This window comes from Oncorhynchus tshawytscha, linkage group LG31 (assembly GCF_018296145.1).
Source record: "Oncorhynchus tshawytscha isolate Ot180627B linkage group LG31, Otsh_v2.0, whole genome shotgun sequence".
Lineage (NCBI taxonomy): Eukaryota > Metazoa > Chordata > Actinopteri > Salmoniformes > Salmonidae > Oncorhynchus > Oncorhynchus tshawytscha.
This window is the reverse complement of record NC_056459.1, coordinates 16,379,762-16,451,695: the sequence shown is the minus strand read 5'-3', so window position 1 is coordinate 16,451,695 and position 71,934 is coordinate 16,379,762. Positions and strand designations below refer to the sequence as shown.

Here is a 71,934-nt window from a genome sequence, read left to right as displayed (position 1 = left end):
CAGCCGCGACACCGTCTTCCTAGGCACCGCCTTCTCAATCTGTGTCCCCTCGTGCCACTCGTTGAATGACGTGATGGTCACAATCTCCGGCCGCACAGACAACGCCGCCTCCAGGCTAGTCTCGTAATAGCGTCCGTTGACCCTGTTCCTCGTATTGTGGTTGTTCCATGGCCTCACTGCGGTGTCGACGTATCCTGGCCCGGCGCTGGGCACAAACAGCAGGTTGTTACCATCACAGAAGGCCTTAACTGCCTTCCAGTTCTGGTGAGAGGAGCCGAAGGAGAAGCCGTTGGAAGCGAAGTACGTATACATGCCGTCGAAGCCACCGGCCAGGATTTCGTGTTTGTGGCGTTCCTCTACGACCAGGGCGAGGAAGACACCATCGTAGGGCGTGCCACGGAGGGTGTGGGCGCCGGCGGGGTGGAGCAGGTCGGCCCAGGCTTCAGGCGAGGTCAGGTAGGAGTCGTAGACATAGAACAGAGGAAGGATCCGCCCTGTAGTCAACCTGAAGCGGTAGAAGGCGCCGTGGTTCCCGTACCTATGAGGTAAATATTTAGTTTAGTTTAGTTCATGTTGACATATGCAGCTAGAATCTGAATTGCAGTATACATGCAAATCACACTTCTTTTTATAGAGAAGTGAACATGCAAGAAGATAGCCAATACTCCAATGTGTAGCACCCATCACAGTCAGAGATTATTTAATTTAAATATATGTATATATTACACACACACTACAGTTCATAAGTTTGGGATCACTTAGAAATGTCCTTGTTTTTGAAAGAAAAACAATTTTTTGTCCATTAAAATAACACGAAATTGATCAGAAATACAGTGTAGACATTGTTAATGTTGTAAATGACTATTGTAGCTGGAAACGGCTGATTTTTAGTGGAATATCTACATAGGCGCACAGAGGCCCATTATCAGCAACGATCACTCTTGTGTTCCAATGGCACGTTGTGTTAGCTAATCCAGTTTATAATTTTAAAGGCTAATTGATCATTAGAAACCCTGTTTGCAATTATTTTAGCACAGCTGAAAACTGTTGGGCTGATTAAAGAAGCAATAAAAGTGGCCTTCTTAAGACTAGTTGATTATCTGGAGCATCAGCATTTGTGGGTTAGATTACAGGCACAAAAAGGCCAGAAACAAAAACTTTCTTCTGAAACTCGTCAGTCTATTCTTGTTCTGAGAAATGAAGGCTATTCCATGCGAGAAATTGCCAAGAAACTGAAGATCTCGTACAACGCTGATGAGTACTAATCCCTTCACAGAACAGTGCAAACTGGCTCTAACCAGAATAGAAAGAGGAGTGGGAGGCCCCGGTGCATAACTGAGCAAGAGGACAAGTACATTAGCGTGTCTAGTTTGAGAAACAGATGCCTCACAAGTTGTCAACTGGCAGCAACATTAAATAGTACCTGCAAAACACCAGTCTCAATGTCAACAGTGAAGAGGTGACTCCAGGATGCTGGGCTTCTAGGCAGAGTTCCTTTGTCCAGTGTCTGTGTTCTTTTACCAATGTTAATCTTTTCTTTTTATTGGCCAGTCTTAGATATGGCTTTTTCTTTGCAGCTCTGCCTAGAAGGCCAGCATCCCGGAGTCGCCTCTTCACTGTTGACGTTGAGACTGGTGTTTTGCATTTCTTGTTAACAAACTATAGTTTTGGCAAGTTGGTTAGGACATCTTCTTTGTGCATGACACAAGTAATTTTCTAACAATTGTTTACAGAAAGATTATTTCACTTATCATTCACTGTATCACAATTCCAGTGGGTCAGAAGTTTACATACACTAAGTTGACTGTGCCTTTAAACAGCTTTAGAAGCTTCTGGGAAAAACATAATCCTAGGCTAATTGACATCATTTGAGTCAATTGGAGGTGTACCTGTGGATGTATTTCAATTCCTACCTTCAAACTCAATGGCTCTTCGCTTGACATCATGGGAAAATCAAAAGAAATCAGACAAGACCTCAGAAAAAAATGGTCTGGTACATCCTTTGGAGCAATTTCCAAACGCCTGAAGGTACCGCGTTCACCTGTACAAATAATAGTACGCAAGTATAAACACAGTGGGACCACGCAGCTGTCATACCCCTCAGGAAGGAGACGTGTTCTGTCTCCTAGAGATGAATGTACTTTGGTGCGAAAAGTGCAATTCAATCCCAGAACAACAGCAAAGGACCGTGTGAAGATGCTGGAGGAAACAGGTACAAAAGTATCTATATCCACAGTAAAACGAGTCCTATATCGATATAACCTGAAAGGCCGCTCAGCAAGGAAGAAGCCACTGCTCCAAACCCGCCATAAAAAAGCCAGACTACGGTTTGAAACTGCACATGGGGACAAAGATCTTACTTTTTGGAGAAATGTCCTCTGGTCTGATGAAATAAAAATAGAACTGTTTGGCCATAATGACCATCATTATGTTTGGAGGAAAAAGGGGGAGGCTTGCAAGCCGAAGAACAGCATCCCAACCGTGAAGCATGGGGTGGCATCATCATGTTGTGGGGGTGCTTTGCTGCAGGAGGGACTGGTGCACTTCACAAAATAGATGGCATCATGAGACAGGATAATTATGTGGATATATTGAAGCAACATCTCAAGACATCAGTCAGGAAGTTAAAGCTTTGTCGCAAATGGGTCTTCCAAATGGACAATGACCCCAAGCATACTTCCAAAATTGTGGCAAAATGGCTTAAGAACAACAAAGTCAAGGTATTGGAGTGGCCATCACAAAGCCCTAACCTCAATCACATAGAAATGTTGTGGGCAGAACTAAAAAAGCACGCACGAGCAAGGAGGCCTACAAACCTGACTCAGTTACACCAGCTCTGTTAGGAGGAATGGGACAAAATTCACCAAACTTATTGTGGGAAGCTTGTGGAAGGCTACCCAAAACATTTGACCCAAGTTAAACAATTTAAAGGCAATGCTACCAAATACTAATTGATTGTATGTAAACTTCTGACCCACTGGGAATGTGATGAAAGAAATGAAAGCTGAAATAAATCGTTCTCTCTACTATTATTCTGACATTTCACATTCTTAAAATAAAAAAAAATTCACTGACCTAAGACAGTGAATTTTTACTCGGATTAAATGTCAGGAATTGTGAAAAACTGAGTTTAAATGTATTTGGCTAATCTGTATGTAGACTTCCGACTTCAACTGTAGATATTCCATTAAAAATCAACATTAACAATGTCTACACTGTATTTCTGATCAATTTAATGTTATTATAATTGACAAAAAATGTGTTTTTATTTCAAAAACAAGGACATTTCTAAGTGACCCCAAACTTTTGAACAGTAGGATATATACACTTGTTACAAAGCAGCAGGTTCTGCCAACAGAAGCGTTCTCAATTGGGTGAAGTGTCAGATGTCTACAGAAAATGCTATTATGTGGAATAGTGCTATTATTTTCAAGAGCAAGTTTGGAGTGTGTGAACATTGTAGATGGAGAGATCAGATGATAGAAATGCATCCCCTCCCCCCTCCCTTCTCATTCTCTCTGTGGTTTCTTTTCAGGCAGATGGATAGCACAGTTGGTTGTGCAGAAGTTGGCAGAAACATCTCGCCCTGGAAACAAGGTATACTAGGCTTGTCCTCAATCACAATCATCACTGTTCAGTAAGCTTGACAACGATACACCAACCCTACTGCCCAACCTCAGAGGGTGTCTCAATGTTTGGACAATGTTTAGGTGGATCACTATCATGCCTCATTAGATAAACAATCACATATTCATTTTCTGCCCTCTACGCTTGTCCTCTACTATAGTTGTTGTTATGAATATGTTTGGCATGACAATGACCATTGGAGTTGGCAAGACGGCGCAAAGAGATGTGGGACCTGCAGGCTACTGCTGGTCTGTTCCATAGCCAAACTCTTTTCATACATTTTTCCACAGGTACAAATCTTTTAGTGGCACTATCAATTGTCTGAAGCCCTCAGATGAATACTCTAATAATGAAAGTGAAAGTAATCCAATCAGGACAAAGGCTACTTGCAGTTTCATTCTCTCTACCTCCTTCAGACCTGAAGAGGACTCAGATTTCTCCAGATCCCCAGACCTCCAATGACACTGGACATTAATATGGAAAGCAGAGCTCTGACCTTTGGCTTAAAGTAAGTGATAAGAAAATCTTCATCTGTATGAGTGTGATGTTGAGAGAGGAGAAAGTGAGGCAGAGAGAGCGAAAGGAAGAGAGGTGGGGAGAGCGAGAGACAGCGAGAGAAGTGGAGAGAGCGAGAGAGAGAAGTGGGGGAAGTGAGAGACCGATAGGGGGAAGTGAGAGTGGAGATAGAAGTGGAGAAAGGAAAGGAAAGGAGAAAGGAAAGGAAAGGAGATTAGATGAGAAGTGGAGTGGCTGGCTAGAGGACGCAGATGTACAGAACAGTCGAAGGCCAATCTACTTGTCAATGATCTAGAGACGGAGAAAGAGAAAAAGAGATGTGGATAATAGGACAGTGGAAGATCAACCTACTTGTCAATTATGTATTTGATGTTATCATGCATGCTGAGGTCGGTCCGACCCTTGTACGGCTGGATGTGGAACGCCACCTGTGTGAACAGAGTAGGGATATGGATCATTATAAACCCTTAATAAAGAGGACAATACTCTCTGCAATACACATTTTCAAGGTCTTTGAAGCATTATTATACCACTTGAATGTAAACACGGTTCTGTAAAGGAAGAAGTAATATTCAGTAGTATATCAGCACATTGCCATTTGATTGTGGTATTAAAAAGCAGTATGGCAATGCCTTCAGAATTCAATTGGTAAGGTGTGGTGAGTGGTGAGCACCATTTGTGAGTTTGACTGTTCAAATCACTGGCATAGTAAAATAATCCTAAAGTACATGAACAGACGGAAATATTCGGCAACTCTTAGAGGGCAATGGAAATGGATTTCAGAAATGCTTCATTATTGTTAAAACCAATGTGCTTCGTCATGTATCCTCCAACTAGCTTATCCATCCTTAAATAGATAACCTTTTCCTGAGGCTCAGAGAATCCATATGTGGGTACTCAAATTTCATGCATCCCAGTGTCCATCCAGAATGACAGTTATTTTGGGGACCAGGCGAGCAGTGTGTGTCAGAGGCCTCCGGGCTGGGATCAGCCAATCAGAGATCACTTAGCTGGTGGATCATCTTTAAATAAATCTTCCTTCTCTGACTCTGGGGCCCCATAGGGATTGTTCCAGGTAACATCAGCAATCAAACAGAATGATGCGTGTGCGTGAACATGCGTGAGAGCGAGAGAGCGTGTCCCAGGAGCTGACTTGAGAGAGAGGAGCAGGATGTGGACTGAGTTTTAGTTTCTTGAAAATTGAAAGAGAATGCAGCGAGGAAGAGGAAGAGGATGAGGAAGAGCGGACCACTGAAGCAGACACTCCTATCCATGGATCATATCCATTATCCGAACTCAGGACCTCACCCTCTCTTTGATCTCAAGTGATCCTCCATCCTCTTTTAAGAAAAGAGAAGGGATTTTGGAGTTGTATTCCTTCCAGTGTCGCGGCAGTGAACTTTATCTGCTGGAGATAATAATCAGGATACTGCTCTCTACTTTAAGGCAATAATACTCTCTACTTTAAAGTATTACCTAAGGCCTTTTTCTCTCTGTGACTGTGTCTTTGCTGCAACTGAGAGATAATACCTGCCAACCCTTCAATGAACCATACCGGGGCCTTACAGCATATGGCATACATATAAGGTCTATACATCAAACATCAAACCAGGATGAAATTGCTTGAGGTTTAAAAACATTTTTTTTAAGGGAGACCTGGATCTGATCCAGATTTCACACACCACACCTTGAAGGATCAACAGGGAGTCTCTCAGCATTTAGATGGCTGTGATTGCTGTGACACAGATTACATGAATACGACTGTAGCAGCTGCCCTCTCTCACCCCAGGATTAGACGAGTGTCACGCCCTGGTCAAAGTATTTTGTGTTTATCTTTATGTATTTGGTCAGGCCAGGGTGTGGCATGGGGTTTTTGTAATTGTGGTGTGTTTGTCTTGGGGTTTTGGTGGTGGTATTGGGATTGTAGCTTAGTGGGTTGTCTAGCAAAGTCTATGGCTGTCTGGAGTGGTTCTCAATCAGAGGCAGGTGCTTATCGTTGTCTCTGATTGGGAACCATATTTAGGCAGCCATATTCTTTGAGTTTGTCGTGGGTGATTGTCCTTAGTGTCTTACTTGTACTCGCTGTTAGTTTGCACTAGATAGGCTGTTTTCGGTTTTCATTACGTTTATTGTTTAGTCGTGTTTACGTTTTGTTTAATAAATATGGATCGCAATCGACACGCTGCAGTTTGGTCCGACTCTCCTTCATCACCACTAGAAAACCGTAACAACGAGCCTGATCCCAGATCTCTTTGTGCTGTATAGCCAACACCTACTGTCATTGTTGAGACAGCACAAACATATATGGGACCAGTCTTAAACTGCCTGACAACTAGGATGTTTACCTCAGCTGCTGTATAGCAAAAGGTCTACTTCACCTCACCGTCAACTGTTGATAGAACAGTCGAGCCATGAATGACGGAGCATGGCGGGCTAGATAGAAAGGGAAGAACACCCACTCCCTCTCTCTGGCTCTCTTTCTTTTAAGAGGCTGCAAGGTCTTCATAAACAGTTTCCATGCCAACACTGTGTTTGACATAGCAGCGACCAAGCTGGGCTGTCAGTTTGTGTCGTGGCTGGTTTTGAAATCAGAGGCAGAGTGGCAAGGTGAGCTGATGTGCTGTTCAACGAGGCTCTTTCCTCAGTTGTATAAACTGTGTGTGTGAGTGAGTGAGTGAGTGTGTGCCCACGCAAGACCCTCTTGTGCCATGCACACAGGCCTCAGGCTGCATGGTCAGCCCCAGTTATGCCAATGCTGTTTGTGTGAGTGTGTCCTTGTGTGGGTGCGTGCATGAATGTACAGCACATCTATACTGGCTTCAATAGACTGAAAGTCAAGCAGTATAAGAGGGGCTTGAACCGTGTACCCTGAATCACTCTTCCAAGTCAAATGGAAACTGTCTTCCCTCGGTTTAAAAATCCTGATTCTTTTTTTTGTCTGCCTTCAGAGGACCTTGTGAAGCACCCAAAGACTTGTGAGGTTGTTGAAGAAATGTGTTTTCTCTGCCTACATCAATAATATACAAGATGGAGGAAGAAAGTGGGCTACAACAGATGGTTTTATACATAGAAAATACATTCCAAAATCCCACACTTCACCTCTAAAAATGAAATGCATTGCGTCTGTCTTCGAGTGAACACAGTGAAGTCATGACGTACACTGTGGCTGCTCACTTAGTTTTGGTAACAGGAATATTTTTATGTTTTTATCTAGGCTCAAAGGCCATGACTGATACTCACTTAGACTACTACAACAAAGGTCGGAGTTAACATAGTCTCTTGTGACAGACTGTTACACAATCTGAGTGAACAACATAAACCTGGAAGCACCTACCAACCAATCATCACTGCCAGCCAGCCAGCCAGGGTTGGGGTGAATTCCATTTCAATTCAGTCCAATCCGGAAGTCAACTGAAATTCCAACTGACTAAATTGGAATGGAATTGACCCCAACCATGCAGCCAGACATTTATGAATTCAGTAAAGCACCAGAAATTGTAAAAACATACCGGTTCTCTCACCAGTTACCTTGATGCTGTGTCTGTGGGCAGCGTCCATGACAGCAGGCACCAGGTCTTCACATGGCTCACCATGGTTGTCTGCAATGCCAGGTGGATACCAGGACAGAACCAGTACACCTGAGGCGGAAACAGTTAGTGATGTCTCTGGTATAAATATTGACATAAGGATAGAACAACCCTTCATAAAATTGGTGCAGATGAATGGAGGAGTTTAAGTGAAGCTACTTTAATACTTCAATATTTGAGAGGTACAGTATCATGTTCAGGACACCTTTTGGTGGTAATATTTAAGTTTGGGGGGTTAGTGGTGCCAAAATCCCTCACCTGCTGCAGCCGCTTCAATTTGCGACATATGTGACTCCAGCACGGAGGGGTCTCTAGAACTGTATGGTCCTAGCTCCGGGAAGAAACTCGACGCAATGTCCTCTGGAGGAGTATGTCTTCCTTTGGCGTGGCTGGGGGCGATCTTAGGGTCCCAGTGCGGCACTAGAACATGGTCCCAGTGAATATATTTACCGTCCATCTGTGGGGTGCCATACCACAGGTAATAGAATATTTGTACGTCGTAGAATATACTGTAGTCACGGTCGGATTTTGTGAAGACGACTTTGGTGTCGCTGGCTAGATAGGACTGACCAGGGGAAACTACCATGTCGTTTGAGACTGGCCGTCGGTGGTCGCCTCCTCTTTCCCTCACAAACTCTCCCATCCCCGGGGCAAGGTCTGAGAAGCCATCGCTGGGTTTCAGTGTTCTGAGGCCCATCATGGTCCCGAAGATGAAGAGAGTGAATAAGAAAAGTGCAATGAAAGCTTTCTTGCGCAGCCGTGTCATTTTGGTCGCTGTCCGAGGTGCTGAAAGTAGCCTATAGACCGCTATGTGCTTTCGTTGAAACTATATCATAAGTAGATCTATGTCAGTCTCTTTCATCAACATCTAGCCTATAGTCTTCAAGTATACACACTTAGCAAGAAAAAAATGTGGGAAAAGCCACTCAATCTCTGCAGTGGCTTGTGCATTTCGTTATAGATTTCAGAGTGCCAGCGTTCGTGGCTTGAGTTCGATTTTCGACTTGAACGCAAAGAATCGAATACATGTCCCTTCAAACATCTAAGCTATAGCCTCTCAAACCATCATTTTTCCTGATGTGTTTTTAACCGAATCTCTCCTTTCTCCCTGTATATCCATGAAGAGCAGATATGTCTCTAACGGTTACAGTTTAGCTTCTCATAATGACTGACTGTCATTACCATTTCAGGGCATCGTCATGTTAGGGTTGTTATGCTTCCCGACCACCCGGAGCTCAAGAGATGGAGACAAAAAAAGCATGTCGCTCTGTTCATATTTCAAAAGACAATCTCTGGAGCTTTTTTCAAACTCTGCCTCCTGCACACTCCCAACTGTTCTTCTCGACTGTTAATTCATCACATAGTTCGTAGCACAGTTACCTTTGTCTTCTGCAATTGCTCTCGCCCGCCTGCTAACGCTACCTCTTGTTTATCCCGTCTCTTGTCTCCCTTGATTATGCATTTAAACCTGCTTTTCCGGGAACAACCCGTTAGAATCCATCACATCTCCAGAACCGTAGACTTGGTCGACGTTCGGTTTTAGGCAGACGGTTTTTAAATGGATCGTTTTCTCACGAAACTCAGCAGGAGGAAGAGGGGGAGGGGTGGCTGAGCACCAGGCTGCGGGGGTGAGCAGGGTGGGTGGGATTAACCCTGGTTTTATTGTCTATGGATTAACCCCGCGCACTGTTCTGAGAGGAAAATAGAACGCGCGTGGAACAAATGGGGAGCCTATTATTGCTTTTGCCTTTGTTTGCTCTAATATATGGTTACTTTAACTCAGTATCTATGGGTAGAAAGAAGTAGGATACGTTGCATTCTCTTGCTATCCTCCTATTTGAAAATCCGTTCTCTCGCGGATCATTTGGCTGTTCACACTATAGGCTATGTTGGCTTTATGTTACAATATGGACACATTGACGTCTATTTATTGCACAAAAGAGATTAAACTTGTATGATTTTGGCTATATGAAATAGCCTATGGCTACAGGCTGTGGAACACAGTTTGTCAGTTTATGGTAGTGGAGAGTGAAAGCAATGACAAAGATAAAATAACAGAGGGCTAAGGGCTCTTGTGTGGCACCTTGAGCACTTTTAGGATTTATTTTGTTCCATACCAATAACGATAGAAGCAAACAACTCAGAATCGTAAATCTTTGAAATACTTCGCCTTGATCATTATTGCATTTCACACGGGATATTTCCAATTCCACGAAGCATCCGTGGGCTGAGGATGTCATTTAAAAACATTTAAATATGTGGAAGCTTTGAAGTTGATGGTTGAGATGAAAGATGATGCCACCCACCACATCATTTTGGACGAGCTAGAAGGCCTGGCAGGATTAGCTACTGGGGGGCAGACAGATACCCACTCACACGGTGGGATTAGGGCCGCAGCACCGGCAGCGGGCACTGGGAACCGGAGTGGAGTGAACACCCACCGCTAGGATCTTCTCCCGGATCGAGTCCACTGGCACAGCTAGCCTCTCTCCATAATAATCAGTCAGGCTTTTCTGTTATGGAGGAAACCTGACTGTGCTTGTGTTGCTTTTTATAGGCTAAGGCTTCTTATTTTTATTTTTTTATTTTCTTTTTTAAAAGGCTTCTTATTTTACCCATCATTCAAAGATCATTAGCATATATAGCTAACACAATTTGTTTCATTATGTTATTCTGTTGATTTTGTCTTCATTATGATTTGTATATGAGTTTGTCTTTAGGTTTCATGCATCAAAATATAAACTCCATCTATTTCATTCAAACAAGCCTCGATCCAGTATAGGCCCCCGCAAAATTGTAACAGAACCAGAGTGACATCTAGTGGGATGAGAGAGACATTGTTTAACAGTAATCTTGATGTGTGAAATATGACTGGTGAGCATCCGAGGCATACGGTATTAATGAAAGTGACAGGTTTAGTGGTCTTTAGCGATGATGGAGAAAGATGTCACCTCTCACTGTGTGCATGCATATACATCCGTTACCACTAGGGGGACTCCGTGTATCATTAAAACGAGTTTGAATTGTGAGAACAATTTAACATGGACACTTTTCGTTGTCGAATAACGATATAGCTCGAGAAACCTTGAAGTAAATCATCAATCCCGTGTTATAGCTCTGGAATTGACTTGATATAAAAAAATACAACGTTGTGTCTTGATAAATGAATCCTTCTTCTGAATACTAGGCCTAGTCTTCGTGGACGGGCTAGATAGAACTTTAAAAAAAACATTAACGGTTTGTTTTTAGGGCGTTCGCTTTAACGATAAGAGCTGTCCAAGGTGCTGAAATAGTCTAGTGATAAGTAACCAAAAAGAAACTGGTTCGAATACGCAAGCCGGAAAGGTGTAAAGTCTGTCGATATGCCCTTGAGCAATGCACTTAATCCTAAATATCACAAGGGGCGCCGTACTACTGACCTTGTAAAACAACACGTTTCACTGCACCTATCCGGTATATGAGACAATAAAACAGAGAACAAAAATGCTATTTGAACGTTTATCGTCAAATGTGAGCTAGAAATGTTATCTGCTCTGACACACACATATACACACTCAAACACACGACTGTGAATATCTGAAATTCTTATGTGAAAATGAACTGTTTTTTAAGACCGTTGTGCTCAACCCCTTTTGGCAGATAATCAGCAAAACCAACAGTAGTTTGATGTATTGGTTCCCTCAGCAGATGGCTTGGAGATAAACTGTCTCACCTTAAGATCTTTCAACAGCCCCAATAGTCTTATTCCATGTTACTGACTTCAACACATGAACCAATCAAACACTCTAGATACATTTTATTCATTGTTAAAAACGGGTAATTATACTACTGAACTACTGAACCAAAATTGTATAGTGCCTGGTTTAGTATACATTTGAAGAACTTCCAAACATTGTCAAATGCTATATTTTTACATCATAAATGTATCAATTGACATAAATTTAAGTTGGAAGGTAAAACCAAATCATATATGGACATGGCTGTAAATACTACATCATTATCATACTCCATCAGCCAGTGTGCTTCAATATAATAGAGTACCTCTTTACACATTGCTCTATGTGCTTCTATTTGAAATTATGGTGCAGTAGTGTACAATGCACTGCTGAAATACTTGGGTTATAAATTACAGTATATTCCACTCATTATCTGAGTTTCATTGATACACTGTAAGCTGATGATTTTGTCAAGCAGAGAGAGAGAGAGGTGATACTGTAGCAGTTACAGTAACAGGTCACATAGAAAAGTTGATCTTGTGCAATGTTGCATGGGGCAGAACTGGCATAACAGGCTATCCCAATACCTTTTTACTGTAGGCTTCTGCTTTACAGTACATGCCATAATACCCCTATATCTTATGATTTATTCTATGTATGTGCTGTTTACAGTAAGATTACTGAAACGGTAAGACTGACATTTTTCTCAACATGCTCCAAACTTAACATTGGATACAATTTTTATTTTTTTTATGCTGTAAAATGGTACATACTGGTACATAGCTATATACCTTCTATTCAGCATTTCAAAAATATCCGTTTTGAAAATTGTATCATGCATTTTTTGATATTAGATTACATGAGTTAAAATAACTAAACAGTGAGCCTATCATTATTTGATGCATTGGTGACTAAAGAAAAAAAATGTTCTCATGGTATTTCACAAAAAACGTTGACATTGCATGAATAACTCATGGGTGAAAGAAGTGTTTAACTCCAATGAATGCTCAATCAAAGGTTCTGAACATAAGACAAGTGTTATCAGTTATGACCACGTGCATCTGAAAAATTTACCACAGTAATTGAAAAAAGTAGATGTAAAAGCCACAATCTTTTCTAACAAAATGTTAGTTTTTTTTGTGGGAGGGAAGACTATCTGACAGAGCATCATAGTATGATATATAGATCAGGTATAGATTGATCAGCTTATTGATCAGTGCTCTGCCCCCTGGGGGAGGAAGGTGAGAGGGGAGCTGACAGCTGAAACCATATGGAGCCACTGGGCTGTTTTCTCATTCAACCAACCACAAGGCCCCTAACATGTGTGTTTCACAGGTGAACTACTCAAAGCAGTTCTTGATATGAAAACATGGATCAGTACACCTCATGCCCCACACAACATACAAACAATAAATGAATGAACCCTTGTCAAAAGATAAACACAATAGACTCTTGCAGCCTGGTTGTAGATAATCTTACAGATATCTTGCCTGCTGTTAGAGGAATGACGGTCAACACATAGACCCCCCCAGCCCTTTCAGTCACTATTACATAACATCTGGTGGTGTGGGCGTACGCATTTGTGTGTTTGCTAGCATGCGTGTGTGTGTGTGTGGCAGTTGGGTGGGGGGTTACAGTGTGTGTGACCAGTGAGCACGTGTCCAGGCATTGTAATTACTAAGCCCCAGTGTATGACACGGGTCACCTTAAGGCCAGCCCTCTTTGTTCTCTGACAGACAGATCCAGGGCCCTTCGTCTCCATGGTGACCCAGAGAAGCCTGCAGTGTAGCAGCCTGGCCTGAGAGACAGAGGATTATTAGAGGAGAATATGAATGAAACCAGTCATTTAGCTTTAATTAGCTAACCCCTCTCGCTCTTCATCTCTCTTTCTCTCTTTCTCTCTGTCCCTGGACCCCTTCATCTGCCACACTCCCTCTTTCTTCTTCTCACTCTCTCTATCACTCTTTTTCTCTCCCCATATCTCTCTCTTTCTTTCTCTCTCTCTCTCTCTCTCTCTCTCTCTCTCTCTCTCTCTCTCTCTCTCTCCATATCTCTTCGGTAGGTCATGCTCTAGGATGATTCATGGTTTGGTAAGATGGAGGATCCTATGTCCATCCCAAAATGACTGTCACACATGGTCTCGTTGGCCCACATGTAAGGCAGGAGGGTACAGGTGATGAGGTTCCCTTGTATCAAATGAAGTCTTGTAGCCTATTGAGTTAATGCTGCATAGTCAGTGCTGTAAGGAAAGCCGGATGACCCCTGCACTGTCAATGTCATGACAGTTCCCATTGAAAAGCATAGATGGCTGAGTTAGAGCGCAGATCCGGTAAAGGTGACTCATCGTCACGGAACCATTGGGTTTCAGAGGCCATAAATAGCTGTGTCAATATGTGTCAAATCGGTGCAGGGACCGACAGGTTTTACATATAGCCTAGAAGTGTAGCCTATAAAGATAGGCCCTCCTATCACACAAGGCAACACAATCCCTCTGTTTACGTTCACATTCATTATCTGCATCCGTCAGCGATTCTGAGGGAAATCAGTCAATTAAAAGACCTTTCACAGACCGTGCAGCCCCAAGCTATGACACAATAGCAAACAAGTTATGCTAAATGATGAGCATCCTTCACCGGAGGGTTGTGTGGAACAAATATCTCAAGAGATACGCATTTGTTTATTTGTTTACAGCGTGTGGTCGATAGTAATCCTAAACATGTATGACAGTAGCAAAATATCTTTGCTCAAATTGTTTCAAACGAAATAACGAAGGTGAATGCATGTAGGCATATCCTGGATATTTTTTGCAAGATCAGCTACTTTACATGTTCATGTTTTTTTCCTATCCCTTGCTGAATGTATTTTTCTGATATCGACCTATGTTCTGTTTGGTTTATATATGTATTTTAATGTGATGTTTGTAGTGTGTTTTGTGTGAATGCAACAAACTTAAACAGAACACAGCTATAGGTTGATTTATGCTTCTGGATTTAGATGTCCTTCGTTTTAACTTCAAACATGATGGTGTGGAATGTGGAAGAGCAAGGTTTAATTTGGATGGTTTCCGTGAAACCATGCACCTGAGTGACTGACTATGCATATTCAAATGCTCCAGGCGGTGTGGGGGTTGTGGCTCTCTCCTGTCCTGAAAAAGAGTGGGGGTCGCTCAATGCCCCGCTGCTAAGAGCTAGGTGGTCCTTGTCACTGATTGGTCGCTCTGCGAATTTGGGCCCTATCACCGTGGAATGTCTAATTTATCAGCCAGAAGATCGCAATTGAGCATCACATGGGCTGGACCGAAAAGGTGGGGGTTGATATTAGAGGTATAGGAGAGTCATAGGGGGCTCGCTCTCCATATTGTACAAGAGACCAGGAGAAAGAAAATACAATAGTTTTCAAAGAGGGATTACTGAAAAACGGGCTTGTTGACGATACAACCAGCGTTTATTGCCTGATTCTTCTGGAGTTGTAGGAGACCCAGGAACCCCCCAAACCATGGCAGAAGGTACAGGCAATTGTTCTAATGGTTCCAAAGGTTCTTTGAACATCTTTGGGGGATTCGATGGAAAGATCTCTTTATGAGAAGAGACAAAAAAAGAGGGTGGGCTTGGGTTTCATTGCATTGTCTTTCAGATTTGGGGATTCTTTTGAGAAATGCTTCCCAGCAGTCTTACACCACTGGTTGTCAGGGCGAAAGTATCTCCAACCCTCTTTGTTTGTCTCCACTGCTGACCCGTTCCTCTTCTGCGTCTTTGTTATTGAACCGTTTGCGGGAAAGTGTTGTGTAGAGTGGAGAAGGGTTGGAGGTGGACAGGGCAGGGGGATTTGGGAGAGGAGGACACGGTAAACCTGGATTAAAATATACCCGGGAAAGGGATGGGCTCTTATTCCGAACAGCAGTTTACAGGTAGGACTGTCATCAGTCTTCAAATTAGGAACATTCTCCGAAACACTTTTGCCTGAGAATGTTGTTGTGATTATTTGCTCTTCGATTTGGAACCTACTATCTCTTTTCACGGAAGAATGGTTTTCAGTGCTTGCGGTGAAGTTTTGGGATAAAGTATGACTATAGGTGATGCCTTTGGCTTTATACTTTTCATTGGTAACTGAATATTCAAGATTAATATTTTCTATATTTTTTTCTTCAAATATTCAAAGATATTGTGTTCTCGGTTCTCGTGGCTCCTCATGGGATGAAACTTTTATTTAGGCTACATTATCAGAGTCAATCCCTTGCGTGCTTGGGAATTATTTAGGCCTGTACCGTGTAAATCAACAAGTTACAATCTGTATTATTATAATGATTGATCAGTTTATATTTATTAAATTGATCAATTTTGATGAGATTATTTCGATTAACCTATATTTTTTACGCATATTATTATTTATAATAATGCATAATTATTATCGCCTTGTTATGTATAATACTTATTATGTATATTATTATCACTATTAGCGTATACGTTTCCATTTCGAAACAACTTGAAAAAGAGACCGTCTAATATTCCAGCTTTTCAAAATAAAAAAATGTATATCGTATGGATAATATATCGACATTGTTTCGAATATCAGCAGTGTTTACAACCATGTGTTCCTAGCTTGCTGAGCTGCTCTCTAGCTCTATCCCATTTCGCAACCCATTAAATGCCTTCTTCAAGGCACTGATTCTGAAAAACATCAGTGTAAAAGCCGGCACAACTCGTTTTCCTGCCAGGATTGTTGACAAGATATGATATATTTCAAACATCTATATTTTCTAAACTGACTGAGTGGCATTATTTTTTCTCTCGAAAGGGGGCTGTGCAAAGAACGAAGAGGAGGAAGCCACTGGCTCGGAGGAGGATCTGGGTTCGTCTCGTGGCAGCGGCGTGTGTAAATGGTTCAACGTCCGGATGGGTTTCGGGTTCCTGTCCATGACCAACATAGATGGGACACCGCTCGAGGAGACTCTCGATGTTTTTGTTCATCAGGTGAGCTCCATTGTGGGTCTGGGACTCAAAGAATGTGGTGTTGATGTTCATCAAGGCCTGGCTCTAGCTCGAATCAGGTCCAAATGCCCCCTTGTCGCGTTTTTGTGCAAGTGTATGTCTTAAACTTATCAACAATGTAAATATCACACGTTTGTGATGTTTTCGTTAAGGTAGGTAATTATTCGTTTCCCTCCGTGATTTAGCATTTTCAGCGTTTTAATTTATGATTAGAGATTGATCGATCATGCAAATATATAGGCCTATCTATCATTGTTTATAGTGCTTGAAAAATCCCTTTCCTGCACTCATTCAAAACGAATTCATAGTTGACATGTTTTCATAGCTTATATGTTGGGCAAGAGGCAATAGGGCTTTTAATTTCTTTTAAACATTTGACAACATTATCTTGAAATAGTCAGCTGATTCTAGTTTGAGCCTTTACCAAAATAGGTAGGCCTATTTTTCAGCAGTGCATGTGGTTAATAATGTTATTTTTACAGACTAAAAAACTCTTATTAGGCCTACATTAGTTTATTACTCAGTTATAACTTATTATGTAGCTAATATTTCCAAATCAAAACCAGCATCATACATAAAGACAAGTAGCTTAAAAAAATAAAAACAAGATTTTGTTGATCCTAAGTTCAGATGATATTTCATAACTGGAACCCAAGGCCCATCATCTTTCTAGCCTGCATGATGGCAACTGAAATCAGTTGTGAAATAAGAAGCTTAATGTTGTTGTCAAGAAGTGACATAATATGAAATAACTTCTGGAAAGGAACATATAAGACAGCCAAGAACAAACCTGCTTAGTTTAATCAATCAGTTGTTGAATCTGATTATGTTTCTGATTAGGTGTTGCAAGATTATGGTAGCCTTTAGGGAAATTGATTATCATATTGACCTAAAACTAGCTAATGAATGAAACACTTACAGACAAAAATCATACTTTTTCATAATAATAGATTGTTTGTATTTGGTATTTTAATAAACCTACCAGAAAATGAAAGGTCTGAGAATGAGAATATTGATTTTGAAATAACAAAGAACGGGTTCAATATAAAACAAAATATTGTCAATATTTTGTTTTCCTAAAACGTTACAAAGGCTGATAATGAATGACAGTCAATCCTGGGGGAATAAGTGTTATCTAACTTTTCGGAATTAGTAAAACAGGAGGGGAAATCTAGTTGTTGTTTCAAATGGAATGGAATGCGAAGCATCCTAACGGATGGACGACCTAATGAATCCAGGGTTGTTTCGTCAATTTTAACCTGTAGATTATCAACAGGGCTGAGTACCATAATGGACGAGACTCTTCCCTTCTCCTCCGTCCTTCCTGAGTTAAGGTAGAGCTCTGAGGGACTTCAAGGTAGAGTTGGGCCATGACATTTAAAACATGCTAAACGAGGGAGATTGATTTACATGGGGGTTTGGTCCGAAAGTGCTAATATTAGCAATTGCATTTAGAAGGAGTAGACAGGGAGACAGGGGTTAGTCTAAACAGAGATAACAAGGCTCGTTCCTCTCAATCCCCCTCCAACCCTGCTTCCTGTTATAAAGGCCTTCAAACATCAGGGGACTTGGCCTCTCGTATGGCAGCCCACCCACCCCAAACTAGCCATACCCTGACTCCCACCCAGCCAGCTCCTCTGCCCATAGCCCCAACCCATCCACCCCCAGTCCTCCACCCTCTGTAAAACGGGGGGGGCAGGCAAAGTCCTAACTTCAATTTTCTCTGCTACATGTTATCGTGAATTGCTTAATCGAATGGAAGAAAATTAGTGATTCACCTTTTAAAAGTTCTCAAACTCCCACATTACCCTGCTCCTAATCCACTTCTGCCCTTATAGGGGCCTGTAGGTGCTGCTGGACAATGACTGCTGTTATCAATGTAGCAGAGAGGAAAGCCTGCTGGCTGTGATCTTGTACTAATCTGTGAATGATCTGGCTAATATGTGAATGAAGAGTGTGTGGTGGAGAGGTTGTGTGTGTGTGTGGGGGGGGGATTAAGAGTGTGTGTTGGGTTATTATGAGTGAGTGATTGTGTGGATAAGAGTGTATTTGTGTGTGAGAGAGAATGAGGTTGAAAGAAACGGAGAGATAAAGGGAGAGCTTGAGAGCTGTGTTAATTCACAAGAAAGCAGTCGAGAGAGGTAGAGGTGGGGGGTGATTGAAGGAGGATATTTCCGGGCCGTTCAGCTCCTGACGGGGGTTGGTACTGAAGGAAGGAATGCTGAAGGTTGTCAGGCAATCATGACCTGGATTCCTTTCCCACCATGATCACTTCACCCCCCCCACCCCCCAGAAGAGAGATGGGTGTCTGAGTTAAGACAGGTGGCATGCAAAACTAACCCTCCACATCACAGCCCTCTCCCCATCATCATCAAATGCTACTCCACAACATTTTAAGATTGGCTTGAACAAAACAATTCTATGAGCATAGTATAATGATGAGTGACACTTTCTGTGTCTCTGGAAGGTCTTGAACAAGGCATGATTCTTCACATTGAGATCTTTAGACTTATACATTTGGAACACTCATGGTATCAAATTGGTGTCATACCTACCGCTGCTCAGGCAGCTTGGCAAAGCACATGAAGAAGATAGAACTAAGTTGCCACGAAATTCAAGCTTCCCTTTCCAGAGCTCCTGGATCAAGGGTGACAATGACAAGGAAATGTCTTTCTCAAGGTGGACACAAATGTTCTTGAAACCATTTTTTATGTGCCTTTGGCCAGCTATCCCAAAAATTAACCCCCATTTCCCAGCATCCTTAGCAGTGGTCAGTCTGGGACTTGACCAGATGTAGTTCTTTTGGAGAGTCTATTGGCTGGTGTGTGTGTGGTGGTGGAAAGAAAGGGGAGGTTGTTGGAGCTTGGAATGCTGTGACTACCTTGGGGGAGGGGTAACGCTGTCCACACACACACACATTCTGAAGGGGGAGGGGTGTTGTAAGTAGTCATTGATGTTTTAACAGGGCTGTCAATGGGACTGGAATCTGGATTGGCTGAGGGGTTAGCCCCTGAGAGAGAGGGCCTGGATGTTTCCATTGATGTATTGAAACCTATGCAGAATATTGATGTATGCATGTACAACCCAATTAAGGATCAGCTCTTAGATGTAATCACCTCAGAAGACAACATGTGAAGCGGACCAGCTATATGCACAAGCAATTAATTTGTCTTTTTGTGTCTGCTTCTTGACCAGGCTGGGAAATACATTCACACCATATAGGCACAGGAAGGGCACCCTATCTGGCCTCAGAACTGCTCTCCACAGTCCTTCATAGGCTTAGAACCGTTTTCATATCTTCTCAACAGTTTCCTGACCTAAGAACCTTTCTCCAACCCTGAACCCTCATTCCCCGTTCCCTCACAGAGTAACCTCTCACTCTACCCTCACCTAGAACAGTTCTCATGCCGTTCTAAACCATTCCTCTGACCGCACTCATGCTCCTTCTCCCCTACAGAAAGCAAACGGGACATAGAGCTCTTCTGGCTTTGGAACAGTTTCCTATCCCTGTTCTCTAACCACCTATTCCACCTCTCAACCTACACAGAGCAAGCTGCACATGGAGGGCTTCCGTAGCCTGAAGGAGGGCGAGGCGGTGGAGTTTACCTTCAAGAAGTCGTCTAAAGGCCTAGAGTCTGTCACGGTGACGGGGCCAGGGGGAGCACAGTGTGTGGGCAGTGAGAAGAGGCCTAAGGGGCAACAGAAACGACGCTCCAAGGGGGACAGGTGAGACTGTTCATTTAACATCTTTAAATGGCGCATAGCTGAACCATGCATCTCCAGATATCCCCACTCACTCATAATAATTCCATGATTCGGAAACACTGTAAGACCCTGCTTATAGTATTAAATATGAAGATCGCTGCAATATTAACAACGAGCTTATCTGGCAAGGTTGTTTACAAATCGTCTGAGGGGGTTGAAGTCACTGAAAATATCTGGTATCATCATCATGAACGTTGTCAAGTTTACCGTTTTAGCCACAATGCTGACATCAAACAGACTTATTTATCCTCTTTGGGGGAAATTCAGGACAGAGTTACACACGTATAAATATAACTTTATTCCCTTTGTATGTACTTTTCTCTCTATGCATATTCTGACAGTGAACTTAAGCAGTGCGGGTATATTTATTATATCATACTATTGTATACTATTCTCCATATTATCATTATATTGTAGGCTATACTACTTCCAATGTTACCATTAATGATCTGAATGTGGCAACTTTCTGAATGAATAAAACCAACTTCTTGGGGTTAGTGCGTAAAGGCTCTATTTTTCCATGAAGTAGGATTCATGATTATTCCCTAAACAGAAATCATGTGTAAAATCAGAGTGTTTTTAAATCTACCCATGGGTTCTGAAACTGAGACAAATATGCATATGTTTTCATGACTATCTTTCTATATTTTGAATGCATTTTTCCATAGTCTACATTCAAGTCTTACCTACATAAGCTAAGTCTGCGTTAAGAAGGCGTACATTTCCTAGGTCTGAATCAGCACCTATGTGCCTATTGATTCTTATGACGTCAAACACCGCATCGATGTGAGTGTATCTAACACTGTCTCTGTCTCTCTCGCTGACTCACAATCATAACAGTGGGATTCAGAAGTAAAGAGGGAATAGGGGATGCAGAAAAGGGAAAAGGATCCTATCCATTTAATTGATACCAGATGTAAGTGCCCTGGGAGAGGTCATAGGTCATGGCTGCCATGGCAACAGTGGGTGTGTTGTGTAAATGAGGTGGGGGGAAGGCAAAGCCAGAGAGAATGAGGGGTCAGGGGTTAGAGCTCAGGGTGCAGTATTGAAACAAAGAGCCCCCTCTGCTCTCCTCTCCCACCCTGGTGCCCACACTGATCAATAACCAACGGCTCCCTAGGAGAGGGTCTATGTGTTTGTGTATGTGTGTTTGGTAGGGGGTTGGTACTCAGAGGAAAAGTGCAGAGGACAGAGGAAGGAGGGAAGTGGTAGTAAGCTTGGGAAGGTTCTGATGCTCCAGGGCTTCATCTGCATTGGAGTTAATGCAATTACAAAATTCCCCATTGTCATTATAGTCTCAACATCTACTGATTTCAGATTGTGTGACATGTATATATTAAGGCATTGGTTTTAATGCACTATACACCTCCTAAAATGATCACACACAAGCATACACCTACACACGCACACATACATACAATCATGCAGTAAATAAGCTATGCATACATAAGAGGCCGTCATTCTATTAACGCGGATACTTTCTCAAGATTGACTTAATCATATAATATACTGAACAAAAATATAAACGCAACATGTAAAGTGTTGGTCCTATTTTTTCATGAGCTGAAATTAAAGATCCCAAAAATGTTCCAGAGGCACAAAAAAGAATGTCTCTCAATTTCTTTCCACAAATGTGTTTATATCCCTGTTCGTGGTCCTTTCTCCTTTGCCAACCTAATCTATCCACCGGACAGGTGTGGCATATCAAGAAGCTGATTAAACAACATGGTCATTACACAGGTGCACCTTGTGCTGGGGAAAATAAAAGGCAGCTGTTTTGTCACAACATAATGTCTCAAGTTTTGAGGGAGGGTGCAATTGGCATGCTGTCTGCAGGAATGTCCAACAGAGCTGTTGCCAGATAATTTAACGGTCATTCTTCTACCATAAGCAGCCTCCAACGTTGTTTTAAAGAATTTGGTAGTACATCCAACCTGGCACAAATGCAGACCACAAGTAACCACCCAAGCCCAGGACATCCAGTTTCTTCAACTGCAGGATTGTCTGATGAGGGGGGTGCTGAGGAGTATTTCTGTCTGTAATAAAGCCCTTTTGTGGTGAAAAAAATCATTCTGATTGGCTGGGCCTGGCTCTCCAGTGGGTGGACCTGGCTCTCCAGTGGGTGGACCTGGCTCTCCAGTGGGTGGACCTGGCTCTCCAGTGGGTGGACCAGGCTGTCCAGTGGGTGGGCCTATGCCCTCCCAGGCCCACCCATGGCTGCCCCCCTGCCAAGTCATGTGAAATCCATAGATTAGGGCCTAATGAATTTATTTCAATTGACTGATTTCCTTCTATAAACTGTAACTCAGTAAAATATTTGAAATTGCTGCATGTTGCGTTGATATTTTTGTTCAGTGTAGATGAGATCTGAGGAAATTCAGGAATCTGAAACTATATGTGGAAGTACACTGCCCTCTGGTGGAAGAATGTGTTACCTGTCTGAAATCATTGTATTTGTGTGTTCTTCTCTCCCACTGTGTTCTAGATGCTACAACTGTGGAGGACCTGACCACCATGCCAAAGAATGCCAGCTACCTCCTCAGCCCAAGAAGTGCCATTTTTGCCAGAGCATCAGTCACATGGTGGCCAACTGTCCAATCAAAGCACAGCAGTCCTCCCCTGGCGCTCAGGGAACAGCATTGTCACTGAGGGATGAGGAAGAGGAGCAGAGCCATGCCCCCTTTCCCCCCAGGGAGAGCTATGATTGATCGATTCAGGGATTCAGCCAATCAAAAGGTTTCATTGGAGTGCTGCTTTTGGAACTACATCAGGTTGTCTTTATTTATCGCACAAACAGCAAGAAATGTGTACTTTTATTGATGTGATAGTTTTGATTGAGAGTTAGCTCAGTGTTTTAATTGTATTTTCCCTGCTGCAGCTAAATAAGAGGTAGCCTATGTGGATTTTTCTGGAGATGATTGTGAGTGCTCTGCTCTCTCACTGTATACCATGTTTTCCCAAAAAGCTTTTGTTAGAAAAAGGTAAAGGAAATACAATCATACAAGTGAATGTACAGATATAGGTGTCCTGACTCTAAGACTGTTTCATGGACAAAAAGGAGTGTGTCTTTCTGCTTATTGAAATCTTCAGGTATTATAAGTCGTTGTGCATTTCTACGGCCAAGTGAATGTTTTAACCCTTTCTGCTGCATGAATGTTGGTACACCATGGTTGCCGATTGGACTGTGTACAATACAGCCTGTCATAAGTGCCATAGCCTGTTCATTTGTCCCATGGGTGGTTGGATGTGGCTCCCTCCCTTACAAAGCCTTGACTCAAGGCTAAATGCGAGACCAGCATTGATTGTATGACAGTCTGTCTGTCTGTCTGTCTGTCTGTCTGTCTGTCTGTCTGTCTGTCTGTCTGTCTGTCTGTCTGTCTGTCTGTCTGTCTGTCCCACAGTTTTTTACTATGGATGTAAACATGGCTTTCTAACATATTCTACATATCAGGGGTGTTCTAATACACTGCCCATATACATGACTTGTTTCTCATTGTCTCGTTGTACTTGAAAACTATTTAGAAAGCCAAAGGTATTACATGTTCTTTCTTGGATGGACCTGAGCATTATTTTTTTTCTTTAAGGACATATTTTCATGATTGAGTGCTAGGATAAAGGGACTCAAGTGTTGAATAAGATGGTTATAGGTTTAGTATTTACTCCTCTTTTACAGGAGTGGATAGAATATTTTACACCACTTAAATGTATATAGATATGATCTTTTTTATATTTATTATTTATTCATCGTCACCCTCTACCTTTCTTACTAATAGATAAAGTATCACAATTTGTAGCTTAATTCTATTTAAACAGAAACCGGCTTTGGTTCTAGCCTCTTGATAGATTCGTGGTTGTATTAAGCAAACAATTATGCCTTACTTTTTACTTTCTCTTTCAATGGGCTTCATTTTCAGTTGACTTCATAATATACACTATAAATACAAAAGTATGTGGACGCACTTTCAAATTAGTGGATTCGGCTATTTCAGCCACACCCGTTGCTGACAGATGTATAAAATCCAGCACAGTCATGCAATCTCCATAGACAAACATTAGCACTAGAATGGCCTTACTGAAGTGCTCAGTGACTTTCAACATGGCACCATCATAGTATTCCACCTTTCCAACAAGTCAGTTCATCAAATTTCTGCCCTGCTAAAGCTGCCCCAGGTCAAATGTAAGTGCTGTTATTGTGAAGTGGAAACGTCTAGGAGAAACAACGGCTCAGCTGCAAAGTGGTAGGCCACACAAGCTCACAGAACGGGACCGATGAGGGCTGAAGCATGTAGCGCGTACATTAACTCTTTGTCGGGAGCGTCATGAAATGGGTTTCCATGGCCGAGCAGCCACACACAAGCCTAAATTCACCATGTGCAATGCCAATCATCGGCTGGAGTGGTGTAAAGCTCGCCACTATTGGACTCTGGAGCAGTGGAAAGGCGTTCTCTGGAGTGATGAATCAAGCTTCACCATCTGGCAGTCCGACACTCTAATCTGGATTTGGCAGATGCCAGGAGAACGCTACCTGCCCCAATGCGTAGTGCCAACTGTAAAGTTTGGTGAAGGATAAATAATGGTCTGGGTCAGTTTTTTATGGTTCGGGCTAGGCGCCTTAGTTCCAGTGAAGGGAAATCTTAATGCTACAGCATACAATAACATTCTAGACGATTCTGTGCTTCCAACTTTGTGGCAACAGTTTGGGGAAGGCCCTTTCCTGTTTCTGCATGACAATGCCCCCATGCACAAAGTGAAGTCCATACAGAAATTATTGGTCGAGATCGTTGTGGAATAACTTGACTGGCATGTAAGAACTCTGACCTCAACCCCATTGAACACATTTGGGAGGAATTGGAACACCGACTGCTAGCCAGGCCTAATCGCCTGACATCAGTGCCTAACCTCACTAATGCTCTTGTGGCTGAATGGAAGCGAGTCCCTGCAGCAATGTTCTAACATCTAGTGGGAAGCCTTCCCAGAAGAGTGGAGGCTGTTATAGCAGCAAAGAGGGGACCAACTCCATATTAATGCCCATGATTTTAGAATGAGGTGTTCGACGAGCAGGTGTCTACATACTTTTGGTCATGTAGTGTATTGTGCTTAAACCAATGAAACAATATTCTGCACTAATCATGTGTAGGAGTATGGGTATTTCTTAAATATATTTAATTGCTCATTGATTGTTATGACTGCAGCCAGGATTTAATTTCTCTGAAATCCTCATGTTGAACTCAGGGAAACCCATTTAAAGAGGAGCTTCTTTGGAAGGAGAAGTAAAGTGTTTTATGTGTGTACCTATAGCCTACAGGCTGGGTTGCCGGAAAATCCATACAGAACATTGATTGCCAAATGGGCAATGCACTATTTACACGTTGCTATGACGTTACTGTAGTACAGCTAGCTATATTTAATGTTATATTCTAGTTTTGCTCTCTTTTTCTGACTTAATTGGTGATCAAGTTGTAAGACAGCATAGGTAATAGAGTAGCATGATATTTCCTTAGACACCCTAAGTTACTTCTCTGGTCTCTCTCTAGAAGTGTCACACAACCAATCTGAAGCAGCAAACCATTGACCTCCCTGCCTTTTGTGGTTATTGTACATATTCACCTTCGTCACGATATTAATATAATGTTGTTTATTTCCGTTTTTACTTTGCATGGTAGTCAGTCAGTAGTTAGAGTAGAGTAGATTCACCTCTCCATATAGGGACTACACAATGGGCCTCTTTTGTAGACAAAGCATTTTGATGACCAGGGGTGGACTGACTATCTGGCATTTCAGGCAAAGTGGGCCTATCTAACTTTTTTTTTTTTCGCAAATGTATCATTATCTGGCTAATAATGGAGGTCTTTAGGGAAAAAATTGTCCGGTGTGTTAGAAATGACAAGGGGCGATTTCTGGTCGAGGCTGCCCTTGTTGATGTCCTTTCAAGAGCTTGTGTTGATGGGCTATGACATTTGCCACTTGATGGCACAACACAGTCATATCTGCTTGAGCCTAGTATTTTGTCACTTCATGTATTTAGGCTGTAACATGATCCTTAATTTCCAGAGTCCAGACAATGCGTCTATTCTTCTTATTTCATTTAGGGTAGGTGGGAGTTTTTTAATCAAATATTTCTTACTGTATGAGAACAAGACAGAAATGCCTTGTCAAGAATCTATACAAGTCTACCTCAGGATGTTTTTGAAAATGGACAATGACTGAGTTTTTAAAAAATCAAGTTCGATTTGTCCATTCATTTGTCCATTCATTTGTCCATTCAGATTGTTTTGAATGATTTCTTAGTTTTGTTTATACATTTTTTGTGTGAATTATTTTTTTGTTTCAGTTTGCAATGTATTGTTTTCCCCACATAGAAATGCTGTTGAATTACTGTTGAATTACTGTTGAATTACTGTTGACTGTTCTTCTTTTTTTGTGATTATACATTGTCTGCATCAATAGATCAGACATTTTGGTATTATTCTATGCATTGATATTGTGTATGCTTAATTTGAACTGAAATAGGTGCCGGTACTCATGTTGGGTGCCAGAACTGTTTATATTTAGGTGCAGGAGCTCCACAATACTTTAACTAATATTCTATAAGAGGAACAGGAGCTCAAGCAGTAGAAAATTTGAGGTGCTGGTACTGAGCTCTGGTGAATTTCTGTATAACATGATAATACTGAACTCAAAGCAGGAGGGGTATATTACTCTGTATGTAGGTGACAACAGCGCCTCTTGAACAAATCACCTTATCTATACTTACCAGGACAGGCAAACACCCTAACAACTTCAAGCAACCTCAATAAACCTCTGATATCTCTGTTGTGTTTCTGAAGGCGTGTGACACTAGGTCTACTTAAATACTAAAGTGTCAAATATAATCATATTCAGTGTAGGCCGTTGTAAAAAATTCCAAGGACTTACTGTCAGAAATGCATTTGTTTAATTTTGATACAAATCTACCTCTGATCTTTTGACACATTGTATTATGGACAAAAATGCATTATTGTGTAAGTTATGCTTTTGCATATGTTTCTGTCATATGAGTTGAAAAGTATGGTTAAAAATATTTACAATCATTCCCCACAAAATGAATACCCAATACCCATTTTCCTCATACCATATATATCCTTTCTGGTCACTATCTCAATTAGGCCTATATGTCAGTATTCAATGTATAGGGTTATAAATTAAGCACAAAACAAACAATATGCCTGATATTGTGTTACTTGATTTCTCCGCTTTGCTGTTTATTAGACCAAAGAATGTAGCTATGTTGACTATTATCACCAACCACAGAATGTAGTACAGTAGGCCTATTGCTCACTTTGACAAATCATATACCAAGCTTTACTGCCAACTAAGTTGCGAACAACGCATAGTAGTGTTGACATGTGCATCATTGACTCACCTGTTAATAAACAAATGCCAATATGATACATTGCTGGTGGGTCTGTCGCTTTTTAGGCTACAGTTCCTGACAAACTGAACATGATGCGTCCAGGCTCTATCACATACGGGTTCCATAGGGCGGCGCACAATTGATCCAGCATCGGCCAGGGTAGGCCATCATTGTAAATAAGAATTTGTTCTTAACTGACTTGCCTAGTTAAATAAAGGTTACATTTAAAAAATGTACAAATTAATGTGATGCAATGCTGGGCCTATATTTGATAGGGTTGGTAGTCTAGTGCCTAGAGACTTTAAAGTTGTTTTACAATGTAACAAAGAAACGTTTCAGGAGACAATGTTTCTTTTTAATAACAAGTTTATTAATACTTTGTTGCAACATTGTGCACATCTTCTTTTCACCCACGTGATGGTGTCAAAGACATTACAGCATGGAGATCATCTAAAACGGCTTCTCCAATAGAAATCCCTGATCACACTTGTAGTAGGCGATGTCATGGCGACGTTGGCTAGCTAAGCGCATGCGTAGAAGCACGACATCGCGGCTAATGGTCGTCTTGCGCCGAATTGCGCAAGTTCAAGCCGTCAAATCATGGGTACTCCTTCGAAATAAAGTTATTTTTGAACAAATTAAAACGCATCAGTTTGCCACTTCCACTAGGTTGGAGAAAGAACAAGTTCAACTACTTAATATATTGGCTCGAATCTAGGTTGTGTCCTTAGATTTCGAGAAAATTAACAACTAAGGAAGAATTTTCCCTCCTCTCATTGACTACTCAAACCCCAAACACAGGCCTGGTCTGTTTGCTCTGTTTAACTACCGTTACCGGAAGTCTCGCCATGTTGCACCTCTAGGTTTAGAACTCTGTGATGGTGCTGTCCCAGAGCATGCTCCAAACAGCTATTGTGATAGGGGAGTTAAATGTTATGCAAACTGTGTTGATCAAGATAAAATACATCATACCGTTCTTTGTTGATACTGCCTACTACCTAAAATAATGGTTGAGCTAAATGTATCTTTCAGAGCGTTTTTTCATTCAAGATAATTAACGTATAGTCTGTGTTATGTAAAATATAATGGTACAACCTACATGGTGTCATTGGAGCAAACTAAATATGGCATTCAGGGGGGTTGCCGGAAAACCAATACAATTTTACAAACAATAATTGCACTAATTTAACATGGTTATACAAAAAACAAACTTTGAATTTCATCGTTTTCCAAGATAACCTATTTATTTGATGTCAGTGCGATGTCGTTACTATCCTCTCAGAAACGACTCACCCCGGTCAATCTCGGTGAAAGAACGTTGCTCAGCGCGTGTACCGAATTTAAAAATGTATTGAAAATAAATGTTATTTCTCCACCGAGGAAGAAATGTTATTCCTCGTTTTACTGGTGTAATGAATGCGAGAGGCACAGTGACTGTACAATTTGGGAGGGAGTTGTCAGGGCAAAAATCCATTGGCATGAATGTAAAACTATGCAATGAACGGGGGCACAATTGTTATTTTCTATTTCAGCTAGAGAGGGTTGCTTAAAAGGGGGGCAGTATTTTCCATTTTCGCTTCTACAGAGCACACAGTCTGTTGTTTTAGTAGCGAGTCAAGCAAGCGGGCGCGCGCTGTTGATGGGGTACTTGAGCTGCAGATTTGCTCAGCACGCTCACGGAACTTGTCTATCTGCGCGACAACGTGTTTGGCTGAGTGGTGGCTAATGGCTGCCATAGAAAGTGAGAAAGACAACAACAAATGAATCCTTGAGAGAAGACGAAAACAGGTAAATATGTAGCTTGCTAGATATATAGCTAGCTGCTCTTTATTTCATTTCCTCGTCTTCAGAGGAAGACAGTTCTTTTGTCTGCCTGTGCGACATGATGCTTGGTGATGTGCGCAGGTGTGTGGGACTAGTTAGTTAGCCGAATGTGCTAATTTTGTCTCGGCGCATAGAGGACAATAACCGTGTCCACGATTTGAACAAGCTAGCTAGGTAGTTTACGTAAGCTACTAAGCAAACGAATGTGTCTACACCCCCCTCACACACACACACACTGTGGTGACAGCTGCATAGACAACATTTACATGTATATAGCTATGATTCTAGCTAATAAGCTATTGTATTTTTAGCCACCATTTTCTTCCCTTGGCGTCCTAGTTAGCTAACGTTAGTTACTGTTAGCTACCTAAAAAACTAACCTCCGTGTTCGCTAACTAATTCCTCTCAAGAGCTTAGTTAATTAAACGTATTACCATTTTATTATATTCTTACATAGTTGGGCAGTCCGCTGACAAACGTACATTTTCCCCTTTCAAAATGTGTCAGCTGCCAGCCATGCGTTAGTGTGCACGTACAGGTCAGAGAGTGAGGGGCACAGTTAATTTGTTTACATTTAGCAAGCTTTGGCCTCTGCGGGTTTCACATTCGCTCTCTTGTGGGTAGCTAACTGTCCTAATTTGACTTGCTAAAATGCGAACACTAACCTTTTTGTTGTCATGCATTTGACATTGTCACTTAGCTAGGTAGTTTGTTTTCCTCAAAACACTAAGACTAGCCTAGGCCTATAGCTATGGGTTTTGACGTGCTAAGGAGGAGATGTCTGTCAACTCACATATGTCAAATTAACCCACCTGGTTGGGAGATTATTCAGTAGCTAAGAGGTATAAGTGTTACATTCTGTTCTGCTGTGCTGCTGACCTCACCTAACTCTCAACAATAATCAGTGGTAACCCATTAACCCCACCACTTCTCTCTGCATTGTGAGGTAGAGGATGGTGAGCAGCCAGCCGAAGTATGAGCTGATCCAGGAGGTGGGGCGTGGCAGCTACGGTGTGGTGTACGAGGCGGTGGTGAAACGGACTGGAGCCCGGATGGCCGTGAAGAAGATCCGCTGCCACAGCCCAGAGAATGTAGAGTTGGCCCTCAGGGAATTCTGGGCCCTGAGCAGTATCCAGAGCCAGCACCCCAATGTCATCCACCTTGAGGAGTGTGTCCTGCAGAGAGATGACCTGGCTCAGAGGATGAGCCATGGGTCCAGCTCCCCACTATACCTAGAGGTAAAAAAAACTTTTTATATACATGGATAAATCAAATCACATATTTTGTTTACATACACATTTAGCAGATGTTATTGCGGGTGAAGCAATGTTTGTTCCTAGCTCCAACAGTGCAGTAGTATACAACAATACACACATCTAAAAATAAAATAATGGAATTAAGAAATATTTAATGACATACAGTATATACATATGAAATTAGTAAAACCAAATGTAAACATTATTAAAGTGACCACTGATTCCATGTCAATGTACATAGGGCAGCAGCCTCCAAGGTGCAGGGTTGAGTAATTAGGTGGCAGCTGACTAGTGGTGGCTATTTAACAGTCTGATGTACCTGTTCTGACCTCGCATTCTGGATGATAGCGGGGTGAACAGTCCGTGGTCAGGTGTTTGATGTCTTTGATGATCTTGTTGGACTTCCTGTGACATCGGGTGCTGTAGGTGTCCTGGAGGGCAGGCAGTGTGCCCCTGGTGATGCGTTGGACAGACCGCACCACCCTTTGGAGAGCCCAGTGGTTTTGGGCGGTGCAGTTGCCGTACCAGGTGGTGATACAGCCCGACAGGATGCTCTCAATTGCGCATATGTAAAAGTTTGTGGCGGTCTTAGGGGCCTTGCCAAAAGAGGTGATATTGTGCCTTCTTAACCACACTGTCTGCGTGGGTGGACCATTTCAGATTGTCAGTGATGTCTACGCCAAGGAACTTGAAGCTTTCCACCTTCTCCACTACTGTCCTGTCGCTGTGGATAGGGGCGAGGTGCTCCCTCTATCTCCTGAAGTCCACGATCAGCTCCTTCATTTTGTTGACGTTGAGGGAGAGGTTATTTTCCTTGCACCATTCCTCCAGGGCCCTCACCTCTCTGTAGGTTGTCTCATCATTGATTCAAATTTTTTATTAGATTTTTTTGTTTCACCTTTATTTAACCAGGTAGGCAAGTTGAGAACAAGTTCTCATTTACAATTGCGACCTGGCCAAGATAAAGCAAAGCAGTTTGACACATACAACAACACAGAGTTACACATGGAGTAAAACAAACATACAGTAGAAAAATAAGGCTATATACAATGTGAGCAAGGGAGGTAAAGGCAAAAAAGTCCATGGTGGCGAAGTAAATACAATATAGCAAGTAAAACACTGGAATGGTTGATTTGCAATGGAGGAATGTGCAAAGTAGAGAGAGAAATAATGGGGTGCAAAGGAGCAAAATAAATACAGTAGGGAAAGAGGTAGTTGTTTGGGATAAATTATAGATGGGCTATGTGCAGTGATCTGTGAGCTGCTCTGACAGTTGGTGCTTAAAGCTAGTGAGGGAGATAAGTGTTTCCAGTTTCAGAGATTTTTGTAGTTCGTTCCAGTCATTGGCAGCAGAGAACTGGAAGGAGAGGTGGCCAAAGGAAGAATTAGTTTTGGGGGTGACCAGAGAGCTATACCTGCTGGAGTGCGTGCTACAGGTGGGTGCTGCTATAGTGACCAGTGAGCTAAAGGGGACTTTACCTAGCAGTGTCTTGTAGATAACCTGGAACCAGTGGGATTGGCGACGAGTATGAAGCGACGGCCAACCAACGAGAGCGTACAGGTCTCAGTGGTGGGTAGTATATGGGGCTTTGGTGACCAAACGGATGGCACTGTGATAGACAGCATCCAATTTATTGAGTAGGGTATTGGAGGCTATTTTGTAAATTCCATTGCTGAAGTTGAGGATTGATAAGATGGGTCAGTTTTACGAGGGTATTTTTGGCAGCATGAGTGAAGGATGCTTTTTTGCGAAATAGGAAGCCAATTCTAGATTTAATTTTGAATTGGAGATGCTTAATATGAGTCTGGAAGGAGAGTTTACAATCTAACCAGACCCCTAGGTATTTGTAGTTGTCCACATATTCTAAGTCAGAGACGTCCAGAGTAGTGATGTTGGGCAGGTGCAGGCAGCGATCGGTTGAAGAGCATGTATTTAGTTTTCACTTGTATTTAAGAGCAATTGGAGGCCACGGAAGGAGAGTTGTATGGCATTGAAGCTTGCCTGGAGGGTTGTTAACACAGTGTCCAAAGAAGGGCCAGAAGTATACAGAATGGTGTCGTCTGCATAGAGGTGGATCAGAGACTCACCAGCAGCAAGAGCGACATCATTGATGTATACAGAGAAGCGAGTCGGTCCGAGAATTTAACCCTGTGGCACCCCCATAGAGACTACCAGAGGCCCGGACAACAGACCCTCCGATTTGATATACTGTCCTCTATCAGGGAAGTAGTTGGTGAACCAGGCGAGGCAATCATTTGAGAAACCAAGGCTGTCGTGCTCTTTCAGAACATCCGCTGACTGGATTTGGGAGAAGGAGAAATGGGGAAGGCTTGGGCGTGTTGCTGTGTGGGGTGCAGTGCTGTTGACCGGGGTAGGGGTAGCCAGGTGGAAAGCATGGCCAGCCATAGAAAAATGCTTATTGAAATTCTCAATTATAGTGGATTTATCTTCAGTGCAGTGGGCAGCTGGGAGGAGGTGTTCTTATTCTCTATAGACTTTACAGTGTCCCAGAACTTTTGAGTTTGTGTTGCAGGAAGCAAATTTTTGCTTAACTCTAGCCTTGGCTTTTTTAACTGCCTGTGTATATTGGTTTCTAGCTTCCCTGAAAAGTTGCATATCACGGTGGGCTGTTCGATGCTAATGCAGAACGCCATAGGATGTTTTTGTGTTGGTTAAGGCCAGTCAGGTCTGGAGAGAACCAAGGGCTATATCTGTTCCTGGTTCTAAATTTCTTGAATGGGGCATGCTTATTTAAGATGGTGAGAAAGGGATTAAAAAATAACCAGGCATCCTCTACTGATGGGATGAGATCAATATCCTTCCAGGACACCCCTGCCAGGTCGATTAGAAAGGCCTGCTCGCTGAAGTGTTTCAGGGAGCGTTTGACAGTGATGAGTGGAGGTCGTTTGACCGCTGACCCATTACGGATGCAGGCAATGAGGCAGTGATCGCTGAGATCTTGGTTGAAAACAGCAGAGGTGTATTTAGAGGGCAAGTTGGTTAGGATGATATCTATGAGGGTGCCCGTGTTCACGGCTTTGGGGTGGTACCTGGTAGGTTCATTGATAATTTGTGTGAGATTGAGGGCATAAAGCTTAGATTGTAGGATGGCTGGGGTGTTTAGCATGTTCCAGTTTAGGTCGGCTAGCAGCACGAGCTCTGAAGATAGATGGGGGGCAATCAGTTCACATCAGTTCACATATCAGGCCTACCACTTGTCTGCAAACTTGATAATGGAGTTGGAGGTGTGCGTGACCACGTAATCATGGGTGAACATGGAGTACAGGAGGAGGCTGAACAAGCACCCATGTGGGGCCCCTGTGTTGAGGATCAGCGTAGTGGAGGTGCTGTCCAGGACCTAGTTGCACAGGGCAGGGTTCAGTCCCATGGTCTCCAGCTTGATGAGCTTGGAGTGTAATATGATGTTGAATGCTGAGCTATATTCAATGAACAGCATTCTTACATAGTTATTGCCCTTGTCCAGATGGCAGGGCGATGGCGACTGCATCGTCTGTGGATCTATTGAGACGGTATGCAAATTGTAGTGGGGTCTAGGGTGTCAGTTAAGGTGGTGATATGATCCTTAAAACCTGTTTGGGATAGGGGGCAGCATTTTCACGTTTGGATGAAAGGCGTGCCCAGAGTAAACTGCCTGCTACTCAGTCCCAGTTGCTAATATATGCATATCATTAGTAGATTTGGATAGAAAACACTCTGAAGTTTCTAAAACTGTTTGAATAATGTCTGTGAGTATAACAGAACTCCTACACTCCACAATGTTTTCCTCCGTTATTGAACGCAGTTTATCCAGTCTTAAATTTGATTGATTATTTACGTAAAAAAATACCTACAGTTGTATTAGGAAAGTTGTTTGAAATGTTTGGACAAAGATTACAGATAACTTGAGATATTTTGTAGTCATGTTGCTTGATTTGAAATCAGTGTTTTTCTGGCTCAAACACGCCAAATAAATGGACATTTTGGATATATAACGACAGAATTAATCAAACAAAAGGACCATTTATCATGTTTGTGGGACATATTGGAGTGCCAACAAAAGAAGATCTTCAAATGTAAGGCATGAATTATATCTTTATTTCTGAGTTTCGTGTCGCGCCTGGCGGATTAAATTATGATTGTCTGTCTTTGTGTGATGGGGTGCTATCCTCAGATAATAGTATGATTTGCTTTCGCCGTAAACCTTTTTGAAATCTGACACAGCGGCTGGATTGACAAGAAGTGTATCTTTAATGTGTTTGGGCCAATCAGTTGTGTTGTGACAAGGTAGGGTTGGTATACAGAAGAAAGGACTATTTGGTAAAAGACCAAGTCCATATTACGGCAAGAACAGCTCAAATCCGCAAAGGTTAACGACTGTCCATCACTACTTTAAGACATGAAGATCAGTCAATAAGGAACATCAAGAATTTGAATGTTTCTTCAAGTGCAGTCCCAAAAACTATCAAGCGCTCATGAGTACCACCACAGGAAAGGAAGACCCAGACTGCTACTGCAGAGGATAAGTTCATTAGTTACAAGCCACAGCATTTGCAGCCTAAATAAATGCTTCACTGAGTTCAAGTAACAGACATCTCAACATCAACTGTTCAGAGGAGACTGCGTGAATCAGGCCTTCATGATCAAATTGCTGCAAAGAAACCACTACTGCCCTTTTGTCTGAGGAGTCCAAATTTGAGATTTTTGGTTCCAACCGGCGTGTCTTTGTGAGAAGCAGAATGGGTGAACGGATGATCTCTGCATGTGTGGTTCCCACCGTGAAGCATGGAGGAGGTATGATTGTGTGGGAGTCCTTTGCTGGTGACACGGTCATGATTTATTTAGAATTCAAGGCACCACAGTATTCTGCAGCAATATGCCATCCCATCTGGTTTGGGCTTAGTTGGCGTATCATTTGTTTTTCAACAGGACGATGACCCAACACACCTCCAGGCTGTGTAAGGGAAATTTGACCAAGAAGCTGAGTGATAGTGATAGTTCATAAAATGTTTCAAGTTTGTTGCCTGTCTGCAATGTGATTTATAGGATACATATTTTTATCATGATATTTTCTACCTGCAGGCTGCAATGTTTTTATTTCATGGCTTTATGTAGGCCATTTTTACATAATTTGCTATCAAAGTTACTTTTAGATTTGTATAATTTCCATTTAGATTAGCCACATGACATTGATTTTGAGATGAAAATGTTATAGGCACACAGCTCGGTACAAATGCTAAGATAAATTGGCACTCCAAATAGAAAATGTTGACGACCCCTGGTGTAGCCTATTACTGGAAACTTAAGGAGTGTAACGGCAGCATTTGCTGTCGGGAACAGATTTGCTGCTTCTGTTTAGGCCATCTTGATATCTGGCTCCCTCCTTGAGTCATTTGTCTTAATTATTTAATCAACCAGTGTGCTTAAAGCATCAGACAAGCTCAGTGCATATAGTTGATTTGGTTAAAATACAGGGTTGTCTATTTTTCCATTTGTAATACAAATATGAGAATTTGACCAATTGAAAGACTATCGGTCAACTTGTTTTTTTTGTAGGGGACAGCCCTACAATAGATGAGTAAGTCAATTAAAACGATCGTAAAAGCAATTCATGAAATGCGCAAAGGGGATGTGGCTTAACCTGTAGCGGAACCCCTCGCCAACAGCCAATGAAATTGCATGGCACCAAATACAAATGAACAAATCTCATAAATCAAATTTCTCAAGTATTATGCACCATTTTAAAGATTCAATTCTCGTTAATCCTGCCACATTGTCTGATTTCAAAAATGCTTTACAGCAAAAGCTCCACAAACGATTTTTAGGTCACCACCAAGCCACAGATAAACCCAGTCATTTTTCCAGCCAAAGAGAGGAGTCACAAAGCACAAATGGAGAAATTAATTGCTAACCTTTGATCTTCATCAGATGACTCTCATAGGACTTAATGTTACACAATGCCTGTATGTTTTGTTCGATAAAGTTCATATTTATATCACAAAATGTCAGTATACATTGGCACGTTACGTTCAGTTGTTCTAAAACATGCAGTGATTGTGCAGAGAGCCACATGAATTCACAGAAATATTCATTATAAATGTTGATAAATTCAAGTGTTATACATGGAACTTTAGATGCCCTTCTCCTTAATGCAACCGCTGTGTCAGATTTCAAGAAGACTTTACGGAAAAAGCATAATCTGAGTACGGCGCTCAGAGCCCAAACCAGCCAAAAGAAATATCCTCCATGTTGTGCAGTCAACATTAGTCAAAAATAGCATCATAAATATTCACTTTCCTTTGATCTTCATCAGAATGCACTACCAGGGATCGCAGTTCCACAAATGTTTGTTTTGTTTGTTAATGTCCATTTATGTCCAAATAGCTTCTTTTGTTAAGGCGTTTGGTATACAAATCCAAACGCGCGTTCAGGTCCAGTCGGACAAAGTTCAAAAAGTTATATTACAGGTCGAAGAAACTTGTCAAAATAAGTATAGAATCAATCTTTAGGATGTTTTTATCATAAATCTTCAATAATGTTCCAACCAGAGAATGCCATTGTCTGTAGAAAAGCAATGGAACGAGAGCTACCTCATGTGAAATGCGTGTGACTGAGAACGAGGCTTCTGCCAGACCCCTTAGTTAAACAGCTCTCATCTGTCCCTCCTTCACTGTAGAAGCCTTAAACAACATTCTAAAGACAGTTGATATCTAGTGGAAGCTTTAGGAAGTGCAAAGTAACCCATATCCCACTTTGTATTCGATAGGGGCTGAGATCAAAAACTACAAACTTCAGATTTCCCACTTCCTGTTTGGATTTTTCTCTCAGTTTTTTGCCTGCTATTTGGGTTCTGTTATACTCAGACATCATTCAAACAGTTTTAGAAACTTCAGAATGTTTTCTATCCAATACTAATAATCTGCATATATTAGCATCTGGGACTGAGTAGGAGGCAGTTTACTCTGGGCACGCTATTCACCCAAAAGTGAAAATGCTGCCCCCTATCCCAAAGAAGTTAAACAACCGGTGGAGATGTGAGAGCTCACTGGGGATCAGGTTCAGGTTTCCCGTTGTCCATGTGTAGGGTGACGGCGTTGCTCATATGAAAGGTTTCCGATAGGGGAGTTATCTAGGATGTCTTTTTAAATAAGCGCCATGTGGGCGGTACTAGTGGGTTTCGGTGAATGTGAGCCTAGTTTTTGAAAATCAAACTTATATTTTTCATGCATCTTAACATTAAATATTTCAACTTGATGTACCCAAGTTATCAGATGCTTATGATTCAAGGTTAGGCCCTAGTACTAAGGCTCTAGTTCAAACCTATTATAGGCTCAATCACATGGAAGAGTACATGTTCAGACCAGAGGAACCACATCTTGAGCGTAACTGTTGAAAGACCAGATCCGGATCTGTGCTGGCAGGATGGAAATTAACATTCAACCTCAAGGTTCTGTCTTGCAGATGCTGAGAAGCGTCTTGGCAGCTGAGGTGTAAGTTCACGAGGAAGTGGTCAGAACAGAGTGGAGGAATCTGACTATGTTGATGTGTAGAATGTTAGTGGAGAAGTTTTTGAAGTCATTAACTCATTTCACCAAGTGGCAATTATAGAAGTGATACACAAAACAGGGATAGCCTAAATACATGAACCATAACATGTTGCTAGAAGGCATTCTTGGTTAAGGTCTTGTAAGTAAGCATTTCACACTAAGGTCTACACCTGTTGTATTTGGCGTATGTAACATAGCATAAACATACCATAAGTTCATTATCCAGAACAGGACAAACACAGTAGATGCCAACATAGGCTATAGGATAATGTATTGGACATTGCGCACAGTCATGCTAGTTGATAAAGGGAGTGTTAGGTTTTGTTTTTTCCTTCTGGTTATTCTACATGTTGTTGTCTGGCTGAGCACATTCCTTTACACTGATGTACATTTTTGCTAGTAATTCAAGGTGTTAGCTAGTGTTGCTTCCAGTGTTTTGGCCTCACATTCAGCCTGTTGAATGCCTCTCTACAGAGTTTATACTCTGACTTTGACTCTAGTTATTTCAAAGACTGTGTCCTCTGTTACTTCTATCCGTTGTGTGTTGAGTTATGCCAGGATGTTTAGCTCGTCTGTCCTTGTGTCCACGTGTCTGTCAGGTGATGCCATCACCACTGGTTTTAAGGGGGCATCTCATGTCCTCATTGAGCGCTGGTTTAGAGACTCTACTCCCCAGTCAACACTGTTCCTCCCCCTGGCTCACTGAGGGTTTAAAGGGACTGGCAACAACTGATTATAGCCTCAGTGGCACATGGGCCATTGTCACACACTTACACACATTGTCCAACCGCTCTACAAGCTTGTTAAACACTCCAGTGTGTTGGGCTTGGCAGCTTTCCCAGAATCCTTTGTTCAGACAGTCTTTTCTGTAATGTTCCGATGTTCTGCTGCTGCTTATAGAGGGAAAACTCACAATAATAGGAAAGGATTATTGTGTATTGGGAAAACAAAGATAATGGACCATTGAGGCCAGGGACCACATTATCTGTCTGTGCCAATGCTGGTGGATTATTTGCATCTATTAGCTTATGGATGCCTCGTCGCTGAATGGCATGTGACAATTTGTGACCTTTTTTTAAATTTTATTTATTTTTGTACGGACAGGGTTTCTCTAGGTGGTGGGACTCAATGTGGTGTTTTGTACCATAAAGATTGTCAAGCATTAGCTTGTAATTTAAAACCCAAGTAGTTGTCCTGCTGGTGTGTGCATGTCAAAAACCTGAAGCACATTTTCTATGGGAGATTTTCTATAGGTTTGGATCTGGTCAGCTGTCAAAAGTAGATGTGTGCGTGCTTGTGGTGAACCCAGTTCCTTCAGCAGAAACCCGCAACGAGTTATGATAAAATGTAAAAAAACACGAGACAGAAAAACAGCCAACACACCACACGTAAATACCCCTCTGTTTGACAGCTCACAAAGGATGGCAATCACACTGTGAATTCAAAGCCAAAGACAAGTGAATTTTGTTTGTTTATTGAAAATTGTCATTACCCCCCCCTCCCCTAATTATGATAACTAGGGCTTTCCTCGACAAAAATAAATACAAAAATTGTTGGTTGACCGAGTGGTTCTGTTCTTTTGACCAATCGATTTGGTCAACGTTGTAACTTATTTTTCCATATAACTTTCCAACTGCAATGTTTCAGTCCCCTCGACTTTTTCCACGTCATGTTACAGCATTATTCAAAAAAATTTATGAAATAGTTTTTTCCCTCAATCTACACACTACTCCATAATGACGAAGAAAAAAGTATTCAGACCCTTTACTCAGTACTTTGTTGAAGCACCTTTGGCAGTGATTACAGCCCCGAGTCTTCTTGGGTATGACGCTACAGCCTTGACACACCTGTATTTGGGGAGTTTGTCCCATTCTTCTCTGCAGATCCTCTCAAATTCTGTCAGGTTGGATGCGGAGCATCGCTGCACAGCTATTTTCAGGTATCTTTGGCCTGTCCAAGCTCTAGGAAGAGTCTTGGTGATTCCAAACTTCTGTGTTCTTGGGGATCGTCAATGCTTCAATGCTGCAGAAATGTTTTGGTACCCTTTCTCAGGTCTATGCCACAACACAATCATGTCTCGGAGCTCTAGGGACAATTCCTTTGACCTCATGGCTTGGTTTTTGCTCTAACATGCACTGTCAACTGTGGGACCTTTTGATATAGACAGGTGTGTGTGTCTTTCCAAATCATGTCCAAACAATTGAATTTACCACAGGTGTACTCAAGTTGTAGAAACATCAAGGATGATAACTGGTAAGAACATGCACCTGAGCTCAATTTCAAGTCTCATAGCAAAGGGTCTGAATACCTAATGTAAAATATATGTATGTTTTTTTTTAATTTCACCTTTATTTAACCAGGTAGGCAAGTTGAGAACAAGTTCTCATTTACAATTGCGACCTGGCCAAGATAAAGCAAAGCAGTTCGACGCATACAACAACAGACTTACACATGGAGTAAAACAAACATACAGTCAATAATACAGTATAAACAAGTCTATATACAATGTGAGTAAATGAGGTGAGATAAGGGAGGTAAAGGCAAAAAAAGGCCATGGTGGCAAAGTAAATACAATATAGCAAGTAAAACACTGGAATGGTAGATTTGCAGTGGAAGAATGTGCAAAGTAGAAATAAAAATAATGGGGTGCAAAGGAGCTAAATAAATAAATAAAATACAGTAGGGAAAGAGGTAGTTTGGGCTAAATTATAGGTGGGCTATGTACAGGTGCAGTAATCTGTGAGCTGCTCTGACAGTTGGTGCTTAAAGCTAGTGAGGGAGATAAGTGTTTCCAGTTTCAGAGATTTTTGTAGTTCGTTCCAGTCATTGGCAGCAGAGAACTGGCGGCCAAAGAAAGAATTGGTTTTGGGGGTGACTAGAGAGATATACCTGCTGGAGCGTGTGCTACAGGTGGGAGATGCTATGGTGACCAGCGAGCTGAGATAAGGGGAGACTACCTAGCAGGGTCTTGTAGATGACATTGTAGATGACAGCCAGTGGGTTTGGCGACGAGTATGAAGCGAGGGCCAGCCAACGAGGGCGTACAGGTCGCAATGGTGGGTAGTATATTTGGTGACAAAACGGCTGGCACTGTGATAGACTGCATCCAATTTATTGAGTAGGGTATTGGAGGCTATTTTGTAAATGACATCGCCGAAGTCGAAGATTGGTAGGATGGTCAGTTTTACAAGGGTATGTATGGCAGCATGAGTGAAGGATGCTTTGTTGCGAAATAGGAAGCCAATTCTAGATTTAACTTTGGATTGGAGATGTGTGTGTGTGTGTCTATATATTTATATATATGTGTGTGTGTGTGTGTGTGTGTAATACATTTGCAAAAATGTCTAAACCTGTTTTTGGTTTGTCGTTATAGGCTGTTCGTAGATTGGGGGGACGATTTTGAATCCATTTTAGAATAAGGCTGTAACATAACAGTGGAAAAGTGAAGGTCTGAATTAGAGGTCCACGTATTGATTTTTCAATACAGATATTTAGAGGACCAAAAAAGCTGATACCGATTTAATCGGCTTATTTAAAAAAATATGTATTTAAAATTAGTTTTTAATGAAAATTACAACAACATTTCTATTTTAACTTAAAATAATACATAAAGAAAATCAATTTAGTCTCAAATAATGAACATTTTTCAATTTGGTTTAAATAATGCAAAAACACAGTGTTGGAGAAGAAAGTAAAAGTGCAACATGTGCCATTTAAAAAAGCTAACATTTTAAGTTCCTTAAACATATGAAAAGCTGGTGGTTCAATATACCCAGTTAAGTTTTAGGTTGTAGTTATTATAGGAATAATGACGCATCGACTATTTATCTCTACACCATTTGTATTTCAAATACCTTTTGACTATTGAATGTTCTTATAGGCACTAGTATTGCCAGCCTAATCTTGTGAGTTGATGGGCATTAAGTCATAAACAGCCCTGTGCTTCAAGCATTGCTAAGAGCTGCTGGGAAACGCAGTGAAGAGCTGTTTGAATGAATACTCACAAGCCTGCTGCTGCCAACTACCAGACTGCTCTATCAACTCATAGACTTAATTATAATATAATAAACACCGAAATACGAGCCTTTGGTCATTAAGGTAAAATCTGGAAACTATCACTTTGAAAACCAAACGTTTATTCTTTCAGTGAAATATGGAACCGTTCTGTATATTATAGAACGGGTGTCAAGCCTAAGTCTAAATATTGCTGTTACATTGCACAACCTTCAATGTTATGTCATAATTATGGCAAATTAGTTCGCAACGAGCCAGACAGCCCAAACTGTTGCATATACCCTGACTCTACTTGCACTGAACGCAAGAGAAGTGACAGTTTCCCTAGTTAATATTGCCTGCTAACATAAATTAAACTAAATATGCAGGTTTAAAAAAAAAAAAATCTACTTCTGTGTATTGATTTTAAGAAAGGCATTGATGTTTATGGTTAGGTACATTTTGTGCAACGATTGTGCTTTTTTTTCGCGAATGCTCTTTTGTTAACCTCTCTGGGATATGTGGGACGCTAGCCAAAAGCCAGAGAAAATGCAAAGCTATAAAAATCAAACTTTTGTGAAATCACACATGTAAGATACCAAATTAAAGCTACCCGTGTTGTGAATCTAGCCAACATGTCAGCTTTCAAAAAGGCTTTTCGGCAAAAAGAAACAATGCTATTATCTGAGGATAGCACCTCCATGAACAAAAGAGAAAACATATTTCAACCCTGCAGGTGTGACACAACGCAGAAATATAAATCATGCCTTACCTTTGACCAACTTCTTCTGTTGGCACTCTATGTCCCATAAACATCACAAATGGTCATTTTGTTCGATTAAGTCCGTCGATATATATATATCCAAAATGTCAATTTATTTGGCGCGTTTGATCCAGAAAAACACCGGTTCCAACTTGCGCAACGTGACTACAAAATATCTCAAAAGTTACCTGTAAACTTTGCCAAACATTTCAAACTACTTTTGTAATACAACTTTAGGTATTTTTTAAAAGTAAATAATTGATACAATTTAAGACTGGATGATCTGTGTTCAATACAGGAAGAAAACAAACTGACGCTACCTTTCTGGTCACGTGCCTCCAACAAACAGTACAAGTGACCCTTGTTTTGAACAGGGCTACTACTACATTACGCAAAGGAAAAACCTTAACCAATTTCTAAAAACTGGTGACATCCAGTGGAAGCGGTAGGAACTGCAATCAGGTCCCTTTGAAATCTGGATTCCCAATGAAAACCCATCAAAGAGGGTGACCTAAAAATAAAAAAAATTCTGAATGGTTTGTCCTCAGGGTTTCGCCTGCTACATAAGTTCTGTTATACTCACTCACAGACATGATTCAAAACAGTTTTGGAAACTTCAGAGTTACTAATATTATGCATATCTTATATTCTGGGGATGAGTAGCAGGCAGTTGAATTTGGGCATGCATTTCATCCAGACGTGAAAATACTGCCCCCTGTCACCAAGAAGTTAAATCATCAACCATTTGGCGATGTTGAAGTAGGCTGTGATTCAATGAGAAATTAACAGGCACCGCATTGATTATATGCAACGCAGGACAAGCTAGTTAATTTCTTTGGGGTTACCCCCCCCTTCTCAATTTCCGCCTGAAAACATACCCTAATCTAACTGCCTGTAGCTCAGGCCCAAAAGCAAGGATATGCATTTTCTTGGTATCATATGAAACAAACAATTTTGTGGAAATGTGAATTGAATGTAGGAGAATATAACACAATAGATCTGGTAGAAGAAAATACAAGGAAATAAACACGTTTTTTATTGTTGCTGCGTAATCTTTCAAATGAACAAGATCAGCCAAACATACAGATAGGATGCTGGGGATGATTTGAATGAAGAACATAAGATGGCAACAATTGCTGAGCAAAGTTTTAGACAGAACTGCAAACATGAGCGAGCTACATGACATTGAGCATGTAGTCACCCAGGTGTCCCACACAAATGTACATTTTGAAGGAAATAACTATATAAGAAATACATAGATGCTATTCTAACCCCCCCCAAAAAAAAAAAAAAAAAAAAATATTTTTAAAATATATTTAATAATAATGAAACAAATAACAAGGGTAACTATTTACTTTCTATTTACAATATTGTGAAGACCCTCAGTCCTCTACACAATATTGTGCTGCTGCTGCTGCCATGGCCCATAGCAGTCTCTTTCTGCTGTAAAGCAGAGGCTTACTGAACAGGTTGTGCAGGTGATGGGGCATTTCCTGTGACAAAGGGCACAACGACGTCTCCCTACTGTGCCCTTTTTGCCCTGAGGCACATTCATGCCTGCAGAGATGAATCTGGGCAGGTGAACACCACTGGTTGGAGCAGAAGAGACAGAGGTAGAGGGGACAGAAGTTGCTGAAGCAACTCGGTCTCGCTTTCTCTACCAATTTCCTCTATAATTTGGGTTAATTCTTTATACCTAGACTTTGTTTTAGCTTTTCCTGATTTATTCACCATAATTTAAATATATAAACTTGCTGAAAATGCTATTGACTATGTACTGCTATGCTTAACACTCGTGGCTCCGTCAAGTAGGATTTGCAATGGCGAATTAACCTCTTTTACGCCAGTGTACGACAAAGGCTGGTCTTCGAACGTATAACCATTACATTTAGCCAATGAGCTGAGGTAAACGGCAATCTTCCAAGCTAGAATTCTCAATGGTCATTGGGCCAAAATACAGCCAATCAACGATAGACTGGTCCTACCATTGGTGCGCAATGAGGTCATTGATTGGTGTCTTCAAATCTGTTTGTTTTGGTCAATACGTCCCAGGAAAAGAACCATCAAGTATGGTTGTATTAGTAACAAACAGAGGATTGCAATTAAACCAACCATGACTGGATAAACCTTTGTTTAGTGTGTGTAATTACCACAAACGGTTTGTCCAAAGTTGAATGAGATGGAAATCACGACGCAAGCGGTTTACAAATGTTTTGTGTTAGGCTATAAAAATGGGTGTTATCACACCAAACGAACATTCACTGTGTAGTTAAGACACTTGGCATTGCCACCAGAGGAAGATCTTAAAAGGTAAGCAATTTATTTTATTGTTATTTCTGACTTTCGTGACGCTAATGCTTGATTGGAAAATGCTAGTAATACTTGTGTGTGCGGGGAGCTGTCCTCAGAAAATCGCATGGTTTGCTTTCGCAGTAAAGCCTTTTTGAAATCTGACACGGCGGCTGGATTAATAAGACGTTCATCTTTTAAATTATGTAAGAAATGTATTTACAAGAATGTTTACTATAACAAATGGTATATTTAGAATGTTAGCGTTCTGCAGTTTCACCGGATGTTGGCCCGTTGGAATGTTAGCGTCTCACCTACCCTAGAGGTTAACTACACATGGTTGATGATGATATTACTAGGTTAACTAGTGATTATCTGAAGATTGTTTTTATAAGATAAGTTTAATGCTATCTAGCAACTTACCTTGGCTCCTTGCAGTCACAAGGTCCTTTTGACGTTGCACTCTCGTGGCAGGCTCAGTCGCGTAACAGGTGGTCAGCCTGCCACGCAGTTTCCTCGTGGATTGCATTGTAATCGGCCATAATTTGCGTCCAAAAGGGCTGATTACTGATTGTTATAAACTTGAAATCGGCCCTAATTAATCGGCCATGCCGAGTTAGTCAGTCGACCTCTAGTCTGAATAATTGCACTGTATGTGATGTACTATTAAGACTAATGCTCTTTCTGTTTCTTTATCACCAGCTGGTGGAAACATCTCTGAAGGGAGAGATTACCTTTGACCCCTGCTGTGCCTACTACCTGTGGTTTGTCATGGACTTCTGTGACGGAGGAGACATGAATGCTTACCTGTTGTCCCGTAAACCCAGCCGCAAGACCAACACCAGCTTCATGCTGCAGTTAGGAAGTGCCCTGGCCTTCCTCCACCGAAACCAGATCATCCACCGGGACCTGAAGCCTGACAACATCCTCATCTCCCAGGGAAGGACCTTGGCTGGAACCCCCGAGCCTACCCTGAAGGTTGCCGACTTCGGCCTATCCAAGGTCTGCTCCACGTCGGGCCTGAACCCTGAGGAACCAGCATCTGTCAACAAGTGTTTCCTTTCCATGGCGTGCGGCACAGACTTCTACATGGCTCCAGAGGTGTGGGAGGGCCACTACACGGCTAAAGCAGACATCTTTGCCCTGGGCATCATCATCTGGGCCATGGTGGAGCGCATCACGTTCGTGGATGTTGAGACCCAGAAAGAACTCCTGGGAAGCTACGTGCAGCAGGGGGAGGAGATCGTGCCCCTCGGGGAGGCTCTCCTGGAGAACCCCAAGATGGAGCTGTTGATCCCAGCCAGGATGAAGAGCATGAATGCCGGCATGAAACAGCTTATCAGGGAGATGTTGTCGTTCAACCCTCAGGAGAGGCCTGACGCCTTTGAACTGGAGCTCCGACTGGTCAGGATCGCCTGCAGAGAGCTCGACTGGGACACGTGATAATGGGGGTGGATAGGAGGGGAGAGGACCATGGGACTTGTAGTCACAACGTCAAGAACATGTATCTAGGCCTAATTCACCACTGTTTGCTCTTGTGACGGAGGCCACACAAATATTATTTTTTTCTCGCTCTCGCTCTCTCTCTCTCTCTCCAAGGGAACAATTCAAAGTCTGCAAAGATTTTGGCTTTGCAGTTGGATATTGGATCGGAAGTACTGGTAAACCTAGCTCAACAGGTTGACAGCCAGTCTGTATAAATTGTTGTTTTGAATGTTAACATGGCAAGGCTGTCCATAAGCACATTCAGCTGTCTGTCTTGCAGAAGGAGATGCGTTGCTAGCTACCCCACTGCTACTGGTTTAGGTTAACCTGTTAAAGTTGCCTCTGTAGTTTGCCTACAAATGCCACCCCAGACTCTGTGGTAATATTCATACTAAAGTTATGATACAGGGAGACTATCCTGTTATGATATGGATGCAATTATACACACAGGTCCACACCTCAGTGATCGTGAACTGTGCACGGCTGGTTTTACCAGAATTCTGTGACCACACCCTGCTCTTCCCTTTCAACAAACATGCACACGCACACTTCCCACTGCTCAGGTAAAAACTAAGATATACTGTTTGTTGGGATTTGTAGACAAACAGCTGTTTTTGAAGAGAGAGCAACATGACAGAGGCCTGTGTATTCTGAGCTGGCCCTGAGCCAACTATGGGAATTAGGCTAGTGGGAGCTGACAGTCTTGGTATGCCAGTGCAGACCTAACCTAGCAATTCCCAGCCCAGTGCAGACCTAACCTAGCAATTCCCAGCCCAGTGCAGACCTAACCTAGCAATTCCCAGCCCAGTGCAGACCTAACCTAGCAATTCCCAGCCCAGTGCAGACCTAACCTAGCAATTCCCAGCCAGCCAATCAGTGTCCATGATTGGCCCCGAATGAAAATAATTTGAGGAATGAAGTGTTTGGAATGTAAATTAAATTAAGTCACACAACTTAAAGGCCAGAGACAACAAGCTGCTTGTTCTAAATGCATAAAGGAATGTGTTCCTACCCCAAACAACATCAATATATTTGGCTGAAGAGTCAGTGTTCTGCTTATGTAATATAGAGCTTGAATTTAGACTTGAATTCTCACAATTGGAGGTCAGTTTAGTTATGAATTAAACCTGTATGAACGGTATGGTTAGGGGTTCTACTTCAGTGGCAATCAGTTGATGACAAATGCACTTTTATTTTGTTTTCCTTTATCTTAACTTACCCTGCTATCTATCACCTTGAGAAGGCTGGATATGGTGTGACGACACCAGTGTTTACTAGGCCTTGGAGGACGTATTGTCAAACAAAAAGTCTACTTATGCATGCAATGCCTCACACCTTCAAAGAGGAAGAGGGAGCGAGGGGAGACACCAGCACAGCACACACACCTCCCTGAGCCCAGAGGCGCAATAGTTTGACACAATACCATTTGTTTAACCTTCTCTTTTATTTATTTATATATATATATATATATATATATATATATATATATATATTTATATATATTTATATATATATATATATATATATATATATTTATATATATATATTTATATATATATAAATAAATAAAATGAGGGGCAACTACTGACTGTAGTTGCCCCCGTTTTAATCTCTCACACACACCTCAGTTTACCCTGGCTCGTACCGGTAATCCCTTTCTCCATGCTTCCTTCCGACAGACCCATACTAAGCCTATTTAGGCTTTTGGTATAGTTGAAAGACGTACAGGAAGGCTCATCTCGGGATCCCGGCTTATCGCCTTGCAAGTCCAAACTTTCTGCGCTTCTAACAGTTGTGGGAGTGTATCAATACCATCAAATGTTCATCTGAAAATGTAGTTTGTCATTCTTAAACAGTGGCAGAACTTGTAAAATGTGTTTCGTACGACCTGGCTGTCGCCTGCATTACTACCTTTTTAAAATGTCTTCCATTGCCAAAATACTCGTCTTTCATGATGTTAACATACATTATGCTTTATTTGAATATCTCCACACACTAGCACGTATAGCACTATATTGTTTGATTTTGTGTCGGCCAGGCACAGTTTTGTTGAGAATTTTGACTTTGGGGTTCTTATCTCAACTATTTTACGCCCATATTGTTAGCACGGATTGTGCTTTTAGATGGATATTTTATTAAAGGGGCAATCAGTAGTTGCTACATCCATTTTTGGACTTATCATTCATTTAGAAGTACCCATTGATTCATGAAGAATATAAATTGATGCCTCATGAGTTTAAACTGTTATACCCCATCAGAATGCAAAATACACTGTGTACAAAACATTAGGAACACCTTCCTAATATTGAGTTGCACCATCTTTTGCCCTCACAACAGCCTCAGTTCAGTGTGGCATGGACTGTACAAGGTGTCAAGCATTCCACAGGGATGCTGGCCTTTTTTGACTCATGCTTCCCACAGTTGTGTCAAGTAGGCTGGATGTCCTTTGGCTGGTGGACCATTTTTGATACATGGGAAACTGTTGAGCTGTGAAAAACCCAGCAGTGTTGCAGTTCTTGACATTCTCAAACTGGGGCACCTACTACCATACCCCGTACAAAGGCACTTAAATCTTTTGTCTTGCCCATTCACTCTCTGAATGTCACACAATCCATATCTCAATTGTCTCGTGGCTTAAAAATCCTTCCTTAACCCGTCTCCCCTTCAGCTACACTGATTTTGAAGTGGATTTAACAAGTGACATCAATAAGGGATCATAGCGTTCACCTGGTCGGTCTGTAAGCGCAGGTGCTCCTAATGTTTTGTGCACTCTGACTATATACTGTATATGAGCTACTACAGAGGTTAAAGGAGGAGGCTCATGGACGTGACTGGATTACTACGTTTTGTTTTCAAGGGCCTTGACAGTGAGTTGTATATTTGCTGTGATGGGTTTTCTTTTTCTTTTTTTCAACACTTCAGCTTCCGTTATCTTCTGTCATTGATACAGAAGTGTGTTTATAATTACAGTTGGATACTGTATTGGTGTGGTGGTAATTGTCTTCATTGGCTGAAAGTTGGTTTGTGTGACAAGATTGGGTACACACAACCGGGGTCAACAACTCAAACGTCTTTGCTGCTTCTGATGAGCTTGATATGGGGAAAGAGCTTGTTGCCTGAAATATAATCCTACCAGACTCAGATGTGTCATCTTTGGTGAAATCTGCGTCCCAAATGGCACCCTATTGCCTAAGTGCACTACTTTTGACCACAGGCCCTGGTCTAACAGTACTATATATATTATGGAAAAGGGTGGATTTGGGACACGCATCATAAGTGCCCTATTCAGAACAGGACCCATTACAAAGAGAAACCTCATCAGTTGAAAATAACCAAGCACCAGTGTACATTACAACCAGGTGTGTGGGGGGAGGGGCTCAAACTTTTCTATGAACAGTATTTCCTTTGTATTTCAATGTAAGATATTTTTGAAGAGATTAAATGAAATGGATCAATACATGCTGTAATAAGTGTCATTCATTGTTGAATTATAAATAAAACCAACAAAAATAAACTATTAGCAAAGTCTTCTTGCATGTAAAAAAAAAAAAAAAGTCAGGTTAGATTACATAGTGAATATTTTAGTGAGAATCAACTCGCCTGCAAGTTTTCCATTAATTTAGCTGCTAACTGAGTGGTAGATAACCTTTTCCAATCAACAAAGGGTATATAGTTGATTCTCTTCAGCTGGTTAATTGGATGATTGAATGCCAAATTTCAGCTCATTAGCAAAATGTTAATCTGTCAACAGAGTGACTAACACCTACTTTCAATCTCATGGGGTAGTTCTCGTTATCAAATCTAAAATCCATCTTCCAACAAACATATCGGTTCAAGGTGAGTTGAGGGATCTGCAATGCAGCTCAGAGGTATCACAAATGAATTTAACTAGCGGTTTTAAAGTTTTAGTCACTCATTTGTTCCTGCTTACTTTCAGTAGATGTGTTGTGTAGTTCAATGTGTTTTCCCAAAGGATACAACAGAGGCTCTGATATGGGAAGTGACTACAGGTACTACCAGTCCCCAGGTGGATTCACCACCTCCCAGTCAGGACAGAAAACCAAGGGGTTTATTTGAACCCTGATGCCATCACATAACCCATAACTGCACAATGACACAATGTTGTCTTGGAATGCATTGAGCTAGCATTCCTATCTTTAGAAAGTAGATGAGCTTTAGTGTACCAAATTGTGACGCTTTTCCAATGACCTGCTGTGACAGAGGTCAGCCCTCCAGATGATGTAGTGTCCCAGCTACTGTCTGCCACAGTTGCCAGGGAAGTCTTCAGTGTTGGAGACATTGAGGTCAACCAGGTGAGTGTTTCTGTTCCACCAGGTGAGTGAGGGTCCCTGTTTGTAGAGAAAGCTAGAGCCCTTTCTCAGTAGGTCTTATATCATGTTTATCCACCTCTTTCACCATGAAATACCTGGTCACACACAAACCGTTGTGGCAGTGTTGCATTGATTGCACACTGGTCTGTATTTGATTTCTTAATGAAATTAACCGATATCCTGTACTCTGGACGACATGACTGGACCACTGTTGGACGTAAAGCTATGGGTGTACACTGCGGTAAGTAGTTATAGGTCTTTGTCCACACATGGCTCAAATGAAAACTAGGTCTTTGAAAAGTAGGGCATAATATGCTGTTCCCCCAGGGACTTATGTCAAAGTCTCGAAGTCTGCATCATTCAGATAAATGTATTCCATTCAGTACTTCAAGTCTAGTATTTGTATGCATGATTATGGCACATTTTGTCCCCCTTTATGTATCTCCTGCCAGGGCCAAAGGTCATTGTTGGCTTTCAACCGCTGTTGCCTTGAGGACCTGAATTAGGTCACCTCACATGCTGGAGGTAGTGCAGGCCTACATGCAGCACAACAGGAACCTGTGTAGTGGTGGTAATGCTGGGGACAGACGCATCAACGTGCGGGCTGAGTACCAATCAGAGCCAGGTCTGTTTTTTTAGCCCAGCAGCAGAAATGACGCCTAGACCAGGGGTACTCAACTCTTACCCCACGTGGTCCGAAGCCTGCTGCTTTTCCTTTTCTACCTGATAATTAATTGCACACAACTGGTCTCCCAGGTCTAAATCAGTCCCTGATTAGAGGGGAACAATTAAAACATGCTGTGGAACTGGCTTCTAGGTCCAGAGTTGTTTGAGAGGCCTAGACCCTAGCTTCTAATGCCTGATTGACTATAGGGGTGACCTGAACTGTTCTGTTGGTTCAGATCTTTTTATTTTCACATTGTCCTTACCAGCATAGTTCCAGCAACTAGCGTCAATGTGTAACCAGGCCAACACAGTACAGCTAAGCTTGGCTAGGCTAAGTAGTGTGAAAAGGATATGTCTTGGGGTCGGGGTTGTTTCTGGATAAGGCCTCGGTATGCAGTTTCATTCTAAGGCTGTCCAATTCTGAGATTTCTTTTCACTAATTGGTATTTTGACCAATCCGATCAACTCGTAAAACGATCTGACATGATTTATCAAAAGATCAATTAGTGGAAAAAATCAGAATTGGTGCTGCCAGTGTATACACATTCTTACATGGCTTTATTTCTCTTCCTGTAAGGTGTTGAATCTGCTTGAGCTGCTCAGACTCAAAAGCCCAGGGGCATCAGTCAACAGGAGCTACACATTAAGCAGGATTACCTCAGCATGACTGTCATCAAGTAACGGATGTGCTTTCTTTATTTGGATGTGTTTAGTAGGGGGGAAATGTTTTAAATCGTAGAGAAATGGGGAGTTTTGGTCTTAATCCTTCGCCTTTTAGTCCATGTAACCAGTCCTTGGAGTTACTAATTAGTGAAGGCCACATTTTGTCCACCATTGGCAAGCATTTCTGGTCCACTACGGGCTAGAGAATGTCTTCTGTTGTTTCAGGTCCACTTACATGAATGGCTATTGGAATTTGTTTAATAAAACAGAACATTTTGGTTTATCAACATGCATGACTGATACTTGTGATGGGACCAGTTCTTTAGAATGTATTTGTTTATTTATTATTTACACTCATAGGGAGATTTTGGTGAATGTGTTGACTGTGCCCTTGTTTTATTTTGTTTGAGGTCCTCAATGGTATGTGACAGTTGATGCACAGTGTAAAATGTTGATTGGCTAAACGAATACTTGCAATGAAAATAAATAATTTTGCTGTCTTGATTAGTAATATAATCAACAACATGGTGACAAACTTCAAAATAACAGGCTAATTTTCAATAAAGTATTTCATCATAAACTACGATACCCAGCTTTCTACAGACTAACCTGAAGTCCTCACTTTCCCAGCATTCACTAGTACACGGTGTAAGATGGCAGCAAACTCAAGCACTAACACACCTCTTTTTGACTGCCCGTCATGGTAAGACCTGCGACGATGTCTAATGCATAATTTTGACTGTCAAAAATCAAAAGCATGCAGTAGTGTTGTAAGGTCCATGTCGGCGAAATAAACAAGATTTTCGTATCGAAATAGGCTGTAGTGTCTTTGCTAGAAACTAGCAAGCTATCTGGCTAACTTGGCTATGATCTTGAAGTGCTCAGTCAGTCATATGCTAGCTGTTGAAGAACATTCTACTAACTAACGTTAACTTATCAGTGAAGTCCAGCGTCAAGGTTTGATAAAGCTCTATGGCGTAACATTGGTGTTCCCGAATGCTTACTGTTATGCAGGTTTTGCAATCCTATTCCTTTCCCGAGATAAGAATTACAGTAAGATTATTGCTTGAGCAGTTTACATAAATTATTAGAAGAAATGGCATGCAAACCCACAGTCTTGTTAAACTGCTTTTGCAGCAAGGCAGTGAAACCACAGTCTTGAATAAAGGCATAATTATGGCATGCAATTAACGTTCACTGTGCGTGTCTGCCTTATGTGTGTTTTGTCAGGGCAGGGAAACCTCCCTCTGGACTCCATCTAGATGTTGTGAAGGGAGACAAGCTAGTAGAGGTAAGTCTACTAGCCTAGTCTTAACCCTGACCCCTATTTGCACCTTCATGACAATAATAGCTTTTGGTGCTGGACCAAAAATAACCACACATAGAAGAAGCAAGAGCAATGCCTGTGTGCAGAATACATGGCTTGTATCAAGTGACCCCTTGGATTCCAAGGCTGTCAAAGACCTACACATAATATAACCCTAAAATTCCCTTGAGCAAGGCACTTAACCCTAATTTGGTCCAGGGGCACTATACTACTATGGCTGACCCTGTAAAACTACACATTTCACTGCACCTATCTGGTGTATCTGAAAACAAAACATATTTTGTGTGTATATATACAGAAGAAATGCAATACCAGTCCATGACCTTAGATAGGCAACTCTCTTCACATTTTATCCTGCCTTTTTTCATTTTGTAGAAGCTAATCATTGACGAGAAGAAATATTATCTGTTTGGGCGGAATCCAGACGTGTGTGACTTCACCATAGACCACCAGTCGTGTTCGCGTGTCCACTCAGCCCTGGTCTACCACAGACACCTCAAGAGGGTTTTCCTGATCGACCTCAACAGCAGTGAGTATCTATACTCCTTTAATATCCTGCAGTGTTCCTTGGTCGTCTGACACTATTAAGTTAGTTGTCAAGTGTTTGTTTCAGTGTAGATATTAATTCAAGGAAGAGAACCATAGCTTGCTGGTCCCTGGTACACAAAGATTTGGGTCATGCCACATCATTATAGATGCCAAATACAATATACAGTATGTCAACTTCAACTTTCAGCATGAAGTGAAATTTCAAAAAAGGACAATCCATGTTACACTGTCCCCTCAGCTCATGGTACGTTTCTCGGTCATATCCGTCTGGAGCCCCACAAGCCCCAGCAGGTGCCCATCGACTCCACTATGTCGTTCGGGGCGTCCACACGGGTCTACACCCTGAGAGAGAAGCCCCAGCCCCAGATCAGCACCATACCTGGGGGAGAGGTGAAGGCAGGGGAGGATGAGGAGCTCAAAGGACTACTGGGTCTACCTGAGGAGGAGACCGAGCTGGAGGTAAGGGTGTGTCGTGTTTTTGTGTGAGAGTAGCATGTTTTGTGCAAGCAACTTATGTAGTATGATTTTCTTGTTTCTCGATCTGTTTGATGACCCTGAACACAGCTATCCTCTTGTTTTCCCTGTTCTAGAACCTGACAGAGTTCAACACGGCCCACAACAAGCGTATCTCCACCCTGACCATTGAGGATGGAAACCTGGACATCGTGAGGCCCAAGAGGAAGAGGAGGAGCAGCAGGGTCTCCTTCAGCGAGGAGGAGGAGGTCATCAACCCAGGTGTGTTACTGTAGTTAGGGTTGATGACACTCATGTGCACATATACACACGCCTGCACACAGACATGCAAGAACACACGACCGTGAACGAATGTAGATGCGCACGCACGCACAATGAATAATGTAATCCTGTGTGTTTTCTTGTTGTTACAGAGGACGTGGACCCGTCCGTAGGGCGCTTCAGGAACATGGTACAGACTGCTGTTGTCCCTATCAAGGTAAACTTGTTCAAGTCCATCTCTTACTTTATGCTTTTTTTGTTTCCTTTTTCTTACTTTGGGCAAACATTTAAATGGGGTTTTCAAGCTACTGAAGCTGGTGTTTAAATGTATCTAGCTTTTTATTTATTTATACCTTTATGTAACTTTCTTTCTCTTCCTTATTCACAATTCATTCATGATTATCCGTGATCATGGTAGCAGAAACATTCTATTCTTATTTACAATATAAGTGACTCCAAAATGGCAATACATTATTTACCATTCATTTATATTGGGCACAACTTAATCTGAAACACAACCACCCCCCACCCCCCCCCAAATTTGGGGACTACTCTAATACACATCTAAGTGAATTTGGCCAATTACTTATGACACCTTCAAATGGGGGACTAGGTACATAATGTGCTATCATTTCTAAATGGTAAAACCGTCATCTATGAAAATACCTTATATTCTTCTTACATGTACAACTAAAGTGAAAAAGCATTGGATTGGTGTAAACATGGATGAGAGAGTTTCTTTCCACCATATTTTTTGCACCATTCTCGGTGCTATTCCTTTAAAATCCAAGTCTAAATGAGTTTGAATTAATAATTTAAACCTAACCCTATCTATGACCTTACCATCACCTTGTTTATTACTATTACAACACAAATGCATGATTTCTGTTCCTAACACTAAAACCGAGTCTAAATAATATAAAAACAAAATATAAATATTTGTAACGTTATATTACTAAAACAAAAAACAAATGAGCAAATCAGGTCTGAAAATGAATTGAAAGTAAATTGAATTTCAAATAACAAAAAGAATAGAAACAAAAACAACTATAATAACCTTGGTGTTGACCGATCGCAATCCATGCAAAAAGTGGTTGTATGTTGACAAATTGAGGTTGATCATATCAATCCCATTTAATTTATAAATCCCTTTTAAGACATTTGTCAGAGTACTTCACAGTGCTTTATAATTGACGCTACTGTATTGCCATCTTCAATCTTCTCATTCCCACCTAAACCCTGCTACCCAATCAGAAGAGGAAGATGGAGGGTCATGCTTCACTAGGTCTGGAGGACTCTGTGGCCAGACGCATGCAGAACTTCCCCTTCAGTGGAGGGCTCTATGGAGACCTCCCACCCACCAGTGGAGAGGCCGGCTCCCTCCCCGCCGCGGCCCAGGCTGGAGCTACTATCCTTGGGGGCCTGCCGCTGGTCTTCCCTAACCCTGCTCCAGAGGTGGACCTCTCCCCCACCTCAGCACAGCCCTCCGTCACCCTCAACCCTGCTGCTAACCCTGCCCCTGGACCATACACGGCCGAGGCGCTCAACGAACCACGCAAGAAGAAATACGCCAAGGAGGCGTGGCCAGGGAAGAAGCCCACGCCTTCTCTTCTGATATAGGTCGTATTCAAAATGGCACCCTATTTCCCTTAGTGCACTACAAAGTTAATGCACTATATAAGGAATAGTGTGCCATTTCAAATTTGCACATAGCACCTCCCTGGACAATGTAATGGGAGGGGTTAGTATTAGTTAGGAGAGTGGTTACATCTCTGAACAACCAATCAATCAAAACTTCCTGTACTGTACAAGCTGTGACAAAGGGATATATAAGCAACCCTGATATAGGGAGACGTTTGTAAAAAATAATATATTATTATGGTTTGGATGTTTTTGTTGTTGTTGGTCTGTCTGCTTCAAATGTATATTATAACATGTTTTTTATTGCTCATCTCACTTGTACTGACAAAGTAGTGTCTGTCTGAGCTCAGATTATAATACTATTTAAACTAATTTAACCTATACACATACGCAGGCTTCTTGAAGCTTATCATACGACTTACTGTGACAGATTGGTGCATCTGAACCATTTGTTTTACAGGTTTATTTATTCTAAACTAAATGAAACACCGCTCTGTTACAAAAACAATCTTAGAAATTTGCTATTCACTCTGAATTTGTGGATATTTTAAGTGCCGTTGGTTTCACTGAAAACCATGTTACTGTCAAGACAGGGTAACGTTAACCAGACAAAGTCCGCTAGACATTTTAGTAATCCACTCAGACAAGGCTATGAACTGAGGGTCAAAATTGTCTTCAAAGAAATTAGGAAAAAACAAACCAGTTTGTGTGTGAGACAGTCGTTATGTTTTTGCTATTTTTATACAGTTATTCGGCAGTTGGTTGAAATGGAACCCATTATTGGCAGATATGTATGAAATTCAGGTAAGAAGAATACATTTAAATGTTTAAACAGTGACATGATGGTAATTACAATTCATATCTTTGTTTGATATTTGTATAATAAACAGTAATAATCCATACTCCTCTCTCTGCTGTGTGAGATGAGATGATGGTGGGAAAGGAGGATTCGTTTAGTCCCTAGAGAAATCTCCCACTGGGTCTCTGCTGTGTTGCTTTCATGTCCCCAGTTTTACCTTTTTACTTTACATGACACCATCTACTGAGAAAGCTCCTGGGATGGCTAATTAAGAGATTTTTCAGCTAATTAATGGATTTTTCAGCTAACTGAATGTGATTGTCTGTTCTGGGAACACGTCAAATGTGTCAGTAGCTCTCCCAAGGTGATGAGTTTTACTCATGTCTCTCTTTTTGTTTCTGATTATTACTTGTGGGTTTGTTATAAAGCAAAAACAAAAGCAATCTGTCCTCAAAACCAATCTGTAGTTTTATAGGAGTAAGAATAAATCAATTAAATTGTTGTACTCCCATAGGTCACTGTGTTTATCCTTCACAATATCCATTTGATGCGCAAGCTGTCGACAGTGTCGAATTCTATCTACAATGTGGCTCATTTTTATTACTTGTATTTCCATGGTCAATGCAGTGTTGGATCCTACTAGATTCTGACAACATGTCGCTCATTTTGAATGTTGTGTTCTTATAATTGTTGATCTCTTTTCCACCAGAGGGCAACATGTGTACTGTGATCTGCTCTCTTTTGTTCACTCTAGAAACAACCCAATGTCTTCCTACCTCAATGGATTACTATCATCTCATGCCAGTTGTTTCACAAATGTTCTCCATCTAGGAAGGAAAATGAGACCATTATTAGGTAGATGCATCCATTTAGGAAATATATTATTGTTAGTGTTCTGTACCAATGAATAGATGGTAGCAGACATTGGATTCATAATATAGTCAGTCAAAGATTCATATTGTGAATTGAACTGATCATTGTCGATTTTAAAAGGACAGTGTTGAAGGCCAATCAAAGACCCACATCCTGTGCCTTTGTTTCCAGTTTTGAGGGTCAGTAGCAAAGCTATCAGGTTTTTGCCTTTTGGCTGGCATTATATATTTTAGTAACATCTTAATGCTTGTGATTGTCTGTTGTAAAGGAATGTTGGCAATACCATAGTCATGCTCTGATCCATGAGGTGATCTTATTTAGAGAAACTCTGGAGTGGGTTTAGTAAGAGAACATGCAGCTACACCATCTCACCTGTAGGGGTCTCTGGGGCTCTTCGCTGGCCCTGCTATGCTGTCTCTGGGTATGTCCCAAATTGCACTTTATTCCCTATATAGTGCACTTAATGTGAACAGGGCCCTGATCAAAAGGAGTTCACTACATAGGGAATAGGCTGGCATTTGGAACGCCATCTCTGTCTCACCAGTGCAGATAAACAACCAGCAACTCCTTAATCAAATTTGCATGAGCGCGCTCAGGTTGCCATGGTAATAATTATCAGCACTGCCTAATTAACTTTCTCAATTGCTTAATGAGATACGACCCTCTGAACTCTATTTTTTTCTTTCTAATCCAAGTATTATTTTTGTTATTCTCTCTATCTTCCATTCTCACTCTCCTCTGTGTTAACCTGTGACCACTGAGATAATAGAAATTACAGAGAAAATAAATCCCGCCTCAATTGATTTAACACAGGAATGTATAGGCTGAGACGAGTATATTTCCTGGTAGTTTCACACATGAAATTCAAAATGGAGACTAAAAGATACTACCTGTAATACTGGTATATTATCCATCAGTATCTATTAGTATATTGAGTATGCAACTCACATGTTGTGATGTAGCGGCCCCTGGAGGCTTCAGGGGCCACAGGTGACCTGCTGAGACAGCTGAGTGAAGGAGGGGTGGCGAGACCGCACCGGCCCTGATCACCCCAATCGCCTGTCGCGTGCAGTGAAGCGGAACTCTCAAGACATCTTAGAGATAGGGGAGACAGGGAGGAAAGCACCCGGTGATGTCCCTCACAAAGTCGCCTACCCCTCTCCCACCTTGTCACACCCAATGTTCTATACCTCTACATCCCTACCAGGCCCCTCAATCGTTCTGATCCAATTCCCTTCTCTTCTCCCCTGGAGTGTGCGTTTGATCACTTCCCCTCATTGAATTGGTATAGGCATGTGCTAGAAGTAGAATCCAACATATTTCCACCAGTCCATTTGTGAGATCGCATTGAGGGGTAGTGAACGAGTGCTCTCTTCTGCAGACTGTAGGCAGCCTCTCATGAGTAGTTGTGCCTTGAACCCTGGGAATGACTTCATTATGCAGTAACTGTAACTTTTCTACTCCACCCTGTGGACTGAGCTGTGGTGGTCAGTCAGCCAGCTCAAGGACTATCCTCCAGTGTGCAGTAAACTAGGCAGGCTAGCCAGGTCCATTATGGGATCACTGCTAGGGCAGCAGACCACAGTGGTCAGACCACTTCATGGGAACTCCTGCTACATTTATACAGCCGGGTTGGAGACCGTTCAGTTTCATGAATGTAAATGATTCATTAATAAATTGCCCATTGTTTAATATGAGGAATTGTTTTGATTTATGAATTGACTGAATTGGACCCCTGGTCCACAGGACTGGGTCATTTCAATCACACATTTAATGTGTATTTATATTACATATAATAGTTGCTTTGCCTTTTGGGCATACCCGGTGATTTCAGTGACATACTGTAAAACAAATAGAGGTTATTCACCATTCCCTATTTCCCTACTAACCTGAATAGCCTGTTTTATCTTGTGGTTGCATCCAGTCATTCCAAGGCAGCAGCTACTCTTCCAGGGGTCCAGCAAAATTAAGGCAGTTATGCATTTTAATAGCATTACAATACATTCATAAGAGATTTCACAATGTATTGTGTGTGCCCTCAGGCCCGACTCTACTACCACATATCTATAACAAGTGTGTGTATAGTGCGTATGTTATCGTGAGTTTGTATACATGTTTGTTTGTGTTTCAGTCCCCGCTGTTCCATAAGGTGTATTTTTATCTGTTTTTTAAAATCTAATTTTACATCAGTTACCTGATGTGGAATAGTGTTCCATGTAACCATGGCTCTATGTAGTACTGTGCACCTCCATAGTCTGTTCTGGACTTGGGGCCTGTGAAGAAACCTCTGCTGGCATGTTGTGGGGTATGCATGGGTGTCCGAGCTGTATACCAGTGATTCAAACAGACAGCATGGTGCATTCAACATGTCAATACCGCTCACAAATACAAGTAGTGATGAAGTAAATTTCTCCTCCACTTTGAACCAGGAGAGATTGACATGCATATTATTATTGTTAGCTCTCCGTGTACATCCACGGGCCAGCCGTGCTGCGCTGTTCTGAGCCAGTTGAAAACTGACAACACAACTGAACAGTAGTCCAGGTGTAACAAAACTAGGGCCTGTAGGACCTGCCTTGTTGATAGTGCTGTTAAGAATGCAGAGGAGCGCTTTATTATAGACAGACTTCTCCCCATCGTAGCTACTGTTCTATCAATATGTTTTGACCATGATAGTTTACAATCCATGGTTACTCCAAGCAGTTTAGTCTCCTCAACTTGGTCAATTTTGACATTATTCATTACAAGATTTAGTTGAGGTATAGTGAATGATTTGTCCCAAATACAATGCTTTTAGTTTTTGAAATATTTAGGACTAACTTATTCCTTGCCACCCAACTAACTACAGCTCTTTGATGCTGTCATTTCAGTCAATGTAGTAGCTGATGTGTATAGTGTTACGTCATCCGCATACATAGACACACTGGCATTACTCAAAGCCATGTCGTTAGTAAAGATTGTAAAAAGCAAGGGACCTAGACAGCAGCCTTGGGGAATTCCTGATTCTACTTGGATTTTGTTGGAGAGGCTTCCATTAAATAACACCCTCTGTGTTCTGTTAGACCAGTAACTCTTTATCCACAATATAGCAGGGGGTGTAAAGCCATAACACATACGTGTTTCCAGCAACAGACTATGATTGATAGTGTCAAAAGCCGCACTGAAGTTTAACAAAACTGCCCCCACAATATTTGTATCATCAATTTCTCTCGGCCACCAATCATCAATCATTTGTGTAAGTGCTGTGCTTGTTGAATGTCCTTCCCTATAAGTGTGCTGAAAGTGTTGTAAATTTGTTTACTGTAAAATTGCATTGTATCTGGTCAAACACATTTTTTTTCCAGAAGTATAGTAAGGGTTGGTAACAGGCTCATTGGTCGGGTATTTGAGCCAGTTAAGGGGGCTTTACTATTCTTAGGTAGAGGAATAACTTTTGATTCCCTCCAGGCCTGAGGGTACACACTTTCTAGTAGGCTTAAATTGAAGATATGGCAAATAGAAGTGCCATTATTGTCCGCTATTATCCTCAGTCATTTTCCATCCAAGCTGTCAGACCCTGGTGGCTTGTCATTGATGATAGACAACAATCATTTTTTCACCTCTTCCACACTTAATTTACAGAATTCAAAATTTACAATGCTTGTCTTTCATAATTTGGTCAGATATACTTGAATGTGTAGTGTCAGCATTTGTTGCTGGCATGTCATGCCTAAGTTTAATGATATTTTCATTGGCAAGATTAGTAAAGTAATTGGCAATATCAATGGTTTTTGTGATGAATGAGCCATCTGATTCAATGAATGGTGGAGCAGAGTTTGCCTTTTTGCCCAAAATTTCATTTAAGCACCTCCAAAGCTTTTTTACTATCATTCTTTGTCATATATTTTTGTTTCATAGTGTAGTTCATTCTTTTTAATCAGTTTAGTCACATGATTTCTCAATTTGCAGTACGTTTGCCAATCGGTTGTACAGCCAGACCTATTTCTCATTTATTTTCTCTCATCCCTCTCAACCATACAATATGGCTCTGGTTTCATCCATCTGACTGCTGTAATTCTTTAGTTGTGAAATTTCCTTTCTGTTTCCTTAAAACCAGAGGACGAAAGTGACGGGGAAGATTATCTTTGTAACACCTCTGCCTGCACTGCATCACTGTGTATTTTCACTCCCTGCGTGAGTGGATTTCATGGATGAGGATGCAATCTGAAACAGGATTAGCGCTAGGTGTCGGATAGTGTTAGCTAAATCTCTCTTAGGCAGGTGTGGCAGAGGGAAGACTGTCTGTCTGCCACACACACACAGGGCACACTGAACACTGAACACGGAACACTGTGTGCTGAAGGGGAATTTTTAAAGCGGGAATCAGCAGTTGAAACAACAACAAAGCGTACTCCCACCCCTGTTTTGGTAAAAAGCTGAGGGCTGGGCCTGGAGAAATGTAACCCCTCTCAAATTCATAGACACAACTATGGCTGCAAGGACTGACCATCCTTGATATCAAAATTGTTTAACCATGTTTGAGGCTATATAGTGTTTGTCTACATTTACTTTGTTTACAAACATTGGAGTAAAACAACCTTATACAGTTTAAGTCGGAAGTTTACATTCACCTTAGCCAAATACATTTAAACTCAGTTTTTCACAATTCCTGCCATTTAATCCAAGTAAAAATTCCCTGTTTTAGGTCAGTTAGGATCACCACTTTATTTTAACAATGTGAAATATCAGAATAATAGTAGAGAGTGATTTATTTCAGCTTTTATTTCTTTCATCACATTCCCAGTGGGTCAGAAGTTTGCATACATTCAATTAGTATTTGGTAGCATTGCCTTTAAATTGTTAAACTTGGGTCAAATGTTTTGAGTAGCCTTCCACAAACTTCCCACAATAAGTTTGGTGAATTTTGGCCCATTCCTCCTGACAGAGCTGGTGTAACTGAGGCAGGTTTGTAGGTCTCCTTGCTCACACACGCTTTTTCAGTTCTGCCCACAAATTTTCTATGGGATTGAGGTCAGGGCATTGTGATGGCCACTCCAATACCTTGACTTTGTTGTCCTTAAGCCATTTTGCCACAACTTTGGAAGTATGCTTGGGGTCATTGTCCATTTGGAAGACCCATTTGCGACCAAGCTTTAACTTCCTGACTGATGTCTTGAGAGGTTGCTTCAATATATCCACATAATTTATCTACATCATGATGCCATCTATTTTGTGAAGTGCACCACAACGTGCAGCAAAGCACCCCTACAACATGATGCTGCCACCCCCGTGCTTCACGGTTGGGATGGGGTTTTTCAGCTTGCAAGCCTCCCCCTTTTTCCTCAACATAACGATGATCATTATGGCCAAACAGTTCTATTTTTGTTTCATCAGACCAGAGGACATTTCTCCAAAAAGTACAATCTTTGTCCCCATTTGCAGTTGCAAACTATAGTCTTGCTTTTTTTATGGCGGTTTTGGAGCAGTGGCTTCTTCCTCGTTGAGCAGCCTTTCAGGTTATGTCGATATAGGACTCATTTTACTGTGGATATAGATACTTTTGTACCGGTTTCCTCCAGCATCTTCACTAGGTCCTTTGCTGTTGTTCTGGGATTGATTTGCACTTTTTGCACCAAAGTACATTAATCTCTAGGAGACAGAGCGCGTCTACCTACTGAGCGGTATGATGGCTGTGTGTTCCCATGGTATTTATAGTTGCGTACTATTCTTTGCACAGATGAATGTGGTACCTTCAGGCGTTTGGAAATTGCTCCCAAGGATGAACCAGACTTGTGGAGGCCTACAATTAGTTTTCTGAGGTCTTGGCTGATTTCTTTTGATTTTCCCATGATGTCAAGCAAAGAGGCACTGAGTTTGAAGGTAGGCCTTGAAATACATCCACAGGTACACCTCCAATTGACTCAAATAATGTCAATTAGCCTATCAGAAGCTTCTAAAGCCATGACATAATTTTCCAAGCTGTTTAAAGACACAGTCAACTTAGTGCATGTAAGCTTCTGACCCACTGGAATTGTGATACATTGAATTATAAGTGAAATAATCTGTTTGTAAACAATTGTTGTGAAAATGACATGTCAGGCACAAAGTCGATGCCCTAACCGACTTGCCAAAACTATAGTTTGTTAACAAGAAATTTGTGGAGTGGCTGAAACACTTAGGTTGGAGTCATTAAAACTCGTTTGTCAACTCACGACTTCAACTGTATTTTGGGTTCTGATGTGGTACGCCAGTTGAACTAAGCTAATGAGGCATTTTTAAGTTGGATTCTTCAAGAATCAATCTCCTTTAAATATTACTAATACCACATTGGTATTCATCAAAGGGCCAATTTTGCATTGTGGTTTGCTTTCCACCTAATAAAAGGCAGGAAGTGCTAGTCAAACCAACACACTACCGCCAGTGGCAATACTTGGGAGTAAAATAAAACGCTGCCTTTTTGTCTTTGGGAAAGTACTAAAAAGTGAGAGAAGTAGAGTTGAGTAGCCTGGTCCCAGATCTATTCATGCTAACCAACTGCAATGGTCATTGTCACATCAAATGACACAAACAGACGTGGGACCAGGCTAGGAGCTGAGGAGAGTGGAGTGTTTCTCCATGGTTCTGTCACATTGAGAAGTCACATGGTTGGCTGCAGCCCAAGCCTCCAGGCAGCCCAGGCCCAAGGAGGAGACATATTCCTGGGATGACCATGGGCTGTGTACTGGCTGCAGACAACCAGACTTCCTTTCCCGCTGTTTCCACACGCGCACACCACACACACACACACACACACACACACACACAACCCCCAAGTCGCACCACAAAACAACACCCACAGCTCTCCTTATGTAACAGCAGTGGGTTGTAGAGGAAGGAGTGCGAGAGGGAGGGAACATCATTGATGAACAGAAAGAGAGAAAGATTGAGAGGAAGAGAGGGAGGGAGATGAAGGGATGTTAAAGGGTCTTAGAGCTAAGATTGGGCTCACAGTTGAGTACCTGAACAGTACAGCGCAAGAATGCAGTCTGGCTCTCAAAGTCAAATTCAGAAGGGTTTTTAAAAGGATACATTTTGTTCAGTGGACATTCCTCACGTGTTGTACATGTGAGAGTCTACTCTTCTGACATGCCTAATTGGAGCTATAGTCAGTCAGACCGTCGTTGTTTCTCAACACAAGGGTTGGAGTAACATCTTCAGTAGTAATCCTGGTAAGGTACACTGTAAAAAAAAAAAAAAAGTTTTTATGGTAACTTACTGGCAGGCCAGTTACCTGTACATACTGTATAAAAGATATAGTATGTTACCTTAAATTAATAATACTTATTTTACAGTAATTTATAGGTAACTAACTGTCAGTAAGTTACCATTAAAACCAAAGTTTTTTTTTCCCAGTGTAGTTAGCTAGAGGTTCATTGGTTCACTGATTTTTCTCATGTTGTTGCTGTTGTTTGATTTTGCAGCTTCCATGGTTGTTTGTCAGTGCCAATGCCCAAAAGCTTAGTTTGCTACGGGCTATAATAGATCACTACACACATCCGCTCAGCTCCACTCAACTCAGCTGGCAGTGTTTCAGTGTTTGCATTCCATAGAATAGGAGTCACACCGCATTCCAGTTACAACTTCACTGTGGTGCATAAAAATCTCCTCTCCAGACCGCAGGGCAGGGGCCATGTGTTTTGAATTACCCCTCGGTTTCTCATTTATGGCATCTCTCCCTCATTTTCCCTCTCTCTCACCCTCTACTCCTCCCCTCCTGTTTTTGTTCCCCCCTCTCCTTCACTCTTTCACACTCTACTCTTCCTTCTCTTCTCACCCTCCCCTTCTCTCACACACATCATCTCCCAACCCCCCTCCTTGTATTTCCCCACCCCACTCTCTCTTTCCCTCTTTCCCTCTGTCACTCACCCTCTCCTTCCCTCCTCTTGTCCCCCACTCTTTCTCATCTCATGTTGTGATAGACTTGTTTAGCCACCATGAAAGCATTCCACTATACCAGCATTTGAGGATATGGTTGCCCGTGACAACCAAGCTGTCAATAGTGCAGGGGATTTTCCATTGAAAACAGGATAATGGGGTTATAGAATAGAATATATTATAGAATATACACTGTTTACAAAACATTAAGAACACCTGCTCTTTCCAGGACATAGACTGACCAGGTGAATTACAGGTGAAGCTATGATCCCTTATTGATGTCACCTGTTATATCTACTTCAATCAATGTAGATGAAGGGGAGGAGACGGGTTAAAGAATGATTTTTAAGCCTCGATACAATTGAGACATGAATTGTGTATGTGTGCCATTCAGAGGGTGAATGGGCAAGACAAAAGATTGAAGTGCCTTTGAACGGGGTATGGTATTATGGGCTAGGCGCACGGATTTGTGTCAAGAACTGCTGCTGGGTTTTTCACGCTCAACAGTTTCCCATGTGTATCAAGAATGGACTACCACCCAAATGACCTCCAGCCAACTTGACACAACTGTGTGAAGCATTGGAGTCAACATGGGCCAGCATCCCTCCGGAAGGCTTTCAACACCTTGTAGAGTCTATGCCCCGATGAAATTAGGCTGTTCTGAGAGCAAAAGTGGGGTGCAACTCAATATTAGGGAAGTGTTCCTAATGTTTTGTACACTTAGTGTATTATATAATATAGTAGAATATAATGAAATTAAGTAGAATAGAATATAATAACTTTATATCAAACTACATGTGCATAACAGACAAAGACTCCTTAATTTTATAGAATAACAGCCAAAGCATAAAGTGATAAGTAGAGAGACACTTGAGTTGGAATGAGTTCAGTATGGATACCCCTCAACTTGAACCCAATGAGGGGTCACACAAGGCAGTGCTACTGGATCGCTGCGCATGCAGAATCCCCCCTATAGACGTGGGCATGGTTGCAGTCCGCGGGCGCCAATTGAGTGTGACATTCACAACTGTCGCTCCCGTCCCCCTCTCTATCTGCTGGGAGAAATCACCCGTGCAGAGAAAGCATGGTATGAAATGAAACCGCGAGCCAATTATTATTTCAAAGGATATGTCATTTCGGCTTTACTGATTTTCTTGTCTCAGACATAGGGAATATGTATAGGGAATCTGGCAGACGCTCATGCTTAAATTAAGAAATATTTATTTGGTAGCATTAATTAACCCGGTCATAATTTTGTATTCAATATTCAATATGAACATTTCATGCTCATCCCAGTCTCTCTCAGCAACAGGTATACATTTGATTGACGATCATATGCAGGACATGGAAGATCATCACAATTTCAATAGCTAAAGCACAATATTTCGTTCCCCATCAATTTGTATTTATTTAGGCCTTACTATTTATTCCCAAATCAATAAACATTAAACAATCAAATCGAATTTCCCAAGGGATTTTAAGAATTGTGAATAAAAACGTGGAATAACAATGTGAAACGATGCTGTATACAGAATAGTATAGATATTCCCTTTCACTTAACCTGTTATACAGGGAGTGCCTTGTTCCAAGCCTTGTCTAAGTGTGTGTAAGCGGCACTTCTTCAACGCTACAATTTAGTCGCTTGATGCTCAAACCTCACTGACTGATACACACCGGTGTACCAATGTGGAAGGAATAGGATATGGTACTAATCTAAAAATCTTACGAAATAAGGGAGGTTATTAAAGACATGTAATGCATTTATGACAGGGCGTCTTCGTGGCGTGAGAGAAGGAAGACACAAACAGAGCATGCTCCACGAGCCGCCTGCGAGGCTTTTTTCGTCTGGAATTCTGCGGGTTTATAAATGATTCATAGAGTGAGCCTATTTTTAAGCGGAGTAATTGCGCGCAGTTCGCACAGTCAGCCAGTGTGTTACTATCAGCTATGAGTGCGTGTTCTGTTTTCGCGTGAGCGCTTGCGTGTGAGTGAAAGCCGGTCACCAATCTGCAGAGGAGACGGAGAGGAGATTCCAGACGACAGAAACAGTGAGCGTGTGGAAACTTTGTGAGAGACAGTCACATTTTATTGGCTTTAATCCTGGGGTTTGATCGAATATATCGTCAAAGCCTGCCAGCCAGTATAGCCGTTGGACAAGGGAATCAACTGTTGCTGCAGCAGACCGTTTTCAAAGGGACATTAGGCTCGTCACAATTCATCAAGTCTGTGTTGCTGAATCTATACATGAGTTTGAGAATGGATTTTTAACCATCACCTGGACCTAGTTTATTTATTGTGCTGCGCGCTGGATGCATGTTGTTTATGGTCTGTTCTGATACTGCATAGAGAATACATGCTCTTCCAGAATGATCCCACTCCACGCCTCTCCTGGCTTTTTGATATTGTTTTATCAGATTTTTGTATCAGACATTAGCAGTTGCTTGTAGGCAAGAAGGCACGTTTGGGCTATTTGAACCATTCCAAAGGCATTTGGAGGATTATAGTGGATTGTTTCTTTCTCTGTGACCTTGCCTCTCCGGCGTTAATCCAGACGGATAGATGCTGATGATGGAGAAGAACGGCATGGACGCGCATCAGGTTGGAATCAATCATGAATACGAGCTGGAGGGCCGGCCTCGGTCATGCTGGCCGCTGCCGCCGTGTCCTGAGGATTTCCCACGGGGAGTGGATGAAGCAAATCGAGGTCTGCCCCTGGCATCTATCAAACTGGAGCAGCTTCAGTACAACGTGCCGACATGCCGCGGCGGAGCAGCGGAGGGAAGAGGTGGCGCACCCGTAGAGCTCAAACATCCATCCGGCGCCCCGGTCCCTATCGCACCCGGCGCACCTACATGCATGTCGGGGGCTTCCCTCGACGTGGCTGGCCAGCTGCGCAAAGCCAAGTCTTCCCGGAGGAACGCGTGGGGAAACCAGTCGTACGCGGACCTCATCACGCGTGCCATTGAGAGTGTCCCGGAGAAGAGACTCACTCTGTCGCAGGTTTACGATTGGATGGTGCGCTTTGTCCCTTATTTCAAGGATAAAGGCGACAGCAATAGTTCAGCTGGATGGAAGGTACAGTAACAGCCTATTGACATTCATAATAATTAGCCTCTATATGTTGATGGTGTGTGTGTTGATAGGGGGTAGCCTACAGGCCTATGCCACTGTCTTTCCATAAAATACATTTTAGCCTTTGATAATTTCGTCTGGGTTTTGTATCGTAACTACAGGCGGCTGTCCAGACTCCAGCCATAATAATTGATGTCTCTCAACTGATGGTTAAAGTACAGTATTGTTTCTTACGAGTTCAGGCTTTCGCATTTCCCCACATTTCCCACTGTAAATCTCCACGGTGCAGTCAGTCATGACCACGTTTACATGCACACAGAATTCCGGATAGTTGCTCATATCCCGCTTAAGGTCTTATTCGGGATAAACTGGTTACCTTTGATATCCCGCTCACAAGGTTCAATGTATCCAGTTCCTGTGGGTTAAATGGAATAGTAACTGAAATATAGACACTAACTGTAGGCCAACTCCTGCAGAGTTATGCATTTTTTGCTGTAAAATTATACAACACATGTACATTTTGTCTTGGGCACAGGAGTGGAGAAATATGAGTTATTTCTTTCAGCAAATCTTGAGAAAATGCGAATGTACTGTGTTTGACACGGATCTTTTTCTCAACTTTTCATTTCCATAAAACCTGTCAAACTGATCACATTTGGACATTTTGCACAATACCAATCTTTACACAGTTTTGGAGTTATTACGTTTTCTCTCCGGTCCCTAAACGAAACATACAATTTTACCGGTGTTAACGAGATTACTTATGCATTCTTTCTGTCGATGTAAGACATTCTAGTGAAATACTTTGTTTAGTCTTCTGGGTCAACAAGTTATGACAGAAGAGAAGCTGCATGTAGGCCTGTCTAACTACAGTTGTCAAACACATGGCCTACCAAATGTCGGAAATTAGAATAGGGTTTACCAAATTTCAGAAATTATAAACAGAACGTTGTATATATTAGGGGTGAATGTAACCAGTAGGCTATACGGACCAGTAGAGAGTATCAGCAAAATAAATTATTGTGGAATTTTGGTGAATCGAACTGTGCAAGTAGCCTACTTCTTGAAGTGATTTGTTTGACAATCAGATGACAACATCACATAATACCCAAGGTAAAAATCTGCCATTCTGCCCCTGAGCAAGGCAGTTAACCCACAGTTCCCCGGGCGCCGAAGACGTGGATGTCGATTAAGGCAGCCCCCCGCACATCTCTGATTCAGAGGGGTTGGGTTAAATGTGGAAGACACATTTCAGTTGAACAACTGACTAGGTATCCCCCTTTCCCCTTTCGATGGTATGCGAAACGGAGCCTGCGCAGACCACGAAAAACAACAGTAAACAGGAGAAGATGTTTACATGCCACATTATCCCATCTAACATCAGCATATCCCAGGCATTTTATCCGGGTTTCTCGTAACCGGGATTCAAGCTTTTTAAGGTTATTGTAAACGGGATATGATGTTTATATGCGTCAATTCAAAACCGAATACTTGAGTATCCCGAACAATAACGGGATATTGGTGTGCATGTAAACGTGGTGTGTAGAAAGGGGCGGTGAGTTGAGACTGAAAAGGAGGCGGAGAGGGTTACTGGGTTCATCCTGTTTGGGTTTACAGCCTATAGGCTATATAGAGCAGAGATAATCAGTACCAATATAAACGTCTTGTTGTGCTATGGAGGAAAATAGTGTCTGCGAGCTGTGCTGTGATGCATCCGTGTCATGATTTTATTACAAGGAGAATATCTGATTGTAGAAGTGACTGAGTGACAACATGTACAGTTCGAACTCAACCTTGTTTCATTACGCGCGTTATAAGATTACGCACGGGCTACGCAATTTGATGCTTTTTTAACAGTTAGAAAAAAGGCACAATAACGGGAGATGATGACATGAAGTCACTCCACGAAAATGGAGATGATCCTTTAAATTCAAATTCATATGGGTTTAATCTAATAGAGGAGTGTTTGTAATCTACTTTAGTTTACCGCACATTTTGTGTGAGGATTATATTGACACAGTTGTTGGGGAGAGGATTCTTTGTTCTATAGGACCTATTTGTTCAAATCATATAGGCCTAGTCCTACCTCTCCAAGCCCTACTACCATCTAATGGTTGAAAGACAGATTTGAATATTTGATCATTTTTTCCAAAGGTTTAATTAACAAGAGGATCAATTCGACACAGATTGCACTCACCCATTTGATCAGGGCCTTAGACCTTAGGTCGTATAGTTTAGCTCTGGTTTTCTTTAGGGCTTGTTTTGAGTCATACACAGAGGATGCATTGTTTAATACACCCTTCATCTTCCTGTCACTTTGTTACAGTTTTGTGGTAAACACACACACACACACACACACACACACACACACACACACACACACACACACACACACACACACACACACACACACACACACACACACACACACACACACACACACACACACTTAAATATCCCTTACCTGGAATCCCGACTCTCTCAAACAATATACAACAATCATAACATTCTGAGAAAGAAAGCAGTGTTAAAAGAAATAATTAATCTCAATGAAATCAACATTTCATTTAGGTCTAAGTAAGTGCAGGGGACAGGAGTACTCCAATCTTTATGGTTAGGTTTTAAATTGGATTTAAGG

General features: G+C 41.7%; 4 protein-coding genes and 1 pseudogene across 5 annotated transcripts in view; 4 read left to right on the top strand and 1 right to left on the bottom strand.

Annotated features, from left to right (window-relative positions):
• LOC112229631 (glycoprotein endo-alpha-1,2-mannosidase-like protein) overlaps nt 1–9,345 on the bottom strand; it is a 10,843-nt gene extending 1,498 nt beyond the window's left edge. Inside the window, exons 1-4 of the mRNA XM_024395575.2 lie at nt 7,989–9,345; nt 7,672–7,781; nt 4,495–4,571; nt 1–538 (exon numbers count right to left, since the gene is read on the bottom strand). The exon at nt 1–538 is cut by the window's left edge and continues 1,498 nt beyond it. Of these exons, the coding sequence (XP_024251343.1) occupies nt 1–538; nt 4,495–4,571; nt 7,672–7,781; nt 7,989–8,496 (1,233 nt within the window). The 5' untranslated portion in view covers nt 8,497–9,345. The remainder of the gene's footprint in view (nt 539–4,494; nt 4,572–7,671; nt 7,782–7,988) is intronic.
• Nucleotides 9,346–19,988: 10,643 nt separating this feature from the next.
• On the top strand, nt 19,989–24,150 carry LOC112229311 (protein lin-28 homolog A-like). The gene is made up of 2 exons (XM_024395140.2): nt 19,989–20,160; nt 22,685–24,150. Exons 1-2 carry the CDS (start codon nt 19,994–19,996, stop codon nt 22,905–22,907), a joined length of 390 nt encoding a protein of 129 aa, XP_024250908.2. The 5' UTR covers nt 19,989–19,993; the 3' UTR covers nt 22,908–24,150.
• A 4,759-nt stretch (nt 24,151–28,909) lies between these two features.
• Nucleotides 28,910–47,562, top strand: LOC112229633 (serine/threonine-protein kinase pdik1l). 2 transcript variants are annotated; one of them, XM_024395576.2, is made up of 3 exons: nt 28,910–29,380; nt 30,363–30,654; nt 45,965–47,562. In XM_024395576.2, the coding sequence occupies exons 2-3, from the start codon at nt 30,370–30,372 to the stop codon at nt 46,703–46,705; spliced, it is 1,026 nt and encodes a 341-aa protein (XP_024251344.1). In that variant the 5' UTR covers nt 28,910–29,380; nt 30,363–30,369; the 3' UTR covers nt 46,706–47,562. The 2 variants fall into 2 exon arrangements, with proteins under 2 accessions (XP_024251344.1, XP_024251345.1); XM_024395577.2 differs by having other exon boundaries at nt 28,911–29,380; nt 30,367–30,654.
• Nucleotides 47,563–50,509: 2,947 nt separating this feature from the next.
• LOC112229634 (nuclear inhibitor of protein phosphatase 1-like) lies at nt 50,510–57,955 on the top strand. The gene is made up of 7 exons (XM_024395578.2): nt 50,510–53,110; nt 53,638–53,698; nt 54,110–54,263; nt 54,522–54,742; nt 54,874–55,018; nt 55,171–55,235; nt 56,273–57,955. Exons 1-7 carry the CDS (start codon nt 53,061–53,063, stop codon nt 56,636–56,638), a joined length of 1,062 nt encoding a protein of 353 aa, XP_024251346.1. The 5' UTR covers nt 50,510–53,060; the 3' UTR covers nt 56,639–57,955.
• A 9,974-nt stretch (nt 57,956–67,929) lies between these two features.
• Nucleotides 67,930–71,934, top strand: part of LOC112229635 — a 53,164-nt pseudogene continuing 49,159 nt past the window's right edge.

What these genes read in the sequence shown, in the direction of transcription:
- LOC112229311 (XM_024395140.2), top strand. Translation starts at nt 19,994, where the DNA reads ATGGAGGGCTTCCGTAGCCTGAAGGAGGGCGAGGCGGTGGAGTTTACC. An exon ending in CGACGCTCCAAGGGGGACAG is followed by an intron (nt 20,161 to 22,684) that starts GTGAGACTGTTC and finishes ACTGTGTTCTAG; the next exon opens with ATGCTACAACTGTGGAGGAC.
- LOC112229633 (XM_024395576.2), top strand. Translation starts at nt 30,370, where the DNA reads ATGGTGAGCAGCCAGCCGAAGTATGAGCTGATCCAGGAGGTGGGGCGT. An exon ending in GCTCCCCACTATACCTAGAG is followed by an intron (nt 30,655 to 45,964) that starts GTAAAAAAAACT and finishes CTTTATCACCAG; the next exon opens with CTGGTGGAAACATCTCTGAA.
- LOC112229634 (XM_024395578.2), top strand. Translation starts at nt 53,061, where the DNA reads ATGGCAGCAAACTCAAGCACTAACACACCTCTTTTTGACTGCCCGTCA. An exon ending in CTTTTTGACTGCCCGTCATG is followed by an intron (nt 53,111 to 53,637) that starts GTAAGACCTGCG and finishes GTGTTTTGTCAG; the next exon opens with GGCAGGGAAACCTCCCTCTG. An exon ending in GGAGGAGGTCATCAACCCAG is followed by an intron (nt 55,019 to 55,170) that starts GTGTGTTACTGT and finishes TTGTTGTTACAG; the next exon opens with AGGACGTGGACCCGTCCGTA.